The sequence below is a fragment of the Corvus hawaiiensis genome, chromosome 2 (genome assembly GCF_020740725.1).
Source record: "Corvus hawaiiensis isolate bCorHaw1 chromosome 2, bCorHaw1.pri.cur, whole genome shotgun sequence".
Lineage (NCBI taxonomy): Eukaryota > Metazoa > Chordata > Aves > Passeriformes > Corvidae > Corvus > Corvus hawaiiensis.
Genome location: NC_063214.1, coordinates 93,207,755 through 93,260,043, shown reverse-complemented (window position 1 = coordinate 93,260,043; position 52,289 = coordinate 93,207,755). Strand labels below are relative to the sequence as shown.

General features: G+C 39.9%; 1 protein-coding gene across 2 annotated transcripts; it reads right to left on the bottom strand.

Annotated features, from left to right (window-relative positions):
- Window positions 1-18,040: 18,040 nt before the first annotated feature.
- On the bottom strand, window positions 18,041-51,885 carry SLC9A4 (solute carrier family 9 member A4). 2 transcript variants are annotated; one of them, XM_048326218.1, is made up of 13 exons: window positions 51,671-51,884; window positions 50,994-51,514; window positions 48,352-48,815; window positions 42,650-42,909; window positions 39,375-39,592; window positions 35,653-35,855; window positions 34,417-34,503; window positions 33,139-33,209; window positions 30,696-30,857; window positions 24,888-24,984; window positions 22,979-23,110; window positions 22,178-22,265; window positions 18,041-18,811 (listed from the first exon to the last, which is right to left on the bottom strand). In XM_048326218.1, the coding sequence occupies exons 2-13, from the start codon at window positions 51,301-51,303 to the stop codon at window positions 18,513-18,515; spliced, it is 2,391 nt and encodes a 796-aa protein (XP_048182175.1). In that variant the 5' UTR covers window positions 51,304-51,514; window positions 51,671-51,884; the 3' UTR covers window positions 18,041-18,512. The 2 variants fall into 2 exon arrangements, with proteins under 2 accessions (XP_048182175.1, XP_048182184.1); XM_048326227.1 differs by having other exon boundaries at window positions 42,869-42,909; window positions 50,994-51,885.
- Between the last annotated feature and the right edge of the window lie 404 nt (window positions 51,886-52,289).

The following is a 52,289-nucleotide window of genomic DNA, read 5'->3' as shown; positions in this document are numbered from 1 at the left end:
GACTTTCTTATCGTAAGCATGGCTTTGAGTTACGCGGGTGTACACTGTCTGTGATTATTAATCCAGCTTTATCTTTATAGTAGGAAAGATAAATCTATGGCTATTAACAAAACTTTGCTTTCACAGTGAAAAGGAAAAAAAAGGTAATTTGAAAAAGATGAGAATTTTCACTGTATCATAAATTTAGCTCCATATTTTAGGGATTCCCTAAAAATCATCGAGTTGTAATTTCATACTTGATTTTCTGACCTGTCTTTGTCGTCAAGAAAGCATTTCTGGAAAATGTCACTGTGACTATTTCAGTAACTGGATCTCCTACAAGAAATTTTATAGGTGTTCTCTAGAAAATATAATCAAAAACCAAAATGGTTGGGGGGAAAACCATAAATATATTAATAAATATTTGTCCATCATTTTCATTGCTGTTCTAGTTTGACAGACATTTTAAGCAAAAAAAAAAGTTATATTCTATTGCTGATGTTTTATTTTAATGGAAATTAGCCCTGTGCAGAGAAGCTTACTGTCTCATACATCTTAAATGTTCCCTGACACAGCCCATATAGAAATATTGTAAAATCTGTGTTCCTGGTTCAGTAGAAAAGCATAAGTTTCACCATTGTTCCTAATAAGTTCTCCAAAACAACCAAAGACTTTTTCCAGTTTTCCCCAAAAGTGTTTTCCCCTAAAGCACAGGAGACTTAAAGGCAGACCACTTTGCTGAAATATATTAGTGCGTTACTAGAATAAATTTGTTTAAAAATCTAGTTTTCCATTAGAAAAAGGAAGGGAGTTTCTGGGCTATATCAGGCAAAGAGATGGTTCATCTTGACATCTGCAGCTGTATGGGAATCACAATAACACAAGGTTATTATGCCTTGTAGTACATGCAACCATGATGTTCCAAGAGTTAAGTGAAAACAGACACCAAAGAGGGGACATAGAGGTTTTTTACTTATTTAGAAGTAGCCTCAATGAAGATTTAAGAATTATAAAATACAAACATGCTTGACTGAGAGTGGTTTTCTGGGAGGGGGGCTGGTCACTCACCCATATTATGTTAACAATCATTTTTCAAAGTCTATTCCATTAGGGGTTAGACTCTTTTTATAAGTACTGTGTCATCAGGGCCTTGGCTGAATAACTCTGTCTCTAAATCCATTAATTAGTGAATGAATATCTCAGCTATCAAGTGATTTATTATCTGAAATCAATAGTCCATTGAGGATGTGTTTTTCTACAGCCTTTTCCAGGACTGCTTAGCAACCGTCCCCGTAAACCAGGTCCACCAGAAGCATGATACCTTGCTCATATGGGCACTTTAATGGCAGCAATTTAGCTGTGCAGGTCTGAACTTTGGTTAGCCATTTTAAGGCCCTTACTATGTTAGCTGTTGTGTCTGCACAACTTGTTTTTTTTAAATTGGAAAGAGTTGAGAAAGAGGATAGGTACCGGCAGTCTTTTAATATTCCAGGATTCCAGGAGTGGTAGAAGCAGCAGGTTGCCTGGCTATAGACACAGAACATGAGGGAAGGAGCATACCAGTTTTTTAAATCTTCAAAAGCAGCCCTGTAAATGAAGTGCTGAATTGAGAGTGATGAACTCTGCTTTTCTGGGGTTTCCTTGGGCCATACTCAGCATCAGTCACAGCACCAGTCACAGTTATTCCAGCGTGAAGCCCTGGGGGAGCAATGTGTTGCTACCTCTGTGGATTACAGGCAACCATCTCCTGAAAGCCAGGGCTAATCTGGGTATCAGATTAATTGCACCCATGTGAACACTCTCCGAAAGACTTTTCCTAAGGCTTTCCCCAGCCAGCAGGTGTGTACACTGCACTCTGCTCACCATGAGTAAGCATCTCTAGCAGATTCAGACAGGAAGCTCTGAGAGAGCATTTTGTGCCTCACAGCAAATAACAGAGAGGTTTTAGCAGCACCACAGGGCATCAGAATTAAATATCATTCCCACGAACAGAAAAAGGGACCTGCCATAAATTACTGTTTATGTGGACTAAGTGATGTTTCTGGAGCCAGGGGAACATATATAACCCAGGAAGACTAATAACCCATGAAGTTAATTTCTGCTTTTACTTCAAAGTAAAGTGCCCTTCTGTTTATAAGACATGCAAAATCAAGAGGAGGTGCCCACAGAGTGGTTGTACTGTTTTTCTTTTATTACTTGTGTTTCAGGTGATCTTGGTATCACTGAGAAATTACATTGTTGGGCACATTTACTGGAAACCTAGAATTCGAGATGACAGACTGGTCTCCTTTGCTTAAGGCTTAGAACAATCTAATTGTTTAATAGCTAAGCAACATGTTTAATGTTTAAACAGTAAATCCCCTCTTTAGCTCACTCTGCACCAGGACACTTAGTCATTGAATGATTTCTGAGGCTGTGTCCCCATTCTGGCTGTCAAAAGTAGCCACTGTTCTCAAGCTTAGCACCTGTCACTGCCATGAATACAGAAATACTAATTTAAATGTTTAACTTTGGGGGCAAAAAAAGTTAATGACTAAAAGAATGCCTCCAGTTTTAGCCTTGCAATACCATCAACAAAAACGAGAATTTTCCTTTGAAAGCAGAGTTTGATAGATTATGGTAGAAATGATGAACATATTTCTTAACACTTTCCCATGAGTTCAAGTGTTGAAATTGGAGACTGAAGTGATTCCTTTAGTGCTGTAGCCCATATTTACAACTCTGACAACCTTTGGAGCATAGAGATGTAACCTCTGTTTGCAAAGGGCAAGGTAAAGACTGACCCAATCTTGCTAAGCTACATTTCCGACTCACTCTTTGCCACTAGATTAGTGGCACAAGTGTGTGGAAGAAGTGTTGCTTTCAAAAATGCTGGGGGGTTGTGGATTTTTTCCCTGAAGAAGTTTCATTTAAAAATAAATGTTACAATGTTTCTCAAGCAGTTCTGAAGCAAGCAAAAAATGTGCCCAGACTGTGCTCTGTCTTGAAATCAACTACCACCCTATTCTCAGTCAAGCACAGCCTAAACTCTGCTTCCCCTTTCACCGACATGACCTGGTTTGAACAGGTATAGCAGGTCACAATTCGGCCCTTGATAAGAGCTTTTCTAAGAGGACTCAGATCTTAAGCAAGAGTCTAGAAATGTCTACTGGGTTGCCTTACAGAATGCCATCACGTAGCAGCGGTGAAGGTCAGTTTATAACAGTAGCTGGAACAGCATTAATACATGGTATAGGGAGCTGTTCATCCCATGGCCCCTTTCTCATCTGTACCTTGTTTCTGACACCCTCTTGTTTCTCCTCTTTATCCCAAAAACCCACCTGCAAAATACAAATAAATGCACCCAGTGCTTCCTCAGGTCATCACTAGCTCCGAGGAACCATCCTTTAGCAAATGCATAAACACTACCTTAGATTCTCTACAATCCTCGAAGCTGACTCTCTCTTGAGAGAGTGGGATACATGCTATATGTATCCCACTGAAGGCAGGGAAGTGTTCCTGGCAGCTGAAGCAGAAGTAGCCCCAATACAAAGAAGGTGTTTTGCAATTTGAATTGCACTGAAAGGTAGTTTGTGAATTGCTGCAGTGGTCAGACAGAGAATTAAGTGTCTGTACACTAATACTTTGTATGTCAGACTTAAATTGTGAGCATATGTTATCTAGAAAAATAATTAAACCAGAATAGGTGGTAATTTTTATAGACTATGTATAATTTTCTGTTAGGATTCAGAAAGATGTGTTTCAAGAGTTGATTAATTATTCTTTCCACTGGCTTGTGTTTTGTTTATCTCTACTCAGTTTTCCATTATGTATTTCTCTTTATCCAGCCTAACCACTGAAGTCAATTAGCATCGCTTATGTGACTATATTTTCACTGCAGAATGTTAAAAAACCCTTGCAGAGTCTTTAAGTGCTTACCTCAGCTGTTTGGCTCTACAACCAATAGATAGCTGGTGTGAAAATAGGTTTTCCACTTGACTTGGTGGAGTTTGGCTTTAAATTTTACACAGAATGTTATGTGTGGCTTGTTTTCAATAAATAGTCCAGCTCATTGTTCCTATGATTCATGTGTAAAAATAAATCTTCTTCACCTCTTTGCATAATCCTGTCTTTGGGAAAGTTAACACAAAACAATCAGGTAAGAACTTAAAGAAGATCATTCATTCATTCAAGAAGACATATAATGGGAAAGTCCACCCTTCCGTTTGCTTCTTAAAGAGGAAGTGTATTTGGTAGAATACAGTCAGCGAGGCTGTGAGAGTTGGAAGAAAGCCTCTGATTTGAAGACACCATAAATTTAGATTTAAAAGGACTACACCTGTTAAATTCTGCCTCTGCGCTCCAGAGATAAAGAGTACGACATTCAGCTGCACAAGGAAACCTCCCCAGCCTACAGCCTGGATTTTAGCACTTCCGAAGTGGAATTGCATCAGTGTATGGGGTTAAGAGAGCAAAGCTGCAGTCCTTAGAGCAGGCAGAAGCCAGGCATCAAAATCCTTATTTTTTTTTCCTAGGAAGAGCTTTCTCATGATTTCAAAAAAGATACTATTGAACCCTATGCCTCATTTAACATTCCAAAAGAGTATCAAGAAAAAGGTACAACACTCTCATTATCACAGTTTTTCAAAAGAAAAAATGAACAGTAATAGCAAAAATTGCTGATATTATAAAACTTCTCAAAGAATTTATATGACATTTTAAACTGGGAAGATAGGAGCATACAGGAGCTTTCAGGAATGGAAAATGTGGACACTTCCTTGGAAAGCTTTGAAAAGAGTGGAAGCTTTTGTTAACAAGCTAATGGTTGCTCACTGCTATAGAAACAAACTGGACACACTGGCATAATGAGGAAGATGTCAGATTTTCTCTGCCTCAGTGAAATTACTTCAGTTAATTTTCTCAGTGTTTGATAAACTTTTTAAATGCAAGATATATGTAACATACCACTGAAAAGATCTGATGAACTTTTTTAGTACTGACAATGCTTTGGTAATCACAGTATCACTTTGGCTCCTATACCCTCTTCATCTATCTGGTTTTGATTATACTGAAATGCTAATAGTTTAGTAGAGAGCAAATTTATTGCTTCTTCAGTGACTAGCAGGCAGCCTCTTTTCCTTTTATATATATATTTAATATCTATATCAATTAATTTACACACAAACACACATGCACACATATAAGCACATATATATATGAGTATAATTTTATTTATTTTTTTATATCTTCCATTTAATTAGCTCTAATAAACAGTCCTACATTCTAAATTACTTTTCCCTTTCTTCATGTATGCATATACAATCTGCTCATTTATAAACCATTTCAGCTGGGCATAGATACTTAAATGTTAGACTTCTCAACTTAATTGCAAGCATTTAAAAGTCAAGAAAAAGCAGTAGGATTTGATCCCGCAATTACATATGGGCATCAAAATGTAAGCATAATTTTAATCAGGGAAAAGGCTGCACAGGGCAAAAAACCAACAAACAAACAAACAAAAAAACCCTAGGGAAAACAAACAACAAACCCAACAAATGAAAAACTACACCCTGAAGAAAACCATCCTCAGTACCAAAGCTGAAAAGTGCAGATGAATGGCAAAGTGTTCCAATGCCTACAACAAACAAACCTACTCGTAGAAGCCATGTTAGGATAGCATTACTTTATTGAGAAGATTGTATCCATTTCCTTGTAATTTAACCTGCCTCTGATTGCTTTCTTATGCAACAGTCTCTCTTGGAACATTGCATCATGGAAAAAAAAGGTGGAGCAGTTATATTCACAGTCATTAACTACCAGCATTTTTTTTAACTCCTCCTGCATGGCACTCCGTCTATACTTTATGAGGAAGGAACACACTACCAAAATAAAGAATTAGCAAAATTTCTAACATAATTTGTTAGAAATTGTCACCTCTTGGTGTATAAAATAAGTAAATTCCCTTCTCCATTTGCAGGTGCCTTGGAAAACGCCACTTATGAGGAGAGGAGCAGAGGCTATATGTCTGTCCTGTGCAATTAACCTCTGCTTGTCTTGTGGTGAAGTAAATTTGTCACATAAGCAGTTTGGTTCTCATCTCAGCTGGACCAGCATGTTGGTGCCAGTCCTGTAATTGTAGCAAACACCATCCCTCCATGTTTGAAATAAACCAGAGCAGTTGTTTAACAAAAAAAACCTTAGAGAGGAAAGAGGAATCTGTCTGACCTGTGTTTTCTATTGCAGAAGTCAAATACCTTGAAACTCGAAGCTGTAAGAAGTCCAGTAGTGAAGAGCCAACAAATTTTTGATCCTACATGCAGTCCAGTCCTAGCAGTCCTAGGATTCCCAGACTAGCTCAGTACCCCACACATGTGAGAAGATGCATTTGTAAGACAAAATAGATGAGCTTCTTAAATGAACATGGGCATGGGGTTCATGATACAGGTGATGGTACAGCTGTTCTGATTCTGGAAATTGCTTTTTTAGGGTTCATGCAAGTATCTTGGTACAGAACGACTGTAAAAAGTATCAGCATGATTTTTAACAACTGCTCACAAGATCAGCCCTAGCATCACATAAAATGTGTTCAGATGCTGCTCTAAAAAAGACCAAAATCTCTCAAACCTCCTTCAACTCCCCAGTAAAATGTAGTCATAATTTTATTTTTAGGGTGCCTCATCTGTCCTGTAGCAATGGCACGCTGGGATCTATTTAGGGCTCCTGGAAAGCAGCAGGCACTTTGAAAAGGTCCATCAATCACTGCCTGTAGATTCTGCTTCTTAGAGCTGAGCACAAAAGACGCCCCGCCTTAATAAGCTGGGCACACGTCTGAAGCCAAATGTGGTGGATTCAAATCCTACATTTTCCCACAGCTACTATTAAAATATCACAGGCCAGCCTAGGAAAGGTGCCTCCTCCTCCATGGCTCACTGCTTTTATCTCTTTTCCTGAATTTTGTTCTAACAGTGCTGGGATGGAATATGAATTCTGACCCTTGCTGAGAAACTTGTAGGTGTGTGCATTCTCCAGGTATTTTTTAATTGATTACTCACTGGACAGGAGCCATGGATGAGGGTTTGGAGTAGATGACCTCCAGAGGTCCTTTCTGAACCATTCTGTGATTCTGTGATGAGCAGAGATTTTACCTACCAACTTTCTAGTAGTTGCCTCCCTGGGAGCATTTGATGAAGCCTTCTCTCCTGGGATTGAGACTCAGGATTCTCTCACCTGTATCATGCTAAAATAGGATGAATAGATAGACACAAATTTCCAAAATCACATGGGTCAAAAGAACGGCAGGTTCAGATGCAGTTTTCAGAAACAGGCATAATTGTTATGATTCAGAGCTGGCACTGAGCTGAGAAGTTGGCTTCCAACTCAGGAGGTCACTCAAATTCTGGGTTTGAACTGTGCAGTTTACCCTGAGAAATGATACCCAAATGCTTCTGTGTAAGGCCAAAACCAGAAAGTATGTAAGTCTCCTCAGTGTAGAAAATCAAGCAGTTGACCAAACCAGCAATTACTGCAGGATCCAGATAATCTCCACATACAGAGAGGAGAAGTTTGGGTCTATTTGAAGAGAAAATCCTGCTTTGTTGAACTCAGTTGCAAAAAGTTCCAAATCCAAATATGATTTCACCCTACATTATACTATTGCTAGTGTGGAGATTTTTTGGTTATAGATAAGGATCAGCCAGGGTTTATTGCAAAGTTTATTTTGTAGTAAGCCTGTAGCAGCAATTAAAGTTCCAAAACAGTTTTCACATACTAGTAATTTAAAGAAAAGTACATCTCTGAAGATGTAATTTTCTGTTTTTAATCTCTATCCAAAGATATTCATTAACTTTGAGCAAATTCCTGTCAAACAGTTATAATTGTATGAAAAAGATACTTTTGCAGACATAAAAAAAGATGACTGCTGACTTTTTCCTTTCTCTTCTATAAGATAAGCCAAAAGAGATGACCTCTAAAGACTGGTACATAAATAACAACTCAGGAACTTGTTCATAAATGCACTATAAGATTAAACTGGAAAAGAACTAAATTATAAATCGTGAATGCTGGGTAATAAGAATGCACAGTAGAAAGCAGCAATAAGATATTTTGATTCCTTTCAAGTCACAACCTGCTTCCTAAAATGATACCTGAGGTCACAGAGATAATACGTGTGGAATTGGAGCTCGTTTTTAGCTCAGATGTCAGAGCATAGGTGATTTCAGCCTCATTGCAAAAGTTGTAGCTATGTACAAAATTACAAAGGTTCCTTTCATAATTATGTCAAGCAACTTAAAAAAAATTTCTTACCACAAGGTAGGATAACAATTAGCAGAAAAAAATTATTCTTTATATAGAATGGTTCTATGTGCTATTCTAACGTATAATTAATTTACTTAATATGTAAACTCTTCTGGGAACAGTCTTCTTTTGGCTTATATTTAGCATGGTGAGTGGGAATTTGATGTCCTTTAACATGTAGAGGTCTGTGTAGGATGATAATGTATTGAAGAAAAGAAATCTTTGATCTAAGCTACCACCCAGCTATACCTCATATCCTGACCACTGTGCACAAAAATTTGTCAGACTCATGCAGAGAGAATATCCAGACATAATTTCCCAGCAGTCAATGAAGATCTTCACCAGGATAATTAATTATATACAGAAGATACATCAATACTTCCTTCCTGCCTGGCAGCATGTAGTTCTCAAAGAGGCAGCTATAAATATCTGGCTTTACTGTGAAATTTGTATAAAGACACCATAATATCTATGGCATCTATAACATATGCAGACTCAGATTGGTTTTAATTCTTTACTCTTTGTGTATCTTGATGTTCTTAGACTGACAGAACAAGTACACTATTAATATCTAGTTAATGATATCATAGTGCACTGATCTATTATTTTGGGGTTTACATTTATCTCTATCAAAATATCTCTTTATGTACATTTTTTAGTATTTTTTATTAAAACCAGAATGAACTTGGTATTTTTCCCTCCTTACACTTGCAGAAATCATTCTGTACAAACCCTGAACGAGAATACCATAGTAGATACTAATAAAATGTCATTAGCAATACCCGTTTGTCTCTTGTGAGAAGAATGTTTTAGGGACAGCAGTGGCTCTGTAAAGTATACTAAAAATAAATCTTCTCAGGCTTTGGTGGAGGCATTTTCAAGCTGAAATACCTGAAAATTCTATCATGGTTATCATGGTCAGACCTACAATAACACCTGACACTAAAGGAAAACAATACCAATTTGTATCACTGTGGTTCCTGGAAAAGACAAACAGTGGGGACACCAATTGTTTACTGGGCAGTTTGGAAACATAAAATAACTTTAAGAGCACAAAGCCCTGTCCTTCATTTATGCCTTTGTTTAATACTGAGTAGTCCTTAGCAAAGGCCCAAGTCTGAAAAAAAATAAAGACATACTACTGTCATTTCCACAAGTTATTTAGCTCTTAATGGAAGATTTCTTATTGATTTCAATAACTTTATTCATATGGGATCAACCTTTAAATGCTTGCCTTTAATGAGACTGCTTCCAACCTTCAAGTTAAGCATTAAGGTCCAGATCCTTGTGGGTATTTACGTGTTTAATTATTTTCCTGTATCAGAGCTAGCCCATAAAGACACGTTCCAAATTCTTGGTCATAAAGGCATGACAGTTCCTAGATACTTCTTTTTCCACAGGCAGCCTGCCAACTGGAAAGCTTCTTTGCCTCAAAACTTCAAGAATATCGTGTGTCAGTCTGGCACAGGGAACTGGTCACTAAATTCAGATCATGTAATACATAGAGGCATTATGTTTTCTTTTGGTGATATAAACTTTTGGAATGGAGTATAGAACTTAAAAAAACCCACATCTCCCTTCTGTGTTATGTCCTCTGTCTTCTTTATGCTAATGGTTTTTAATCCTACACCAAAAAAAAAAAAAAAAAAGAAAAAATTTCCTAAAGATAGTTTTTAAAAGGCAACTACTCTGATAAGGGTTCTGACTTCAGTGGGTGTTAAGTGTGGGTGTCATTCTTTTTCATATTCAGCCCAAAATTTATTTCTTCTTAGCACAGCTTACTTTTGGTTCTATTGGTTTACAGCAGAGGATTTGAATGCGTCGCCTTTCCTTATTGGCTCTTTAAATACATTGCTTAATTCCATCAACAGAGGTCACTGTAGCTCCTTTCCTCTTCGGTGAAAGCATTCCTCTTCCAGCAGATAAAGCAGAATTAATGCTGTCATATAGCAGAAGTTTATCCATTAGAAACAGAAAAATAGTACAGGAAAATTTGCACATCATGGAAGGCTGGGTAAAAAAACCCAACAAACCAAGACAAGCTGAAACAAAACCCCACCAATAACAATAATAACAACAATAATAATAAAGTGAGCTCATTTGAGCTTGGGAACTTAACCTAATTCATGCAAACTTGTTTATATGAAGTTTTGAGCTTGATCACTACATCTGCCTTTCTTTACATTACCTAGGAACAAGACATGTAAATCTGATCTTGGCACCAGCTGTTCTATCTGCTCTGCAGTTCTTGGTAAATCAGTATCAGGCATTTTTACACAATGGAAAAACAAGGAAAAAGCTCCTGAAAAGGCTCCTTCAAATTGTTGAGACTTTTGACAGCAGTCATCACTTTCATTTGAATCTATGTTTGCATATTTATGAAAATGATGAGGAACAATTTTGGAATATTTATCATTAAGTGGAATTCAAGCCAAAGAGTCCATCTGAGGCAGCAGTAATGTGAGCCTTGTAATTTTGTATTGCTAAAGCCATTACAGCTGACAGAGCCAAATACACTTAAAGACAGAGAGTCTTTTAGAAATGAGGAGAATATGGGAGTTGTACACAGTGAGACACTGTTAAAGACAGATAGATAGATAGATAGATAGATAGATGTTTATATATGTGTATATGTGCTTAATGTGTACATGTAGAAATAGCTTAGCTTACAGAGGAGGAAAAGAAGATTTGTCTCAAAGATAAAGCAGTCATAACAAAAGCTAGCTTTTCTTTCATAAGTGCCAAAAGGATGAGGTCAGTGGAATACTACTCCAGGCACAGTAAGCTGCCTATGTTCACCACTAAGGTGTCTACACATGGGGAAGGTGTCTGAGCAGCCCCTGGAGTCAGCAGAGGCTGAACTCTTTATCAGGTCACTGCAAGGTAGCCATCCACACGTTCAATCGATTTATGCCCTTAGTGCCATTGGCTGCCTCGAGCAGATCCCCACCAATTTCAGCCTCAGGGGTTCTGTCCAGCTGCCCTAAAGGTGGCCCAAAGGGCCTCTTTAACCTCTGGCTGCTGATCCAGGGAGCAAAGAGCTCCTGTGGTTCCTCTGCCAACCTATCAACTCAGATGGCTTGTGGCATCTGTGTATGACTTAGCCTTGAGTGTCTTCAGCCCTAAGAGACTTCTCCTAGTTCTAACACCTGTGCTACACATCTGCAGCTTCCCATCCCCATCAGACCTAAATGGAAGAGGAGCAGCTTCCAAGAGTTTCTGTTCCATTTTCCAAGAGAAAAATGTGTTTGCCATAGTATATTCACTTCCTACAATATCACCAGTTTTTGGAACTAAGCAAAACATGCAGAACATATGTAAACAACAGTGAATGTACAAGGGAAAAATGAGTGAAAAAAAGTATTTTTTTCACATTACATATATTTTTTACATGTATCTTAAGTATGGTAAAATTTTATGTCATATCTTAGGACATTGGGTGTTTGTAAGCAGCAAGTCCTGATGCCTGGTTTGAAGAAGCGCACAAAAAATTTCTGTGTGAATTGTTTCCTTTTTTGTGGTGCAAGATGAATGAAAGGTTTCAGCCTGTTCTTTTGTTCCTTTCCATAGTTTTCAGTCACCTGAAAGCCAAAGGGAAGTAAAGGTAGACTTGGGGTCAAGGAAGCAGTGTCTCTTGTTCCTGGCACTGTTCCTGTGTTATGTGTACACACTGCTCATTTTTTTTGTGCAAGTTTCTCCATTTTACACACAGGATTTTAGCACTGGCATAAATCTCAGGATGCCCTGACACTGAATTGTCTGTGCTTTGCCTTCACACAGCACCTGGAAGACACTGTGCACCACAGCAAATATTATCAATATTCATCATCATGTAGTATTGAAGCTGAATATATTTGGGTAGTTGACTTTCATTTTTATGTTGTTTTCTCACCCTGTGCAACCTTCTGTGATGGGAAATTTACCCACAGGTAAAGTCATGATTATAGCTATCTAAAGGGTTATAGGGTTTATTCCAAGATATCCTAAAAAAGTAAGATCCTTTTTATTTTGACATTTGTGCATAACTCATTATTTTCACCCCTTAACACTGCTGATGATACATTAGAGCAAGGAGCAAAAGGAGCTAGGCTTAGTACCAAATAATGAGTCTAAATTAACACCTGGCACAGGTGACAGCAGTTTAACTTCAAGCACCTTTTATGATAATTTTGTATTTAGCAGAATAGTTTACTGGTGAGAAAGCTGAGGAGATATCTAATGATCTGACTAGTGCTTGCACATGTAAAAGGGAAGTTGCAGATGATTAATACCTGTGCCCACAGCTCACTGTGGCTATTCTTGACAGATACTTGTTTTTTTTCTAACTTTCTCCCACAAGGACAGTAGAAAAATAAGTAAGGTATGATGTTCAGTTTGGATGTCTACTCCTGACCAGCTGTTCGCTGTTGGTGTGGCTTCAATCTGCCCTGCCAAAGAAAATTCTGAAAATCAGAATTTGGCATTCTTTTCTTCAGTCTATGTCTCTTTTCTTATGATTGAAAGGTACTCAAAATTTTCCATGAGGATGGGTGGACTAGAAATAAACAAGAATTAATATTAATTTTTGAAATTTAATACCTGTGAAACCAAAGAAGGAAAGGAAAAAAGAGGTTCACTTATGATTAACACTGAGACAGGTTCTCAAAATGAAATTAACTAAGCAACTTAGCTCAATAGACTTCCAGGCCTTTTCACTGGTTCAGGATATTACTCATATAACCTAACACCTCTAATTTTAAGGTTCTCAAGTATAGTGAGTTTGGCAAAACAATAAGTGTAATTGTCCTACCTAAAAAGCAAACAAAATATAAAGATAAAGTAATCTCCCTTTCCACTCTCAGTGTTTGTATTTTATCCATATATGTAAATAGAAAAATTTTAAAAGAGTATGTATGAAAAAAGGAAGCTTGAAAATATTTGTTGCTATTTTCCAGTCTCCCACAGGCTTTTAAATAGTAGTTTCCACTCATATATGACAATTAAATGTGAGTTTTCAGGATCTAATGGCTACAGGAAAAAAAGCTTGAAAGTGTCAGTTCTCAAAACTAACACAACAGCAAGAAAATAAGGAAAATTTCACAATTTTTTTTATCTTTTGTTACTTATATATTGTGTTTTTCATCCACAGCAATTTGGTGATTTCCCGTGCAGATATCATTGGTCCTCTTTCTCTGACTACCTCTCTCGTAAATATGAATTTTATCCTTCTCACATTAAAAATGATCTCTATCAGCCTTTCCAGCCTGAAATGCTGACCTACTTTTCTGAATCTCATACAGCCTTCCTTTGCTGCTCTGAACACACCTGAACTTTTGTAGTTTAAGCCGGTGTATTTCCTTGGCACACACACAGAGCACTAAATAGTCCACCTGGAACCCCTGCCGGGACATTTGCTCTTTTCCATCTGTTGCAGCTTCTTCCCTCTGGCTTTGATAGACACATGCCTGCTCCATTCACTGGAGTTTTGAGCCATTCTACAAGGGGAGTTACCTCCCCCAGTCCCTGGTTCTGCATCCTTCACCAATGTCTTCCCCTAGTGAGACTCAGAAACTGCTTTTGGGCCTTTCACAGTGTCCTTCCCTATCCTGCTTGCTGGCATTATCCTGTATCCAGCATGCTTTTCCCATGGGTGCTTTACAGCTGGCAGCAGCCCTGAATGCACACGGGTGGGCACCCACCATTGCCCCTTGAAGAGGGACCATAGTAATGCTTTCTTCCAGTGCACCCTGTTAACTGGTATTTCTGGAGGTCACAGCGCAGATGCTCCCTGCACAAGCTGCTATCATGTCCTGATTGCTGGCACTCCCCTTGCTGCTGCATCCTTCTTGCTGAGCTCTCTCAGGAAGAGGTTGTCCTTTTGCTACACATTCTTACTCACTAGGGATATTAGTTGAAAAGCAATAGCTACAACAAGAGGAAGGAGATCTAAGAGTTAATTACATCGTGCAATAAATATGAAAGTATTGCCGTTAATTACATCGTGCAATAAATATGAAAGTATTGCCAGCTGCTCACAGCATATTACTGACCTCGATAAATCCCTCCCTTTTTCTGAAATATTCTGTTTCACCATTATTTCTTTTACTACTAAAATATTTTCTCATTATGACTGTTCTTACTATTGTCTAATTTTTCTCATTGATTAGCAAGTTCAGGTATGAGCTGGTTTAGGCTGGGATAGAGTTAATTTTCTTCATAGCAGCTCATATGGGGCTATATTTTGGATTTGTGCAGGAAACAGTGTTTATAACAGGATGTTTTTGTTATTGCTGAGCAGTGCTTACACAGAGTCAAGACCTGTTCTGCCCCTCACCCCACCCCACCCCACCAGTGAACAGGCTGGGGGTGCACAAAACAGGACAGCTGACCAACTGACCAAAGAGATATCCCACGCTATATGGTGTCATGCTCAGCAGTAAAAGTTGGGGAAATAGGAAGGAAGCCGGGGCACACTCAGAGTGATGGTGTTTGCCTTCACAAGTCCCTGTTATGGGTATGGGAGCCTGGTTTTCCTGGAGATGTCTGAACCCCTGCCGGTCCATAGGAAGTGGTGAATTAATTTCTTGTTTTGTTTTGCATGTGTGCATGACTTTCGCTTTACTTATTAAACTGGTTTTATCCCAACCCACAGGGTTTTCTTCCAGTTCTCTCCCCCATCCCACTGCAGGAGAGTGAATGAGTGACTGCATGGGGCTGAGTTGGAAGCTGGGATTAAACCACAACATAGTGTATCTCCTATTTTCTCTACTGTGAAAGGTAAAGGCTATTCATTATTGTTCCTTCCTGAAACTCGCCTGTCCTGCTCTATCCTCCTGCCCAAGGAAATAGTCTTAATTTTCTGAGCTCCTATTTCCTCTCTGGATTTTGAATAATATTCTTCACCTACTGAGTTTGAGTTTCCTGTGCCAGTTCACCTTAAATAAGTGTGGAATTTAAATTCCTGAGTAAATAACACTGTACCAGCCTAAAAAAAAAGAGGTCTTGAATTAACTTACCTTTGTAAATTATCAGCACAATATTCCTGGATGTGACTGAGGTTAAAGAGTTTAAGAATATCCACACACAGTGGATTTAAATTCATGCCCTAAACCATTTCAGTTTTCTTTATGGTGAGGCCTGAAAGCCTATAGACATTGATTAAATTACTTGTAATAAGATATTGCTGTAGTTATTACTATTTAAAACATAAATAATGTTCTTCTTTCAGGAGAACGTTTTTGTCCACAAGTAAGAAATAACTATGAAAAAAAATAAAATGTGCAACTTTATATTTTGGAACATATTTTATACAGGCATCTGCAGCATTGCTTCTTGGCTGATGGCCAGCAAAGCCATTAACAGTAACTAATGGCACAGAAGGAAATTTTCTTCCAGTACTATTTACTAATGGCTAGGAAAGAAAACTAAAAATAGACTTTACAAGTTTAGGTGCCAGACTGCAAAATCTGAGACCACTCTGTTAAGTTCTAGCTGCTCCACAGTTTTACACTCTCTGAAGTTCTGGGTCGCTGATTTCATCAATGAGAAGATTAGGAATGAAGCAAAGGAGGGAGATTTGACTCCATCTGTGCACTAATTCTCTTAATATTTTATTATTTTTCTCTAGTCCTGATATAAAACCATAATTAGAAACTGAATGTTTTGCTCCCTACTTCTGGTGGGTATTAGGAGTCAATTTTGAGCATGTCTGTCAAACATACACTGACCAAACTGCACAGACTCCTCTTTTTCATGATGTATGTCTAGTCCCTTCCCATGCCACTCCAGACATCCCATTAATCCTCGTCTCACAGAGTTTGTCTCTGTCCAGTTGCCCCAGACAATTCATTGATTAAATCTTCTTAAAGATGAAATGCTGAATTTGCACCTCACAGTAATTCCTCCGTTAAAGCTGTCTCTTGTGAGCCTCCTTTGGAAGATGAGACACTATCCCTTCTTCACCTTCCTTTCAAATTTCCACATTCTCTCTGTCTCCAAGGATTGCCAGCAGTTCATATCACCCACCAGCCAGTTTTGGAGATCCTACTCCCCCACAACTCTGCAATGAAGAAGCAGGTTTCACACCTCTGACACCCCACTCCATGCACCTTTGTGGCCTAAGACCACAACATAAGGGTACTAATTTTGCCCTCGATTAAATATCATGTGGCAACTGTGTGGCTTACAGTGCAATTTAAGACCTGATTTTGTATGATAACTCTTTCCCTTAATATCATGTTTTAATTTAGATTTATGATATGTCAATATAACTTGCTATAGGACTGAGATCTGGCACAGGGCTTTTGTTTAAAAAGCTGTGGAGCACTTCCTCCTTTGGTGGAGCTGGGTTTATTTGTTGATTTTCAGGTACAGAACTGTATTTCATTGTTAATTCAGTATCGATACAGAAGCAAAATCCTACCGTTTTAATAACATACCACTGTTTTAATAAAAGGAAGTAGTATAATTTCTCTGGCACAATAAGGAAATACAAACAGAACTCAAGTTTCATAAAGCTTTGTACAGTTTCAGTACAGATGATTCATTATAACTTACTTAGCATAAAACCTACAGACATGAGAAAATGGGGAAAAGAGCTTGTAGGGTGTTTTTCCTCTGGTGATGCTTTTTGAATTTGTTAGTTTATATTCTACCTGTCTTGAATCAGAAACCCTTTGTAAGAAATGGGAAATGATAACTTACAGAAATAAGTTCTTTTATGGACCAGGACAGACAAGTGCTTACCAGCAATATAAAAAAGAGAAACACGCAGGTAGCACTGCTAACTCTAACTCTTGCCTCTCTGACTCTTAGAGTATCACTTACAGGTACTTGAGTTGGGCAGCTGAGGTCTGAGTGGAGGAGACAGAAGGAAACTTGACAAAAACACGACTGAACTTGGTGCATTTCTTAACCATAGCTTTGACTTTAGTGCAGCTGTAATGGCGGGTTTATGGACTTATGGACTCCAGCTCAACTACAGTGCCACGACGCAGAAGACAGTGGCGATGCTGCTTCCATTCTGCAGAAAATAACTTCATAAGAGGAACTAAGTGTCTAAGACTTAGCTAAAATTACTCAAGACCATACTTCTTGCTTCTCCTGCTGCTAGGGAGACCCACCATTGAGAGTGGAGCATGGGCACAGAGAGCCACTTGGAAGAGAGCTTTGTAGAAAGGTTGGGAGGTCAAGGGCTGTAGTGCACATCCCTCTGGTTATTTCCGCTTTTTTAAAGGAAAAGTTTCTCTGTACAACATATAGGCAGACACACCACAAAAAGCTGGGAGAAAAATATAGGGCCTCTCTTTCCTGCTAGCTAGCAGGCTACAGGATTAGGGTCCCTTTACCTTTAATCCCAGTTTCTTGCTTCCTATCTGCAACTTCCGGTTGTAGCATGAAGAATGGTGTATGCATTTGAGCATACAAGGTGGGAGTGGGGAATGGAGAAGTTACATACTTTAAAAGGAAGTTTCCCACTTGCTGAATCACGGGAATATTGTGTATGTTCTTGCCAGCCCATGCTTACAAATAAAATCCTGACAGCACTCCTGCCTGAAAACTCCTCTGGATTTGTACATACAAGGATACCTCCTTTATCCATCCAAAACAACCATAGGTGAGAGATAGGAGCCTGCATGTTGAAATTGATTTAAGTAGCAGGAGTCATGGATCATCACAGCAGCTGACTTTAGGCAGTTTTGCACAGCCAAAATCTAAGCTACCAAGAGGTTCCCAAGTGCTGAAGATGTCTACCAAAAATCCTTTTGACTTAAGGTCTTGCTTAGGCACCTTCAGTGACATTTACATGCCCTGAAAAATGCCATTCTGTTTTTAGCTATTTCCTGGAATTGCAGCTACTCTGAGGTCAAAAGCAAGTTGAAGTAATCAATCTGTGCATTCACGTGTCAAGGATGCCTTTATATATGTCTTTCCTCTGGATGCAGACCATAGTATGAAACAAAGGCAGTGTCAGCTTCCACCCATAGCATTGCATGCACTCAACTACTACTGTTTAAATCCACGTCCAAACCCCTACAAATGTCATGTTCTCCTCTTTCCAGCAGTGTTTCATTGGAAAGAAAGCTTGATATAGGCACAGAAGAATTTGAGTCTTCTCTGAGCCACTAAGTACCTTAATACAGCTCTTGAAAGTGATATGAGAACAAGTACGCTGGTCCCCAGAGGAAAATCATACTTTGGGCTGTATAAGAGCTTTGTTATTTCTTTTGAAGCAGTGTATGAGGGGCCCTAGAGATGCAAACACTGATCTTCTCTGCTCCTCATATAACTAATGGCCTTGCTGGTGCCATCATTTCTGTCTCTTCTTCTGACTCATACTCTTCTACTTCTCTGACAGCAAACCGAGCCTTTGGCATTGGAGCTAGATTGTCTGCTCTGGTGAAGCGATGACGGCCACTTGAACTTCCTCTTTGACCTGGCAGATTGGATGGAGCTGCTCCTCTACCCAAGTGTGCCATTGGAATCAGTTCTTGGCGGTGCTTGGATTCCAGTGGCCGTAGTCGGGGCTGGGATCTCGACACTAATGGGAACGCAGCATCAGAGCCACTTCTATGCTGATCTAAAGAAAAATAGACAAATAACACATTTTTTAGAGAAAAGAGAAATGCCATGGTATTGGCAAGGAGAGATAAAGGGTATTCAATACAATATAATACCCTGGAACTGAAGCATTTTAAATAATTACTATAGAATAAGGGAGAAGTCAAGAACTAAAAATAGCCCTAATTTTTAATTTTCATCTCAAAGCTGATGTTTAAAATATTTTATTTATCTTATCTCAGCTCTGAAACCCCAGAGGATAAGCACATTCAGCTACCTTTTGGTGTCTCACAGACCTGCCCTGTGCCTTCACTGCAAGGGTGAAGGGCAAGAGTGAAATGCAAGAGTGTTCCTTTATGTAATTTGAATTTTCCTCAAATTTCACAAGTATACCTCGTGCCAAGGTATAAAGCATTTTGAAACCCACAGTGACAAAGAAGAAAACTCTAGTCCATTAAAAATCAAGTTTACCAGTGTCCTGTGACTAAGAAGAGGGAAGAGAAGGGTTTCATCTGAAACCAGGGGTGCTTTGATTTCTTTAGATGTCTCAGATCTGCTCCTACCAGCTTGCTTTGCTGTAAGTACATTGTGAAAATTTGCCTGCAATAAGCCAATAACTGGCATTCTCATCCTGTTGAGTTTATAGAATATACCTTTTCACTTTTCTTAAAGCCACTTTTAGTCTAACTACACAGTAGCAAAGTAGTTAATGTAAGAAACAGCTAACAATCTAAGTAGGAGGTTCTGGGATGTAAGCACAAAAGTCTATGAACAATAAAATTAGTCCAAATCCTGCTACAGTTAAAGTGCACATGTATTGCATATGGTCACTGAGTCAAAATTTAACAAATTATTGCAGATCCATAATTATTACATTATTGTAAGCTAATATTTATTTCACAGTTGGCACAGTAAAGCACTGCTGCTCATATGCCATGTGGACATACTACACCCTAAGCAGGATAGGATTTCTCAGATTTCAAGGGCTTCTACCTAGCCCTTTGGGAGCATTACTTCTTCAAAGTATGAATGATATATATTGCCAAAGAAATAATTCATAGAATCATAGACTGGTTAGGGTTGGAAGGGACCCTTAAGATCCCTTACTTCCAGGCCCCCTTCCATGAACAGGAAACCTTCCACTAGACCAGGTTCTCAGTCCTATTCAGCTTACTAATGAGCACCTCCAGGGATGGGGAGTCCATAACTTGGCTGGGCAACAACAACCTCTCTAGACAATTCATTTATGAGTGGCAAAAAGAGCTGATAGGTGACTTAAGGATCTAATTGTGGTCATTTCTGGCCTCTTAGTTACTAAACTTTCTGCACACGCTATATATAAGAGCTAAACCAAGCTTGCTGGAGGATGCTTTTTCCAGAAGGTCTCCCAGGCATAGACAGAAGGGATGACATTTATCTCTGCAAATGCATATGTGCATATATGAGGTTGTCACTCTAATTCCCTTCATACTGAGTACTTCTCTTTTTATTTTCCAAGTGCAATTCATCTCATCCCAAGAGTTTATGAGAGGACTTTAGGGTGGCTTTTTCCTGCTGAAGACACCTAAAATGGTGTTAATGCTACACAATGACCCTAAGATGGGACCAGAAGCTGGACCAAAAAGTCTATTTATTTGCATAGATCACAAGGCAGGGCTCAAATTCAGGCCTATCTAATAGTAAAAAAGTACCTCCATTCATTGCTTCAGGATTTAGCTCTCTCCCCACTAAAATAATATGCCTACCTCCTATAGCAGCATTTGGTCCCTTGAAAGTGTCTGCAGTGATTTTAGGTCTGAGACTGCTGTGTGGAACACTTTAAAGCTTTTAGAAAGACACATATCTCCTGTGATGATGCCCTGACAAAAAGGACAACAAAAATCCCCTTGAGTAACATTTATTTTCCCCTCTGAGTAGATCCTATTGGTTTCCATTTTGCTGTCGTCATGTGTGGGTGCCCATACAAGACTTAGGATGGAGTGTTTAAGGCAAGAACCAAAGACAGTGAAAGGAAGAATCTTGGGAAGTCCAGGGAGAAACTAGTGCAGGAAAATAAAGGAAAAGGAGGATAAAAAGGGCCAGTCAGTACATGTGTCCAGTAATGCCCTGCACTTGATCCACACAGTTTATCCTGTTTTTTTCATTTGACTGTACTTCTGACTGTGTTCCTCTATTAGCAGCTCCCTATACTGTGTGCTTGTGTGTGTGGAGGGCTGAGTGTCAGCAACTGGAGGGACTGGGATGCATCTGTCAGTGCAAAATTGCTGGCAATCATCAAGCCAGAGTAGCCATTAAGTAGGATAAGAGGCTTGGGAACTGCCTATTGGAGCAACCACGAGTTTGGAACAAAGACTGAGGAGGGCAGAAGGTCTGTAAGCTGACTACTGGAAGAAACACAAGGTCCAGAGCAGTGACTGAAGAGACCATGGGATCTGTGGTTGGCTACTAGTAAGGCCATAATCTGGACTGGGTACCAAAGAGAGGTTTGCATGTGTGTGTCCCTGTGTGTGAGGAGAGGAGACCAGGGGATCCAGGAAGCTGCTCCAGCGAAGACTGACTGTCCAAGGCCAGCTACTGGAGGGTCCTACAATATATGGAGTGAAGACCATGTCTCTGTGTGCATGTGTGTGCGTATGTGTAGGGCTGCGTACCAGCAGCTGTTATGGGGCTGTGTCCCCAGGGGCTTACATGCCCAAGTGCCACCAAATGTGCAGATCGAAGGTCCAGGGCCAGCTACTGAGAGAAGCATGTATGTCAGGCCAGTTGCTGGGGATTCAGATAGCATGTATGTATTTATAGTTTTTCACTAACAGTCTGTCAGCCTCATCAGCCAGAGAGGGGACAAGGATGACGCCATCAGTGCTGTTTGCATTTGTGTGAGCACTGTGCCATGTCTGTGCTGCTTTCTGTGTCTAGCTGTGTGTACACGTGCACTGAATTTTGGTGTGGGGCTGTGCATTGGGAATACCTGCTCAGTCTTGGTACCTGCAGGACCTGGGGGCATGGAGCTCCATCAGTCTCACCTGGACTGGGCTACAGGTTCAGCAACTCACAATAATTTTGCATACAGTTTTGTCTGTGGGGCTGCAGGGAACACATAATTTGTGTTCTTGGGCTTGGCCAGGTGGAATTGCAGGGATCACAGGAATGTTTGTTCAGGAGGGAAAAAGAGAAAAGTAGGAGGTGCTGGAACAAAACAGAAACTGCTGCGGTAATGATCATATAAACAACACAGATAAAACAGAAAGGAGAGAAGGGTGTAGCTCATTTAAAGAGGCCATGGACTTCCATGGGAGTATTCACGTAGTACTGTTAAATCCACCAAACAACTGGCCAAGTTTCTTTTGCGGCTGGAGTAGGATACAGAGTAAAGTGTTTCCATTACCTGTAAAAGTAACATGCCTGGCTTTCCTTCTAGTGGACTGGCGTGGACCCTGAGGCAAGGAGAGGTAGCGTACTTCCTTGGCGTTAACCTGTGTAGGAGACAGAAGTGTGTTCAGTGCCCGTGGTTGCCTCCACTTGGCACTTACTTGGTGAAACAGTAAAGAGGGATGGTAATATGCTGTACCTTTACAGCCAGATTTTGAGAGGTATGATCAATGGTTAATTTGGATGGTTGAACTCAACATCAGCTCCAGTGAGAATGTCTGTCTGATATAATAGTCATAGGGTTTTTTTACCATCAGTGGAGAAAAACATGTTCTTCTAAGATAAACCTTTCTTATTTCAGGTGAAAAATTTAAATACAAATCATGTATCCAAAAAGAACTTATTTCTCTTCCTTAGCCGTGATTATCTCAGCTGTAAATGTCTGTGCTGTTCAGTGCCTACCTTTGGTCAGACAAATCTCTCACTGATTGAGAGCCCAAATTGTCAACATGCCAGACACTTTGCATCAGGCCTTTTTTGATTACACTATACTTTGCACACGCAAAATCAATGCAAGTTACATTATTTTACCACAAGCAGCCAGAGTAGCTGATTTCTGACCAATGTATAGAGATCAGACATGAAAACTTTGCTGTTCACATGCTAAGTGAAGCTCTTTCTTCTTAGGTGCTGCATGAGCATACCGGGGGAAATATCCATTTTAATTATAGCAAAGAGCACATAAAAATGGGTGTCTTTCCATACTTGCAGAGAAGCAGAGGCAATTTTACATAAATAGCAGATAGATAACAGGTACCGGTCTACCCCAAGGCAAGCTGTTTCCCTTCCTGCAACTTTGCCTCAGGCTGTGTTCCCGACGGATGAGGATTTCTTGCGCTTGTTTCTCACTTGTGTTAGTAGGTAGATTGTGCCGGTTGTATGCTGGTGCCTGAAACAGAAAATGCACCCAGCTCATTTCTGTTGCATTTGCAATGTTAATCAGTCTGGTCAATCACAGGGCCAAGGGGACATCTGCCTCAGCTCAGTCACCAGCTCACCACAGAGCTCTCTGGTATCTCATGGCAAAATGCAGTCATGCACAAACCTCACTGCCAGGGCAAGATGCGAGGAAGCACGAACACAGCTCTAAGTCTCAGACCTCAAGGGCTGCATTTTGATGCCATTTTTGATAGCCTCTTTCCTGCTCATAGTGCAGGTATATAAAATACACCTGCCTAAGAAGGTTATTCTCATCTGGGCTTGTCATCTCTTTGTCATCTCTTTTCTCATCACACATTTGGGAGCTACAGATATGATGCAGGTCCCAAAAAAGAGATAACTGGTGAACTCAGCTCTGAGCTTTGGTACTAATGCTACTGAGCATGGAGCAAGCTTCAGATGCACTCAGGAACAAAGAATGTATCTCCAGAATGAGATGTACAGCTGAGTTACCTTTCCATACTTGGACAAACTACAAATTAATATTACCCTAAAACTGAGCATCATTTAAGACAAGCTTTTTAGTTTATTGCATATATCTAGTGAAATGAAGGAAATCATTATCTGCCTTAAAGAGAAAAATTCATTGAAATTTATAAATGCTCTTAAAAAGTAGAATCTGATCTTAGTCTCATGTGCAAGGCTGCTTGTAAAGCTGGTCTGCTAAGCCAGAGCTTTTCAGAGCTGAAAAAAAGTGGTAGAAGTGGCCTTATTTTTCTTCCAATCTTTCATTTCCAAAAGCACAGCATTGTCAATACTACACAGGAAATGACTGGCAAAAATAGCCATTAATGTAATTGATTTTGAAGAGGGAGAGTTCATTTCAGTAAGCTAACTATATATGCAAATTGTCGCTGGTAAGATAAGAAATTAATATCATAAGGATAATTAGCCATGGCAAATCAAACAACGTTAGGAATGAATAACATATTAATAATGCCACATTTAAATGAGCAGGCCCTACCATTTTCTAGTACACGTGTGTTACATGAGTTAGCCCTGTTTATCAGCATAATTTCAAGGTTACTCTAATACATCCTCTACCACTCATTGCTGTGGGTGAGCACTCACTTGTCTATTCAGTGACCAAGACTGGATTAAGTAGATACCATACCCTGGGCTGCGTCAGGGTCAGTGCAAATTTCTGCAAAACAAATCCCTGCTGAGGTATTATCACACCATTTTTACAGAGAAAAAAAACCAAAACACTTAAATGTGTAAAATGAAGCTCCGGAGGACGTGGAAATTTTTTTCCTTCGTTTTTTTCCTCCTGTGGCGCGGGTAAATGCCGCTCCCACGCAGGGCTGCGCAGTGTTTGCCGGCGCTGGTCCGCCCGCCCCCGCAGCGGAGTTTCGCTGCTGCCAGAGCCCTGCCAGCCCTGCCTCCCACAGCCAGGCTGCCCTCCCGGGAGCCCGGGAAGCCAAGAGAAGGCGGCTTCCCATCCAGACAGCTGTGCAGCGAGGGAAGCCTGACCTCTACAGCTCATTCATAGATTTTCCTGACTTTTCTCGCTGCCGTCAGGGTGAAGCCGATGGAAAAAAAAAGCCCCAGCTTTCATTTATTCCACCCAGATCAGTGCCCAAGCCCGGGGTTCTTCCCTGCTTGCCCTCCCCGGTCGGCTGGGAGCGGCTGCGGGCTCCCAGCTCCCAGCAGGTGCCCCGGCACGGGGAGGGCAAACAAGAGCTGCGGGTCTGCAAACAGAGCGCGACAGCCGGTGGCTCACACACCCTTTGTCGCACTTGGTACAGGTTGTGTGCCAGGACATCTCTCATGGACTCCACCTCTGCGGGGGACAGCCTGCGCGCACGCTGGTTCCTGCTGCTCCTGTAAATAAAAGGGAAAATTAAATACGATATTAATGAGCTGATTAAATACTAATACCATTAAATAATGCACAGTCTATTTTTAGTGCTAGAACAGAAGGATATGAAGAGCCTTTCAGTGACCAGCAACACCTGGAAATCATCCAAAGATGAACAAAAAAAAGGTCAAATTTTGCTCTTTCATGGGTTTTATCCATACAGTGGGTAGTCAAATTGGGCCCTAAGTCGTCATACAGCTGGCAGCAGAAACTCTTCTTTCTTAAATAAGAACTTCTTTCTCCATAAAGAAGTTCCTATTTAAGGATTAGATTAGGCCATAGCCAGCTCAAGAAAGCACTGAAAGTTCCCTCCTCTGTCTGAATAAAGACCTCAGCATGGTCTAGCAGTCTGGGCCTTGTCATCTTACTGATTTTTACTCCTTTGAGAAAGTGAAGAAAATCCTTAAGAATGAAAGAGTATGCCAATTGTGAAGCCTGAGAGACCTGCCCTGTGGTGAGGAGCACATATAGAGTTTCCTTGCTGCTGAAAGTGTTTCTCCATTTGAAATGAAAGAAGTACCTAAAAGATTGTGGTTTTAAAAAACTTTGACAAGCCCACAGTCACTTGTAGCTGCCTGGTTTTTTCACTAGCAAAACAGTGGAGGAGGGCTGCGGTGAAATGTTATCGGGTTTCACTGCATCAGTCAATCACTGTGAGAGGTAGTGTTCAGATGAACTCCCAGGAAAAGAAAGGGAAATAGATAGTGATCATCCAGGATGAATCAGTCTGGGTTCATCTAGTTGTTTCTGACTTTTTCCTTTCTCCATGTTGTTTTCTTGCCTCTTAAAAAAAAAAAAAAAGTGATTGCAAGTGTTTGTTTTCAGCTGTTGTCCTAAAGTGATGTCTGTAAATTGTGCAATCAAAAAATTGATGATGATCAATGTACAGTATTGCCAAAGATTTGTGTGTGTCTATCTCATACTTCCTCTAAAATAAATTTAAAACTTTTAATGGCAAAGGAAGATGGATCTCAAGCTAAACTGAGATTATGATGTAAACATAGGAAAAAGGCTGGAATTTGCAATTACATCTAGTTTAACAATATTACCACTGTTTTGTTCTATAATCTAACATGAACATCTTGAAAACTTTTAGGACCGACCTGAACTGCCTCAATTCTATATTTTACTGCCTCTCACCATCAAGTAGACAGTGATCCCTGGTGCCCTGGCCCTGTCCAAAGCCTCTGGAATATAAGAGTTAATTCCTAATATGTTTCAAGGTTTCGGGATGTGTTTTCATTCTGCCATCAGACTAAAACTGAGATCTGACATTTTTTTTTTGTGAAGTAAAACCAGAGAGAAATTAACAACAGACTAAGGTATAGTATCAGAACTAGGACTGGGATAAGCAAGAGGTTAAGGACCTCACTGAAGCATGAGAGACCCATGAGTCTGCCACTGAGCTGCTGGCAAGTCAGTGTGACAGAAAAGGACTGCCTTTCTGGATTTGACAAGGAATCTTATCTTGTCCCTGACAAATACTTCCCAACAAATATTTAATTGATATTCATCAAGTCTCAACAATTGTAGCAACAACAAAGTTATTTAGTTACCATTAGGAAAAAAAGACCTTCAGCGCTGCCCAATTCCAGGCTGGCTGGGTGGGTGGGTGCATGGGTTGGTTGGTTCCCTTTTCATTTGCTTTCAGCTCCCAGAGATAACACTGAGAGGATCCAGGGATGCTACATAAGGCTTGGGTGTACTGCACCTTTACTCCAGCTGGGTGTGGTGTGCCTCAGACTGGAGTTCAGCCCATGTATCCTGCCTTCCACAGCAAGGAATCCAGACTCCCTGCCGTCAGCAGCCCCCATCTGATGTCCCTTTGGACAACAGGGAGACCCTAGGTATACCTGGGAAAGTACACACAAACACAAACCCTGGGGACTGTCAACAAGTATTGGTCTCTAAAATACAGGCTTGGCTCATTTGTGTAATGCAAATGGAACTGGAATAGTTGCTGCAGGTGGCTTTGACATCACAGGGAACAACTGCCTCCCTGCTTTGTGCTTCACTGAATGTGTCCACAGGGTCTTTATCCCTTACGGTTGGGCATAAATATGGGAAAGGATCTAAATAGGGAAAAGCTTGACTCCACTGTGGAGACACCAGATTCTCTCTTTACTTTTCCAGCTGCATACCTGACTTTCTCCACATGCCAGCACAGAAGTAGCCAGTTCTAAGTCGTTTAAAAGCTTATTATTTCACTCTTGAAGTGAATTAAATAGAATAAATAAAACTCCTTGAGTTTCAGTTCAGCTGGGGTAACAAGAGAACAAATAGCATGAAGATAATCTATATTGTTCTGGAGCACAAATAAAAAACAGTCATTCCTTTCATGGGATTGGATATTAACCTACCCAACTGATAACAATGCATATATATGGTAATAAGGAATAGATTGCTTTTACATTTTGCAATACCTTAAGAAAGGACTTTCAAAAAACCCCAAATATGTTCGGTATGTTACCGAACATGTGAAGTAATCCTTATTGAAACAATTTCTTTGTTCTTATTGAATCTTCCAACATGTTACAACAAAGAATAGCACAGGATATATATATGTGATGAAAAAAATTATAATACACCACGAAAACTGTCTCTCTGTAATGATAGCCATGACAGTATATCTTTCTTCCTTAGATATGGAGATAGTTGATACTTGATACATTGATGCTTGCACAATCTGTGTAATACTATTTTTCATATTATATCTAAAATTTTGGACTTTGTAAACTCTCCATTAATCTTCACTAGTCCTGTGAAGGAATAACATTATTGGGCACAGCTCTCTCATAACTGTACTACCACAAATGACAACACACTTGGTTCTGATCTGTACTGTATTGATATGTTTTAAGATTTACCAAAGCCAACATTGCACCAATATGAAGCCAACATTAAGTAAACTCAGTATCAAACCATCTTTTTCTCTAATGGTCATATTTCCTACAATTTCCTACAAAAAACAGCCATAAACCCAAAGTTTTGATAATATCTCCTAGACTCTGCTTTTGCCATTTCCATCCTTATTTATAAGGCTTCTATTCTCCAAAACATCATAACCAAATGCTCTGCTTTCATTCAAATGTGGATTTTTTGTTGCACAATCCATGGGCAAATTTTTTCACTCTGCACTGGAAATACTGTGAATTGGACACCCACTCCACCTGCAGGAATCACACCAGCATGAATGAAATTCTGCTAATCCACAGTCTTGGAGATCTGCTTTGATTCTTATAAAGTAAATCTCTTTGTGTGCATAAAGGCTGCAAAACTGATCAGAAGTGTGAGTGACAGTTTTCTCACTACTCTGACACTGCTAATAATGCTTTACTTGCCATACATTGGAATTTTATTTCAAATCTCCTCTTGTTCATGGCCAGAGTTTTGTATCCTCCCTGAAGACAGGGACTTTGGGTACACGCTGTCTCAATTATATCAATCAGACAATTTATAAATACACTTAGAAACCTTTTACACAGGTTCATTTAATTGCTGTGAGGAATGGCAACAGGAACTGCTGTATTGGCTCAGACCAAAGGTCCAGCTAGCTCAATATCTTGTCTCCTGCAGTGCTCAACAGCAGACACTTATCAATGAACAGAGGTGGGAAAACGTGTATTTTCCTAGAACTCTCACAGCCTGCAAGATCAGAATGGTTTTGAGCCACAGGCTGCTTTTTTGAAGTTGACACTTCATTTTTATAAAGGCTTTCTCATCAGAGGATGAAGCATAGTAAAATTCAATTATAGCCAGAGTAGAGACAGCAAAAATTAGTCCATCATATCAGCTGTTTATTAAAGAGTATTTTTCAATCTAAATTCTCAGCTCAGGAGAGAATTTCTGAACTCTGATGGAGCAATTTTTCTTCTTTTCTCTCTCCCTTGGGAAAAGAAGAGGGATGTGGTTTGACTGCCATGGATTGTCTAACAACCTTGCACATTTTCTCTTGGCTCAGAATGGTTAAGGGATTACAGCAGACAGAAAGGAGCCTGACATACATGCAAGTTTTTTTAATATCATCCATTCACCAAAGAATAATTTAGAGAGAAAAGGTCTAGGTCTTACACTGCGTGCTGACATCAGTACAAGAAAGCAGATTGATCTTGACATGATTAAGCCAAAGTTTCAAGAGAGATTTTAATTTAATATCCAGTTGATATTTGGATTTTCTCTTATTGGCAGAGATCATCATTCAAAAAAAATAATATGCTGGACCCTCCCAGAGGCTGCTGCAAAATGGAGAGCGGTTTAAGGATGCAACAGGGAAGAGCAGGCAACAGCAACAGTGGGCAGCAAGAGCCTGGGAAAGAATTTGTGGAGGCAAGTGCCTTCAGCAGTACCTGTACTCTGGACAGTGTGATGCAAGGTGAGGATAAATACATGCATGTCAGTTATGGTGTGCAGGAGGGAAGATTTGTGCAGACTATTCTCCTAGAGGGTAGTTCCCTCCGTTCCCTCTGGAGATCCCACCAGTTTTGTCCCCTGGTCAGTCTGATACCAAGTTGCATTACTGTTTGATAGAATCATAGAATGGCTTGCATCTGGTTCCAAACCCACCACAATGAGCAGGGACATCCTCAACTCTTGTCAGGTTGTTCAAAACCCCATCACATCCAACCTTGAATGTTTCCCAGGATGAGGCATCTACCACCTCCCAGAGCAACCTGTTCCAGCTTTTCACCACCCTCATCCTAAGAAAGTTCTTGTACCTAGTCTGAATCTACCTTCTCCTAGTCCTGTTGCTACAAAGCCTCCTAAAAGGCCTGTCCCCATCTTTCTTGTAAGCCCTCTTTAAGTACTGAAAAGTTACAATCAAGTTTTCCCAGGGCCTTCTCTTCTCCAGGTTAAACAGCCCAAACTGTCTCAGCATTGTCTCGTAAGAGAGGCGCTTCAGCCTGCTTTGTGGCGCTCCTCTGGACCTGCTCCAACAGGTCCATGTCTTTCCTGTACTGAGGATCCCAAAGCTGGACATAGTACTGTAGAGTCTCACAAGGACAGAGCAGCAGGAGAGAATCCCCTCCCTCAACCTGCTGGCCATGCTACTTTTGATGCAGGATATGGTTTGTCTTTCTGGGCTGCAAGTCCGCGTTGACAGTTCATGTCCAGCATTTCCACCAGAAGCATTCTCAAGTCCTTCTTGGCAGGCTGCTCTCAGTGTTTAATTGGACAAAATTGTTTGTTTGGGAAATACCAAAATATGGCAAGACGGTTACAGGTTTGCAAACTGGAGTTGCAAAAATTGCAAATGCTACAAAGAAATCTGCTCTCAGAAAAAAATTCATGGTTGGGATAATGGAGTCAGGAGCAGTATGCAGGTCTCTCAGCACCTGGCAGGAATTAACGAAACCCACTGGCCAGGTAAGCGATAAGTACATCTGTCTTGGGTCACTACTGTGATTTAAAGCAACTGGAGTGGCTTCTGTACCTGACTCATGGTTCAGGAGTGCCCATCATCGAAAAGAAACAGAGAAAATGTCCATGGATTTAATTTTCACTCTCTGAGCGAAGTGCAAATATGACAAACACCAAATTGCACCTGCTCTTCTCATAACTGTCTTCTTTTTGCTTATATTTCAATTGAAGTCATGGAATACCTTGGGTACTTCCTCATTTTTGTCCCGTTCTTTCCAGCCCCTACTCTGCAAAGGGTTGGGAGGTTGGTACTCACTGTAAAGAAGTAGAGGATGATTTTGAAATTTTCATGCCACTCTCAGCCATCTCAATGGCCAGTTTTATCTCCATCTTTTTGTACAATGCCACAAGGCTGGATTTGGGCTGGTGTTCCCGAATTAAAATTTTCTTCAAATACTTATTGTCAAACTTCTTAAATCTGCAAAAGAGATAACAAAATCAAAGGGTAAAAAAGGAAATATGTTTTCATTTCTGTAGTACAAGCTGATCTTCATTCAAATGCACACATCTACAATTCAGTGGTGGAAGCTGAATACAAATTAGAGGCACCTGTGGACTCCTGAAGGCCTGGTGAGCAGAGACTTTTAGGGGGATATTTGGCATAGTCTACTGGTCCGCAGAGATTGCAGAGCCCGCTAGACAAAAGAAAGAAACAAGCTGCAATCAGAGCAAAAAACAGGGCTGCATGTATGTTTGCATATTACACTGCCACATTTGTCAGAAAAGAATATGGGCAGTCTCCAGGCTTTTGTACAAATGTTGTATTATAGTAGGGCATAACAGCAGCAGCTGCTCTTACTGTAATCCTGGCCTATTCAGCCAGTCACCAATGAGGCTCTAAGTGGCCCAGCAGTTACAGTAGTTAGGGCCCATTACATTGCTGATAATTTTGAATCCTGACAATTAGAGCGGAGAAAATACATTTCTTTGTACTCTGAATAACAGAGAAATTGAAAGGACCCCAAAATACCATGTGCTTGCATGCTGCAGATTGTAAAATATCGCTAATGTGTGGCATAATTTGAATGCGAATGTGTGTGTGTGTCTTGGAACAGGTACGTGCTTTCAGGCAGACATTTAGCAGAACAACAATAGATTTTCAGCAGAGCAACAGTTCTGTTTCTTTCAAAGGAACAGTTTACCACAGCAAGGTAAGATGCTCCACAATGCTGGGAAAAGTACTACAGCATTTGTATATTTTTTTCCTTAGCAAAGGCCATTTTTTATTCATTAGTAGCAGAGGTAGGGACACAAATGTTTGCACGGGGATTAGAGCTCTTAATGTTTTTCTGTGTAACAGAAAGCCTCCTGTATTGTCATCACTTAGGTAATTAATTCTGATACACAACTTTAAAGTTGCATAGATAGGTTTAGGGATTATTTTTCATATAATCTTCTTACATTAAATGTCTTCAGACACAGTGTGTTTTTTGAATCTGTCTGTGAACCAAAATACTACATTTATGGCTAGTTTGGGCAAAATTCTCTTTTCAGAGCTATCAGGTAGATGTGAGACAAAGAGATAGCATTTACTCACAGGTATGTGTAAATGCAGCTATTTCAATGGATTTACTGCTCCAACAGAGATTTGTTCCGTTTATTGACCGCACAGACAGTGATGTGGTCCCAGCAGATGGATGTCCTAAAGCTATCTCTGGACTGTCAGAGCCAAAAAGGTATTTTTAGTTTCGGGGTTTGCCCTAGTACATTATATTGTTACTCCCCACTGGGACAAGAATTGGGTGCAAACTAGTCATCCTCTTCCCACTGTTAATTCCTGGTTTCCATAGGGAGAAATCCAGTCATGAAAGGACTTGCCACGTGTCCCAGCAGACACCCTTGGCTGGGTTACTGGAGTCCAGTACTGAAAGGTCAGACAGGATTCCAGCACGGAAGTCTGGGCATAGCTAGGATAACGAGGGATAACTTTTAGCCCACAGTATCCTAATAAGATGTTTGGGGGAAAGAAAAATCGGTCTTTCCCCTACTTCCCTTCACATGCTCTGGTGGTGGCCACACCACACATGTCCACAGGGCTCCCTTAGGGAAAAGGTAGAGGGAACAGCACATTCATCTCTTCTGGACAGTGCTTGGAAGAGCCACAAAGCTTCACAAAACCACCTCATCCTGCTTATGGAAGAGACAAGGCGGGCCCTGCATTTCTGAGTGAGCACTAGCTCGAGAGTATCTGCTTATGTTACTGGATGGTTAAATTCAAACAATCCCTTCAGCACTCTTATTTTAGATATTACTGAATGCAAAGACCTGTAAGGACAGGTGACTTATTATTACTGAATATCTACTCACCAGCAAGGGATCCTATTTGCTATGGAGGCTCACAGCAAAAGCCAGTGTGGCATTGACACCATATGTAGCTTATGTTCTAAATCCAGAGTTAAAGAAGCATTGCCCAGGATCCCAGATTTATACCAAAGCTACGTACACAGGCTGCTGTCTGCAGCATGAGTTCCCATGCCATGTTTTTCTTTCTGAAGGCTTATTTTCTGCTTGTGCAGATTCAATTTAGCAGGCAATGTATGAGCACTGGACTTTCAAGAGTTAATGGTTACTCAGGAGTTCACTTTTTTAAAAAGAGATATGGCACATGACCCCAGCATTTTAATTTTCTATTCTATTTACCTACAATATTTTACATGATAGATATTTTATTATATTAGACTGCAGTAAGGGATACTTACTTATCTCTCAGCTGATAATGACTCCAATGTCCACATATGTCTTCAATACCAGCCTTCAAGTGATCCATCAACTGTAGAAAAAAAATTGAAAAATTTTAAGTGGCCATTGTGAAAAAAGAATGTTACCACATATACGCACTTGCTGACATGATTTTGAGATTTATTTTGTTATTGGAGCATGTAAGTTAATTCTGAAAGAACCTACATTTCTCTAAAAATCAAGGCAAAGATCCCACTGTGGCAGCTTGGCTTTTTTTTGATGGAGGCAAAAAATTGCCTGGTCCTTTTTGCCTGCTGAACCCAAAAAATAAATTCTTAGTTCTGTCAACCAGGTTTCCCCTCTGCATGTGTGACCTTCCTGGGAGAGGCACAGGGCCAGGTACCAACACTTTCACCTTGACTGGTAAGGTGTCTGAGGAATTTGCAGAATGATGTGAGACTGGTCATTGCTAACCATGATTACTTTCAGTAATTTTTTTGTGCATTTCTAGCATTATAGAGACAGAAAAAGGCCAATTTTTACAGACATATTGTCATAAGGAATGCTTTTAAATGCAAGGTTAAGTGTAAATGTTCAAATAGTAAGAATTTAATTCACTTTAAATTCAAAATCACTTGAGATACTCTAATTTTGCCAATGTCTCTGTGTGTGTTTCATTTGAAGGCACAGCGTTTCTGTTAATTTCAAACGTATCCCCTGTTGTGAAATGAAAGAATGTACATACCTTTTCTATAATGTTAAATCAGATAGAGCAACTTTCTGTTATTTTATATAATAGTAATTTGAGAACTGAAGTAAATGTTTGAGAGGAGAAAAGATCACTGCTCAGAATAACTTGAAACTAAGTTCGCAGTCCAATGGTTCAACTCAGTTCAATAAATCTTGATTAAAGACTTTTAAGGTTTCAGTATGTCTAGAAATGGTCAAAAGTTGGCAAAAAATGTTTCTGACTGATCCAGCTGGGAAGGATGGTGAGTGCATTTCGTAAACATTTCATTTCTGTCTCTATCCTCCCATGGTCAAAGTACCAGTAAATAAGAGACTTACTGTGCTGCAACACTTGTGAAGTGATAGTATAATATGATAGTAAATACGAATATAAATAAGATGCAATATTTTAGAAAATTACCCCTAGGGTTACCTCCATATATTCTTAAAAGTAATGAGTGTCCAAATCCACTGAGTGCCAGGCTTCCAAGTGCCTCGCTCTGCCCAGCTCTTTTGGAATACCTGTTCTCTTCTTTTTGGGATACCAGCTACTGATATAAAAAACTTACTCGCACATGAATTTCTTCATTGATAGATTCCTTTTTGTTTGTCTTTTTAACATCCAGATATCTGACCAATGGTCCAATTGTAATTCCCTGCATTTGGAATAATGAATTGAATTGTTAATCATCTTTTAGGCAAAAATAGAAAGAAAGTGAAAGAGGATAATTTTAATCAATTAGGAAAGCTGTGTCTTAGCACAGAAATGAACTATTACTTGTATGGAGAGCTAGAGAAGAGAATTAAAAATCAAAAACTTTGTTTAAAAAGGGTTTTTTCAGTGAGATTATATTTATTGGCATATTCTAATTATGTAAAGTAACTGACTCATTAACAATCATCTTCAAAAGCGGACTCACTTAAAAGAAAATACTATCTTTGTGAGGTCTTGCAATCTTTTTCTTTTTTCATTTTGGTAAATGAATCCATTTACTTCAACACTTTCAGTATTAAATATTCCAGGGGTTTTTCACTTAGAAACAGCTTTCAGATTTTCTTCTTTCTTTACTGCACTGCTACAGAAAACCATTTTAAAAGGCAAAATAGAAACAAATTGGTTTTTTCTGAAACATTCTGGTGGAACCTAAGTGCCTTTCTTATCATAAGTGCATAGTGCCCCATTGGCACCCTAGATGATCTGAGACCTTGGTATTGGAAAATACAATATATGGGATGCACATTCTCTAGAAGTTTCAGTTCTTCCAGCTACAGCAGTAAGCAAGGTGGAATAACCCAAGTATCTAAAGTAGACACCTCTACTTAAAAATGTGACTTATTAACTTGGGGGTTTTTTAATATGCTTTTACAAAGGATTTCAAAATATTTGTGTTTGGTCTCCAACACAGACAAAGATAAAAGTATAAAATTCAAAATCCATCGTAGAACAGGCATACTGTTTTCTGGTCAGTTTGAGATACATCACTAATAAAGGATGAATCAGCCCTGAAATGTAAAGTTAAAATACTTATTAAATTGGAAGCACCGGGAAATGCATGGGGAATGAACATAAGCAATTTTGGACACCAAGTGCCCTCTCCCCTGAATATTTTAGAAGATACATGTTTTCAATAGAGAATTTTTGTAATCTAAAAGCCCTAAGAAGGCTAATTACACAGTGCAGTGCTAAATCTGGCCCTAAAATGCAATAACTTGTCCTAGCCTAAGAGTAAATTCAACACAATTTAACTAGGAAGCTTTCAGTCACCTTGATTACATGAAGGTTATCCATTAAGGAATATACGTACTTGGATGAACACAGTGAAATATATAACCACAAGAGTTGCAGTGATGAATAGATTTTTTCTGGGGAAGAGATTCACTGGAAGCAAGAATGCAAGAGAGAAGCTGCTGGCTCCTCGGAGGCCACTGTAAGAAATAATGAGTTGGTCTTTGAAGGTGAAGGGATATGTCCGGAACTTGTTACTGATGTAGAAGAGAGCAAAGACACCTAGGAAGGGAAAAATCCGCAGCTATTATTAATCAAGAAGAAAAAGAAAATATTAAATATTAAAAGCAAAACAATGTCTTGGCTTGGGGAGCTGTTGACAGCGCATGTTTTTTTCAGTTTTGGTTTCTTGCAGCTCCTCTTTGACCAACTGCTGAAGTTGGCTTGTGTGAAATATCTCCTATAAAATACCGTGGTTCCTAACGGCTTCAGGATTTAAATTCATTAATGCAGTTTAGAAGAGAGATTAGGGGAAAATATTTACTTCCTATATTTATGTTCCATAGTTTTCTCCAAAATGTTCTGGAGACAAGAAAAATGACTGGTTGAGAGTTTTTCCTGTGCCTTCCCTTGCGATGTTTCCTGCCTTCTGCACAGAATCTGCCAAAAGTGTTTGAACAGTGCTTTACCAACAACTCCTGTGGACAGGTTCACTGAAAGACAAAGAGTAATAGCATTTTAATTTTTAATCCTCGGGCTTATTGTGTCCCTAATTCTTTGTTTATTTCTCAAATTTCATTTTAGTTTTAATAAAATTTTAAAATTAATAGAGAGTCTGAAGCTGTCTAAGGACTGCAACTTTTCTTTCTAGGGCACTTTTAGCTGTTCCTTTGATTTACTCAATCTTCTTCATCTTCCATAAGAAATATGTATCCTATGATTTATGTGGAAACCGTTAAATTACTGACTTAAAAGCTGACAAATGCTGATAATTACTGGTGTTATTTTACACAGCTGTCTCTGATATATTCAGATTATTAGAGGTAAAGCCAGTAGCAGTATCCTGTTATGTAGGTTGCTGAATACCACTTTACGCAAGAGCTTTTTTGGCTACTTATAACTATGCTAGACATCAGGTACTCAGACTGAAACGGCATATGTGAGGTATCACCCTCAGGCCAATTCTCTTTACTTTATTCAAGCTTCAGAGAAAATGATGTAATCATTTTAAAACACAAACTTAGCAGAAAATATTTTGGCCATCCTCTGGAAAGCTCTAGCACTCCCCTTGGTGTCTGAGAGAAGGATGGACATGTGGCTGGAAAACAGCTTTTATATCAGGAGAGCACTGATTTTCCCTTGATTGAAAGGATATTTCAAAATGGAAAGCAAGCCTTTAAAAATTTGCAGGCCACGCTTGGTCCAGATATAGCAAGAAAATATGTAATTACTTTATTTTTGCTGTCAACCCACAGGAATCATATCACCTGTACTGCTTGCTACTTGTGCCTTCCCTGTATAATAAAGTTGTTCAGATGCACATACTCAAAGCTTCACAGGTTTCCCCTTTTCTCATTTTCTTCTGTTCAATGTCTTCCTCCAGGGTTCCCAGACTTAAAAGTCAAAGGTCTTGAAAGGTATATTGGCTTTGTGGGTCAAACCGTCACCTTCTTCCTGCTTTGGTATTCTTTTTGACTGAGGGATAAGCAGTCTAAGAGATTTAAGAAATAGGACTTTAATCTCAGATGTTTGATGCCAACACTTGTCTGGTCCCAAATGTTTGAATCTGTACTGTAGGCTGGAAAACAACTTTGGAGTTCATCTACTCATCTATTCTAGTCCCTACTCAAAGCAGAGCTAATCAGATCTTGTGCCTGATCTTCCCCAGGCTGCAGACTCAGCACTCCCAAAAATTCCTCATACATCCAGTTCCCCAGCCTCTGACCAGGTTGGTGGCCTCTATTGCACTTGGTCCAGAATAATCCTGTTCTTCATATGCTGGGGAGCCCAGAACTGGAGAGAGCATGCTGAAGACAGCACGCATTTCCACCAGTGCTGAAGAGTGAGTAAGAAACATTTTGCTGGACCTTCTGGCTACACACTTGCTAATGTAGCCCAGGACGTGGCCGACTTCTTTGTCATAAGGACATAGTTCTGGCTTGTGTTCAACTTGCTGTCTATCAGACCAGGACTTTTCTGCGGAGCTGTTTACAAGACTCCAAGCCTATACGGGTGTATGAAGTTACTCCAACACACAAGTCCCTGCATGTGCTCTTCTTGAACTTCATGAGCCTTCTGTCAGTCCGTTTCTCAGCCTGTACAGGTCGTTTTGAATGGAAGCCATCCAGAATATTAACTACTCCCTGCAGTTTTCTGTCAGCCACAAAGTCGCTTGGTGTGCACTTCATTCCTTCCTCCAGCTCATTAAGGAAGACTAAAAATATGTTGGTCTCTGTACTGAGCCCCATGGGGTGCCATTAGCCACCAGCTCTGGCTCTAAAGGGGTTATAGACAGGGGCTGGTGGCTGAAGGAGGTGGTGACAGGTGCCCAGTATAGAATTCTTCCCCACATTATAGTCCTTTGACTAAAAATGAATCATGGAGGAACTAAAGTGCTAACTTAGCCAACGTTGTTAGCTTAAATTTCAGTGTTCGGAATATCTCCTCCAAGGCCACCAGATAGAATAATTGGATTTTCTTAATTTTCTTTAAAATTATAAATTACCCTTACAAAAATTAGCATCTCCTGCATGGTCTCTTGAAGACAGCACTAGAGAGTTAGTCTGACCCAGCAGACCATTCCTTCTTTTCTTGTGTTGTCTAGAAAGTTTAGCAGGACAGTACCAGTAGATGAGGGAGAAGCTGGCAACGTGTTGCCTCTCTGCTTCCACTGTTGCAGTGAACTGGTTAAAAGCCACAAGGGCAGCTTTTAGGGGAAGTGTACGAGGACTGCTGCCACCTCCAGAACACCAACCACCAGCCTCCTTATTGCTTCTCCCTTTTCAACATTACTTTCAACCCATCCTGGACATTAGGAGAAGATGAGAAACTGTGTCCCACAACTCATCTGACACTATCTATAAACCACCTTGCCCATGCTAGAGGAATCCCAGTCTCAAAGGTCCGGAGTAAGAGACCTTTGCAGGAATGGGACATAGCATGTGCAAAATTGAGTCATTTCACATGGGCAGTTTAAAACTTCCGACTTGACTTGTGAGGAGCAGTAGCATAGTGTGGTTGGCTTACATGTGGTGTAAGTCCCTCTTTAGTTATCTATCAGTGCTAATTTTCACCTTCCCTCTTTTTGTATATCTCTAGCATTCCCAGCCCAGGACCTGTAGTGTTACAGTACTAGAAGTTTGATGATATACATTATCTAATTAGTAAGTTAATGATAGTGTGTGATGAAATCATTATGAGGCTCACTTACCCAAGGGCATATAGTAAATTAAGATATAAACATCTCTATAAGCATAACCATGATAATATTTTAATTTTGCTTAACAAATTCCATTTTCACCTAAACATGCATAACCATGATAATATTTTAATTTTGCTTTAAAAATTCAATTTTCACCTGAACGTAAAGTCTGTGCTTAGAGACTGGCATTCAGGTTTGTGTGGGGCTTTTTTCCCCTTTTCTCTGTGTGTAGATTTGTGAATTTTTCTTGTCACTAATATAAACCTAGTAAATTTGTTGTTAAAAAAGTTGTGCCTGCCCCACAGGCTTTTTTAACACAACTTTGTACAAAGAGTTTTTCTCAGAGGTGCAGAGAAGGTTGTCTGCAAAAGCTGACTTACTCAGTGTCCGCCAAATGAGGCAGAAGAGCAGAGTGAAGCAAATGAAGGCCCAGTTCCATTCATGGTTTTTCCCCACTGTAGACACTCCCATGAACACAAAAATCAGGGTCTCACTGATGCTGCTTAGCATCTTCATGAAATATTTTATTGTGGTATAAGAATTCTGGGAAACATTCTCCTCCACATATTTTTTCATTGTCACTGCACATGCTGTCATCCTGTATCAAGCAAAACATCAGAGATCAGCCACAACCCCTTCTTCTTTTCAGTTAAGGACAACATCAGCCATCATTACCAGCACTCTCCATCACCAGATTCTGACCTTCATCATAACAAGGAGCTTTTTTTTTTTTTTTCAGTAACTTCAGCTATTTCATAGGATAGAAAAGCATCTTCATTCAGGTTTACAAATCTGTTTTACATACAGGATAAAGGAAGAAAACTAATCAACCTTCCTGACAAGGAAGTGAGGGTATCACATTCCAGTTCAAAGTCCATTTTATCCTGAATGCCTAACGTGGAGCCACCAAGCACCAAATATTTGTCTCAAACAGCAGGCAGGTTGTGTTTTGTACCAGCCTACAGGTGGATCAGTTAGACAGACATAACCTGCCGCTTAGTGATATTCTCCCGAGAGGTGGTAGCGGCAGACCATGGTAGTCCCATGCCAGGGCCAAAGCTCCCATGGCTCCCCGGCAGCTGGCTGCCATATCAGCAGTGCCAGGGCAAGCTTCAGGACTCTCCAACCACAGCAGGAGAAAGTTCAATTAACCTACAAGGGTGTCCTTCTCCCTTTAGTTACCTAGGGCATGGGGAATGTGCCTATAGAAGCAAAGGGATGTTTTCCACTTCTTCACTGTTAATGAAGACTAGAGCCTGTTTCAGAGGAATCAGCAGCCACCCAGCACAGATGCTGGTGACAATCACATGGAGGAGCAGTCTTTGATCAGTCCTACTGAAGGGGATTCCCTTTTCCCCTTTGCATTTCCATAGGTAGTACAGATTGAGTGCTATGCTAGTAACATATTCCATCACCTATCTAGTTTCTACTGATATGATTTTAGTCTTTTGGGGTTTCTTGTAATGATATTTTTCCAAACTTGTGAATTCAGAGAATGATGACTCTTTATTAAATAACCTTTCTCTAGTTTCTGCTCATTTAATTTCCGCTGAAGAAATCTCAAGGGTATCCTGGTGGAGCTGAGTCATTTAGCATGTCCAAGGACACTCCAAGACAAGGCCATTAGGCATTAATGATTAATACTGTTGACTTTCAGATACACATACATAATAGACTTTCATGATCCAAGTGAAAAATGAATGAATCCTCAATAATTCAGAAAGGTGACAATAAGTTCCCATCTCTAAAACAAGCAATAATTTCCTTAATGAAGCAGTAAGAATAATAAATCCCAATTATATTAACATTCTTATATTACTAATAATTTCAGAACTCTAATGAAAATAAGAAGTGAAAGAAATAAAGAGCTATGTAGTCTAGTGCAAGGAACAGGCAGGGAAGCAGTATTTTGGGCAGTGCAGGTAGGAAAGGGTCTATATGGTATTAGTGCTCACTGCATAGTAGATCTAATCCTGCTCAAAGAAAGTTGCCAGTCACCTCAATCTGAGTATACGTGTTGGATATACAAAACATAGCACAAGGCTCATCTGCTTTGTCTAATTGTTCAAGATAATCTATATCCTGACTAACTACTTATTTAATGTTTAAATATTCAAATGCTGCTTCCCAGGGCCATCCTGCTTTGTTTTTACAAAGGCAATTCTGCTCTGAACCTGAACAACCTGGGATTCTTCAGCCTAGAGAAGGTTTCAGGAACACCTTATCTCAATCTTTTGACATTTAAAAGAAGCCTATAAGAAAGATGGGGACAAACTTTTTAGTCACACCTATTGCAAAATGACAGGGGATAATGGGTTTAAACTAAAAGATTTTGGTAGATTTAGACTAGATATAAGGAAAAACTTTTTTACAATGAGAGTGGTGAAGCACTGGTACATGTTGCCCAGAATGGAGGCGGATGTCCCACCTGTGAAAACATTCAAGGCCAGTTTGGACAGGGCTCTGAACAACCTGATCTAGCTGAAGATGTCCTTGCACATTGCCAGGGCATTGGACTAGATGGCCTTTAAATGTCCATTCCAACCCAAACCATTCTGTGATTCTGTGAAATCAGCTTCACAAGTTGAGGTGAGTACATGCAGCTGTCTGGTCATCAGCAGCCATATGCTTGTACTTGTTAAGTTTAAACTGGTTTTTCCTCTGTAAAGGGAAACACTTTCTGGAACATGAGGTCCTCCAAGACCCATCATGAAAGCTCAGAGCCAGTACAGGCCATGCAAAGCTGCTGCTACCCACCAGCTGTGCGCTGAGCCTACGGCAGCCAGCAGCACCAGCTGGGGCATTTAGCAACATAGGTTCCCATCTCTTTATGCTTTACCCTGCAGATGGGCTGTTTGGTGTGGTATCCTTGAAACTCACTTGACAGCAGTTTTCTCCTTAAGTCTCTCACTTCCATCCCTATTCCCTCCTTTCTCTTCCAGCTCCTTTCCTGCTGCCATCCTCTTTCCTTCCCACAATTCTCATCCTCTCTGAATTTACTCCAGTCAAGAACCTGCCAGCTTTCTTTCTGCATCAGACACCCACACCATCACATACTTTGAGGAACATGTCCCCAGCATTACAGCAGTATCAAGCTATCCTGACCACAAAAAAATATGATTGTCAATATTCATATACATGGCTGTAAGTATGCAAGGGTAGGTGATGTTCTCTTTCGCCTGGTTTTGCCCAGTTTCAATCCCAGTGATGCTGTTCAAATGTAATGTAGTTCCATTAAATTGTGTTAGAGCTGAAGTTCACAAAGAACTCAGGTGTCCTTTCTTATGTTTTTCATACTCTTATGTCTCTCTTATAATCTGATTGTGAAACTGCTTAGAAATAAATGCAGATAAACTGCTGTATTAACAAATCATTCTCTCCTGCTGTTGATCTTATCAGAGATCACAGACAGATGGTGGCAGCACTGGCCACTTTACCCACAACTGGCAGTACTTTCACCAATGCTCCTTGGTAGCATACCTGTGCCTACACTGACTGTGGGTTTGATTTTCCTAGTTACCACTGCATTTTACAGATATCTAAGAAGCTGTCCACTCCCTCTCTGAGGCTGCGTTGTACCAGCCTTGAGCAAACCACCAAAAAGCAATGCCACTTCCTCCAAGACATCATCCAAAAAGGCGAAAGGAATACTCACGCCAAAATGCCAGAGATGTAAAGGGTTTCAGCAGACAAGTATGACAGGTAGCTGAACATGAAGACCAGCAGTGGTTCGATTGAAGAGACGTTGTGGGTGAAACGAGTCATGAATGCTGAGACAAATCCAAATACAATGCCAAACAAGACTCCACCCAGCCCCACCACGAAGAAGCGAGCAAAGCCAGCAAAGATATCGATGGATTCAATTTCTTCATACCTGTGCATCTGGGTGAAGGCGATGAAGATGTTATATAAAACCTACATGTGAAAAGAAGAAGAAAGCAGTCAGGCATGCTTCTGAACCTGGCAGGTTTACTCATTTCGTAGGTGAAACATTGTGTGTGTCTGTGTCTTTGTATGCCTGAAATTGCATTAGACATATCAGCAAAGTAACAATTGAAATCTCAGATTGTTCTTAACAAGTCCCAGAAGTAAGAGTCTGTTAAGTGTCCTGAAAAAGAGAAAAAAAAAGAAGGGTAAATGGCTGTGGAATAGAAGTAAATTACTGTGGGACCACATGCCACTGAATAATAAAAAAATAGTCTTTTGTTTGTTTGTTTTCTGAAGGTAAATTTAAGTTTTGGTCTTTGTATCAGAAGTTAAAAGCCCAGCCATGTACCTTGACAGCCCCAGGCTCTACCCTCCGCATTCTCCTTCTGACTCAGGATGGGGCAGGGCAGGGACTAAGAATCACCCATTTGATTTAAATCCCATTTAGGTTGTCTATAGGATCAGTAGACTGGACAAACTTCATTGGATGGACTCACGAATGTTACATGTTTTGCAATAGCACTTGACGAAGGGAAGGGAAGGGAAGGGAAGGGAAGGGAAGGGAAGGGAAGGGAAGGGAAGGGAAGGGAAGGGAAGGGAAGGGAAGGGAAGGGAAGGGAAGGGAAGGGAAGGGAAGGGAAGGGAAGGGAAGGGAAGGGAAGGGAAGGGAAGGGAAGGGAAGGGAAGGGAAGGGAAGGGAAGGGAAGGGAAGGGAAGGGAAGGGAAGGGAAGGGAAGGGAAGGGAAGGGAAGGGAAGGGAAGGGAAGGGAAGGGAAGGGAAGGGAAGGGAAGGGAAGGGAAGGGAGTAGCCTCAGTTTCATATTGTCTCCAGATAGATAAATAAAGCTTCTCTATCATCATATATTTGGAGCTCGATGCCACTTAATCACCTCCCCAGAGAACAATCTCAAAGTAAGAACCAAATACTGTGACACTCTAAATGTTCTAAGGACCCTGCACTTATACACATTTTGACTAGAAATCTTGAAATTACAAAAATTAAAAGAAAATATCAGATTAGAAGAAAGATTGAATTGAATTCAAATTAAAATTTTATATAATGTATTTTATAATTTGGTCTGTAAAGAAAATGTCTTTAGAGCAGAAAACTTTACCATACTTCTATTATCAATAATTTCTATTCTGCAGAAACTGTTAATGAAAAATTTTAAGCATATTTCACTTTCATTCATCTTTTAGAAATTAATAGAAAATTTCCAGAGTAATGAGTGGTGTAGTAATAAAAAGGCCTTAGAGGTTGTTGACAATCAGTTAATATTAAGTCCTGTCAGATCTGTTTACAGTGCATGTGTAACACATGAAAGTGACCTTTCAGTTTCAAAGAGAATTTGATAAACCACTAAAGACACCAGCTCTCCAAAGATGTTGCATTAAAGCATTAGTTCAAAAACAATAAATAGACCAAAGTAATTTGCATTTTATGGTTTTCTTTGGTCTTTCTTCTTCATCTAGTTAATTCCAGAAGGTTATTAAGAAGACTAAAGCAGGTATTTGCAGGTAGAAGAGTCAAGCTCATTAGGATAATAATTACTGCTCAGCTACTATCTAATCTTAAATTGCTGCTGGGGACATATAACCTTGAGCTGTCACACAGTCTGTTCTTCAGGAGGCTCACTGCTAATAGTTCTGGGAGACAGACAAAGCCAAACAAAATATTTCATTTAAGAAAATACCCAGAACTACTTTTTCCTAATGCCAGTGTATGAAATTTGGCTCTTCAGTGGCAGATAAGGAAAAGAGGGTTCATGTCTCCACAGTAAGCAAACCTCACCCTACCTACCTTATAGCTTTTAATTTCAGAGCCTGTTTTCTCTCTGTTTCCCTTTCTTGTAGACTTTGACCTCTTCCTAAGACTTGTCATTCTTTATAAACGACTCTATTGCTGACTTACGAAGAAAGAAAGTTATTCTCAGCAAATGACTTAACAAGAAATTTTTTTCTCTTTTTTAGTTCCTAAAGTGTCTATATGATTTAACTGACTTGGCATCAAAATGGAAGCTATGGAAATATGACATAATTTCCTTTTTTCTTTTGTAACATGCTTTGTGGGAGTAAATTGTTCTGTACCACAACATGCACTGTGTCATATAAGTAAGGATCAGCTAAGTTACATTGCAGTGTTTATGCCAGTAAATGGAATACTAGACTTCTTTTCATATTAGGAAAGCCTGAATCAGATTAGGAGGCTTTTGCTCACACAAAAAGAAGGGATGGATTGATAGTGGTGTCATGTAGCAAGACTGAGAACATCATGCTTTGGGTTGTTTGGAGAGGATTTTGTACCACTGGGCAGCTCTTAGAGCCAGGGAGAGGAAGAGAGAGCATGACACTGTTGCCACAGGGGACTCCGCAGGGACTGCTCCATGCTCCAGGTGTCTCTGTACAATTACTGCACATACCACCCACATCAGAAGCACTGGAAGAAAAGATTCTCAACTGACTGCCTTAACCAGCAACACAGACTTTCTTGATAATTCTTTCTTACTACCCTGATAATTATTTCTGACCACTGTAGTTAGTTTTACTGTAAGCACAGTGGAACAACTTTTACAGTGGGAGCAGAGAATATCTCCATCATCCTTCCTGGCACCCAAACCAGTGGTCAAAGTCTTTCTCAGTGACATCAAAGAGGAAGTTTCAAGTCTCCTCAAATAAAAGAATAATTTTACTTAGGTCTTCAACATGTATTAGACTTAACTGTTCTGCTGCATACAAAGAAGAGAGTGTTCCATTAGAGAATATAGTCTCTGTCACTCATTTTGAATACAGCATGATATATAGGTGTTCTCAGTATTTCTAAAATCAAGCCTCAGAGACTAAGCAGTAAGAGAATATTCCATTTCCTGGTGCATACAGGTTCTCAGCTCCTGTTTAGAAACAAAATTATCTGTGTATATGTGGGACCAGAGCTTCAGATACCTGAAGCACAAATTCACAGCAAAATCAGGGTATTCTACCCGAGTTCAGATTTGAATAAGATCTGCACTGGATTTACTACACTTTTTTGAACAGGGCTTTGAAACTCCACTAATGTATGATGAATCCTAGGTCCAGACCTGTTGCTGTCTGAACTATTCTGATGCTAGCAGACCACTCAGAAGTAAGTGGGGAAAGAAGCAATTAACAGGATTTGGACCCTTCTTGTTCCATCCACAGATATGGCCCTACTGAGGGGAATAGGAAAAGGTACCAATGTGTAGAAAGGGTAAATTACCCATTTTTCTCCCAGCCCCTTAAGGCAAAGTCCTAACTTCTAGATTATAATTCTAATTCTACAGTCTGTTATTTTGCCATTTTTTTTATATATACCAGGATATTGAACTAAATATAGAAGACAGAGCTATTGTTTCCTCAAATGTAACAGACAAGTTCAACAAAACTCATACCAGTTTTTCCTGCTGGGGAAAAAATGTTCAAGCTGATAAGCTGGCTGGAGAGAACCAGGGGATATTTGTATTAAAACAATAAAAAGATATGTATGCTTAATGTATCTTGGTGATACTATCTTTTTTAAACAGTTAGAGCAAATGAAACTGTTAAGAGAGAAAGAGAAGGAAATGGTAAGAGAAGACACCTGAGATAAATAGTTTTAAAGTATTGAAAAAAGTAAGTGGGATATCAGAGAGGGGAAAGTCACCTACTGGGCTCCATTCAGGTGACAAATACTTCAGTGTTCTTAACCGTGAAGCCAGGCAGAGATTTTGAAAACTCAAATGCCCAGAAAGGGGATGAGTGGTGGTTGATACAGAGATGCAATAGCAGGAGCTGACAAACTGATGGCAACACAGCTGCTCTGAGATGAGCCCCAAAGATGAGAGTGTGTGGGGCAATGGGAACTCTCAGTGGTGGACCCAACATATCCCTTTCATCTCATTTACTAACACACCCAGTGCTGCTGAGGAGTGCCTAAGTCTGCTGTTTTAAAAGGCTTTCTGTCGCTGCACATTTGTACTCTAACAGGATCCTGACTGGAAGCTCAGGTAAATACCATCAGGAGTTGGACCTGCACCATAAACATCTGGGAGAAAAGGAAAGGGAAGGTAGCAAGCCCATCAAAAAAAAGCATGAAACAAGCTCTTCCAGTATGAAAAAGAGGTATTACATTTTTGAGGTCCGTTTTTGAGGAAACCAAAAAGTGTAAGTAATAGATGCAGTGGGGATTTTTCTGTTACACCTGTAGCGCCCATGTAGTTTGCATGAAAATTAAATTACACTTGTCCCTTAGTTCTACATCAGCCCTGTATCTCTGATCACCAAGAAGAAGGATTTATGATCAATAGGTTGTGGCTGCAAGAAGTTACTTTGTTCCTTTTTCTTTTCTCGATACTCATAAACTGCACCTCTCCCATGAAGCCTTTCAGCAGTGAACTCTGTACAGATTTTACAAGTCCGAGTTGGGCTGTACCTCATGTATAGCAGTATCTGAATAGTTTTTACGTGGTTTAGATTCCTGTGATTTAAATTCTGTAAAGATCTTATCTAGTGAAACTCCTGAACCTGCCATTAACTTGTACCACATGAGCAGTCCTGTTGGTTTCTGAGCAATAAACGTCCTGCTTGAAATTTCTTCCTTGAAAAACATATGTTTTAAATGTTCTTGTCACCTATGCTTACAGCTAGAATTTCAGGTTGCTCCAATTTTAGCAGAACTAATGAGATAGAGGGAAAAATATTAGCGAAAGGAGCTCTGTAAAACTCTTTACCTTTTAAAAAGAAAAAAACAACAACAACAAAAACCCAATCAACCAAACAAAATCTCTCTTATTCAGGAAACGTTGTTTCTGGATATTTATGACAAGACAGCTAAAAAAGGCAAACATTTGTCAGATGTCAATTTTTTTACTGATCGAAACAGTTGTGTGAAGTTATTAGTGGCATTTTGAATTCCTGACTAAGGTCTCTGGTGAAATTTCTAGAAAGGGCTGGAGGACAGAGTGTAGCCTCTAGAGGTTGTCCACATCTGGCTTGCCTTTTATTTTTTTCCAGAGGATTCTCTCAGGTATGTGAGAAAGCAGAGTCTCCTGTATTTCTACCCTTGCCGCCTTCAGTCTTTAAGCAGTACAATTTTCTATTCATTTGCTTGTACAATGTCAAGAACATTCCAAGGTCCTACACCGATCCTACCAGGAAAATCAGCTGTAGCTTATCCATTCACTTCAGTGAATGCAAGTGCACATCTCATACGCATATTTCCCTCTTCTGGCAGCTCTAAAATACATGCTTTTGAAAGTGGTAATATAAGATGTAATTTTTGCATACATTAAAATCCCTTGTGTGCAATTGAGTGGAGTATTCATAAAATAAATAATGTATTAGGATCTCCTTTGAGCTGTTCTTGCCCTGTGCCTAGTAACCCTGCAAGCCACATGAGTACAAAGAGGGGAAAACAAGGAGTGGAAAGAAACTCACCACAGTTATGCCATCATTTAGCAATGACTCTCCAAAGATCATCATGTAAAGCTGCTCATTAACGGAGGCTTCTTCAAAAACTACCAGAGCTGCCACGGGATCCACTGCTGAAATCATGCTGCCAAAGAGCAGGTTCTGCAGCAGGTTCAGGTCAGTCAGGCCGAAGGCTTCGATCTGGCAGACTCCATAGAGGGAGAGGCCAATACCAAATGAGTTTAGCAGAGCTCCCAGAACAGACCACCAAAGAATGGATCCAAAGTTTTCAAAAAATGGTCGAGTTGGCATGAAATAACCCTCCTCCAGGACAATAGGGGGAAGGAGATACAGGAAGTAAATACTAGTGTTCATCACTGGTGGAGATTTGTGATGGGAGGCAAAGATGATTGCTCCTACTAGTGCTCCAATGGCAATCAGGATGCAGCTTTCAGGCATAAGTCTTGGTAATCGGTGATAGATATGGAAACCTTGAATAAAACATTTGGAGATTATTCAAGTTTAAATTACCTGATGTCACACAATTGTCTTGCCTCCATTTGAACACTTTGTCTTCAGCCAGGCAGGTTTTGCTCTAAGGATTATGAAGGTAAAAACAGACAGTACTCTTCCTTTCAAAACTAAACATTCCCACACTTCTGTCACTAAAGCAGGGCAAGAGTTTGACCCTGAATTTCTTTTTTTCCTGCTGCCCAGCTCCTGATTTCTGAGCGAGCATGTCTGAGCTTAAGCTTCACTTTTGGAAAGGCAGAAACCTCTTTGAAAAGATCCTCCACAATTTGGAAGGAACATATTCTCCAAGAATCCTGACTTCCCACCTGCTACTGTCTCATCTAGTCACTATACAAGGAACTGTGTGATCATATCATGAGTGAGAGGTGCCTGTACAACAAATGTCAGGATTTTTTTTAAATTTGAAAGAATGAGAATGAGGAAGACTAAGAAACCTTTAAATCCAATGTCAGTGACCCCATGCTTGAAGCTAGCTCAGATTTCATCTTGCAGGTCTAGAAGGCTCTGCCATGACTGTATTTCTGTGATCCTTGAATTATCAGACTTCAAACACAAAGGAATATAAAAATATTTTTATGAAATTTTCAATGGGTTTTTAGGACACTTTTTTTTTTTTTTTTAATCAAGAAGTATGTTAATATTATAAATCCACTCATTCGCCTTTTAATTTAAAAAACCATTTTCAAGTCTTCTGCCAGAATAAGGGGATTGTTCTGCCTTTTAAGATCTTGGAACTTTTTTCCACCCTTAAATCTTGAAATCCAGAAAGAAGATCATACCTGAATAAAACACTGAAAACTTTAACAGTTTGGAAATCTTCTTCCCTGGGTAACCGGATTATTCTGACTAACTCTTTCATCTAATTATATTTGAAATTAACAGCTCCACACTTTTCATCAGAAATAATATTATTTGAAAACTCACAGTAAAAGTAACAGGTCCATCTGGGAGGCACCACACAGTTCTTCTAAAGTATCTATTTCTTGTTCAAAACAAGAATATTGTGTAGATGTGCCATATGTTAAGTCCTATGATTTTATGGATGACAAATAATTTGGTCGGTATGTTTACTGTTAACACACTCTGCTGATGCCATAACAAATTTTATTTGTGAAAATTTTGATTGTTATGTTATCAGTGAAGACATTTTTTGGAATTGGATTGAGGGCATCAGCTATAATGAAACTGGCAAATTATGGTTAGTGGTAATGATTTTTGTCAGCTGGGTGACTATGACATGAAAAATGTTTATCTTCAGGCCACCTCCAGAAAAACATCAGTCTCACTTATGAGTCTGTTCTAAAGAAATGTTTGAAAATCCTACAGAAAGATCAAAAGAAAAGGGAGATTTTATGTGTGCAACTCTTCGCATTATTACTATCTTCTTCGTTTATTTGATATTGCTGCATTACTTTTGAATGGTCAAAATAATTTAAGTCCAGTTATGAAAATGTGTAAGGTATGATGAGCTTTTTTGCCATGTTAATTGCAGTCCCTACTGTAATTACTGCTCCATGAATTGTCTTTTCCCATTCAGATACCCACATGGAGCTCTAATAGAAGCTAGATGCATTCGTGTGTATTCAAAAGGTACTTAGCCTGCATCTCTGATGATCCACACCCTCAGAGACTCTCAGTCTCTCTCCTCTGGTATTACTTTTCACACAAACTTGAAAGAGCAAATATGTAAAACAAAGACTCAGAGGGAAATGTTTCCTCTTATTCACACAAAGGAAGAATTCTTTACACTTTCTCCTCAAAATTCAGTACACTTGAACTCTCAGTCTGGTGTAACTGATTTCTGCAGCTGTGTCAGGTTGCAAATTCCAGCATCTTATGATGTATAAGGACTAGAAAAATGAGTGGACAGCACTGTGTCAGGGAGATCTGTTGCTACTTACTACTCACAGTCCAAGAGACATGAAGGTTAGAGGTCATACGTTAACTGAAGTAGGATGGAATCATTTTAAGGTGGAATTTTGGCATTGCCATGGTAATGAACACAGTTATTCTTTTGAGAACAGACACTGTAAAATCAATCCCAGCTACAAAATGAATGAAAGTTACTTGGTTACATTGTACTTTTTTAACTTCTTTCCAAGATAGGAGGACCCGAGACCCCATTTTCTACTTACCTATTTTTGCAAAAGAGGCAAGGAGGATCCAAAGGGTAACTTCATAGGGAATTTGCACATAGTCATAGTCCAGCGTGAGAACATGTAGCCTTGTGTCTTGTGAGGAGCCAACAGCACCACTGGAATCAGGTTCATAGTGAGGCAAGGACCTCTTGCCCAAGCTGGGCTCATCCACATTAGCAGAAGCAGAGCAGGATGCCACACTCAACAGCAACAGAAGCAGGTTGGAAAGCTTTGCATGTGCAAGCGTGGTAGAGCCCATATTGGGCTGTGACGACTTTATTACAGATTTAGCATATAGTGGGTGCATGAAGGTGTGCTACTGTCCCTTCTGCTGATTCACGCTGCCCACAGCCACAGCCGCTTCTTTCTCAGGGCTCTTTTATCTGCCTGTTAGAGGTCATTTTATAGTCCTAATGTGCCTGTCCCGTTCCTTGTGTTACAAACGGACCTAGAGCTGCATGAAGATACCGGTTGTGCAGGTTTCTCTGACCCAGAAAATCCTTGGCCACAGCATCACCCTGTTGAGGAATAAAAAATACTTTCCCACTGCATTATTTATCCAGCCTCTCTGATTTCTCCACTGTCCAAAAAAAAAAAAACAAAAAAAAAAACCAAAACAAACCAACAAGACCAAAAACCCAAACAAAACAAAACAAAAAACTTTTGACGCTCACCGTTCAGGCAGCAAGCACAGCACGAGGGAACAGCATTAGCTGGGAGAGGTGGTGGCAGCCTGGGCAGATAGGAAAACCTGCTTCGTGCCTGCCTCTCTTGCCCTCGCTCCCTGGCTGCCTCCCCTGCTCAGCGGCACCTCGGGCGCCACACTTGGCTCTACTCCCTGGTCCTGTAGCACCTGGTAACAAAACCAGTCGGTGTGTAAATAGACTGTGCGGGGCTCGCGGTAGGGACATCTGGTGGGGGACTGCGCAAATTACAGCCTCGTTTGGAGAGGGCCTCCCTCTCTTAAACGTGTATGTAATTTAGCAGGTAATAACAACGTAAAGAGGAAGGTCTGAGTCACACCACCTAGCTAAAACTGGATCTTGAGTTTTCCTGTATTTGGAATTTATTTTGCTCATACCAGTAAGGCATTTACTGGGCAGACACATTATACTCATCCAACTGCTCTTCAGGATCATTTTTTTAAAAGGTCAGGATATTGAGGATAACAGGGTGTACAAACATAGTGCTGTTTATTAGAAGCTTCTAAAGCCTGTGTTACTTGCATTAGAACTGAGTGTATTTGATTTACTGACAAATTATTCAAAATACTCATATTCAGTAATGATTTGA

What these genes read in the sequence shown, in the direction of transcription:
- SLC9A4 (XM_048326218.1), bottom strand. Translation starts at nt 51,303, where the DNA reads ATGCACCCACTATATGCTAAATCTGTAATAAAGTCGTCACAGCCCAAT. An exon ending in CATTATCAGCTGAGAGATAA is followed by an intron (nt 30,858 to 33,138) that starts GTAAGTATCCCT and finishes TCTCTTTTGCAG; the next exon opens with ATTTAAGAAGTTTGACAATA. An exon ending in CAGGCATGTTACTTTTACAG is followed by an intron (nt 18,812 to 22,177) that starts GTAATGGAAACA and finishes ATTTTTCTTTAG; the next exon opens with ATCAGCATAGAAGTGGCTCT.